At 33.1% G+C, this 72,089-nt stretch overlaps 5 protein-coding genes across 7 annotated transcripts; 4 read left to right on the forward strand and 1 right to left on the reverse strand.

Moving 5' to 3' along the window:
* The first annotated feature begins 3,003 nt into the window (after positions 1-3,003).
* Positions 3,004-13,321, forward strand: LOC132747407 (zinc finger protein 658-like). The gene is made up of 4 exons (XM_060736779.1): positions 3,004-3,038; positions 4,795-4,895; positions 5,631-5,787; positions 6,452-13,321. The coding sequence occupies exons 2-4, from the start codon at positions 4,815-4,817 to the stop codon at positions 7,642-7,644; spliced, it is 1,431 nt and encodes a 476-aa protein (XP_060592762.1). The 5' UTR covers positions 3,004-3,038; positions 4,795-4,814; the 3' UTR covers positions 7,645-13,321.
* Positions 13,322-14,790: 1,469 nt separating this feature from the next.
* On the forward strand, positions 14,791-28,077 carry LOC132747408 (solute carrier organic anion transporter family member 4A1-like). Of its 2 annotated transcripts, none has more exons than XM_060736780.1 (14): positions 14,791-14,955; positions 17,209-17,321; positions 18,034-18,188; positions 18,891-19,064; positions 19,497-19,718; positions 20,118-20,220; positions 21,538-21,659; positions 22,540-22,658; positions 23,074-23,212; positions 23,808-24,003; positions 24,318-24,465; positions 25,541-25,728; positions 26,050-26,114; positions 27,007-28,077. In XM_060736780.1, exons 1-14 carry the CDS (start codon positions 14,926-14,928, stop codon positions 27,294-27,296), a joined length of 2,064 nt encoding a protein of 687 aa, XP_060592763.1. In that variant the 5' UTR covers positions 14,791-14,925; the 3' UTR covers positions 27,297-28,077. The 2 variants fall into 2 exon arrangements, with proteins under 2 accessions (XP_060592763.1, XP_060592764.1); XM_060736781.1 differs by lacking the exon at positions 14,791-14,955 and adding an exon at positions 16,598-16,859.
* A 1,795-nt stretch (positions 28,078-29,872) lies between these two features.
* Positions 29,873-38,627, reverse strand: LOC132747410 (UNC5C-like protein). The gene is made up of 6 exons (XM_060736782.1): positions 38,413-38,627; positions 37,467-37,499; positions 36,107-37,198; positions 33,206-33,352; positions 32,081-32,245; positions 29,873-31,806 (listed from the first exon to the last, which is right to left on the reverse strand). Exons 2-6 carry the CDS (start codon positions 37,485-37,487, stop codon positions 31,483-31,485), a joined length of 1,749 nt encoding a protein of 582 aa, XP_060592765.1. The 5' UTR covers positions 37,488-37,499; positions 38,413-38,627; the 3' UTR covers positions 29,873-31,482.
* Positions 38,628-41,413: 2,786 nt separating this feature from the next.
* Positions 41,414-50,642, forward strand: LOC132747411 (neuroendocrine protein 7B2-like). 2 transcript variants are annotated; one of them, XM_060736783.1, is made up of 6 exons: positions 41,414-41,660; positions 44,772-45,032; positions 45,725-45,823; positions 46,216-46,439; positions 46,740-46,820; positions 49,524-50,642. In XM_060736783.1, the coding sequence occupies exons 1-6, from the start codon at positions 41,429-41,431 to the stop codon at positions 49,650-49,652; spliced, it is 1,026 nt and encodes a 341-aa protein (XP_060592766.1). In that variant the 5' UTR covers positions 41,414-41,428; the 3' UTR covers positions 49,653-50,642. The 2 variants fall into 2 exon arrangements, with proteins under 2 accessions (XP_060592766.1, XP_060592767.1); XM_060736784.1 differs by lacking the exon at positions 46,740-46,820.
* A 12,312-nt stretch (positions 50,643-62,954) lies between these two features.
* LOC132747397 (UNC5C-like protein) lies at positions 62,955-66,005 on the forward strand. The gene is made up of 3 exons (XM_060736768.1): positions 62,955-63,623; positions 64,041-64,211; positions 65,418-66,005. Exons 1-3 carry the CDS (start codon positions 62,976-62,978, stop codon positions 65,781-65,783), a joined length of 1,185 nt encoding a protein of 394 aa, XP_060592751.1. The 5' UTR covers positions 62,955-62,975; the 3' UTR covers positions 65,784-66,005.
* Positions 66,006-72,089: the final 6,084 nt, after the last annotated feature.

Raw genomic sequence — 72,089 nt, forward strand, 5'->3', positions numbered from 1 at the left:
ATTAGAAATATTTCTAAATATTTGTATTCTGTAAATATAATTAGAAAGTAGTTTTTACAAAATTTCAAACAAGTTCTATTATGAACTCAGTTGTATTTTTTACAATGGTTTGTACTTTAATTTATGTATGCTCATTGAAAAAGCCATGTTTATTATTTCGATAGATAAGTCGTACATATGCTTTAAACATAATAGTACAATTCTGCCCATCCGAAATGTCCAATATATGGTCCGAAATGTTCAAAAATCTGGTTCGAAATGTCCCTAAATATGGTCCGAAGTGTCCCAAAATCTGGTCCGAAATGTCCTATCGTCATTCCCCCTAACTTCGTGACTACCGGAAGTTCGTGACTTTTTTGTAAACGAATCCAGTGAAATCACGCGCGCACCTGCGAGATGTAAACAACTGTACGTAACTAGGTCATGTCGTCACAAATGTCATCGTGATATTTTATATGCCAAAATGCGCTTTAAACAGGTAAAAACCAACCTTTATACACATACCAGTAGTAAAAAATGTATTTTCTGTTATTCCCAAAAATGTCCTCTCTTAAAAAGTATTTTTTCCATGAAAAATAACATTTTAAGTTGTAAAAAGTTATCCGTCTGCTGTATTTACATTTAGATTTGACAGCCTCGTTTTGAAAAAATGTTTACTCTAAGGCTAACTAAAAAAATATTGATCAATTGTACCCCATGTCTCTTATCAACAAGCAGAAAAATTAAGTGTTTTTTCTTGTTGTTGTAGCAAAGCCTGTGCATTTGAAGGCCAAGTACAGATCATATTCACCCACAGCCTTGCAAAATGCATACAAGTCTGTTGTTTGAAAGTGGAACACCTGTTCTCAGGGCTAGTAAATTATTTGGTGTGCCTCAACAAACTTTAAGAGACAGAGTGTTAGGAAAGATAGACCCTGAATGTATCACTACTGGAAGAGAACCTGTTTTGAATATGTTTGAAGAGGCCAAAATTGTACAGCATATTAAAACTATGGCTAATTATGGTTATGGTTACACCATGCAAGAGTGTGTAGACATTGCAACTGAGTATGCAGTTAGTGTTTGGTAAAAGAACCAGAGACAATCCATTGACATTAAGGTGGATGGATGGATTTCGTAAACGTTGGCCGGAAGTGAAAGTTTCAAATCCCAGAAGTATTGAACATGTTAGAGCTAAAATGACAAGTGAAGCAACAGTCAATGCTTACTTCAGTAATTTACTTACTACTCTCACAAAGAATGATTTACTTGATAAACCACATAGAATATTTAATGTGGATGAGAAGGGAATTTCACTTAATCATATAAGCCCCTCACATTGTTTCATGTTTCTACTGGTCCACCTGCTGTGACTACTGGAAAAAGTAAAAACTATAACTATTTTAGGTTGTGGTAGTGCTGGTGGTATTGCTATTCCACCGTATTTTGTTTTTTCCGGGTAAGCGTATGCTCCCAGAGTTACTAGAAGGTTCTTCTCCAGGTGCAAGTGGGACAGTAAGTGATTCAGGTTGGTCTAACAGTGCAATATTTAGGACTTACCTTGAGGAGCATTTTTATTAAATACTTACCTGGTGGTACTGCAGAGCCTGTTTTACTTCTCCTTGATGGCCACAAGTCTCATGTCTCTGTAGACTTGGTAGAATGGGCTAAGAGTCAAAATATTTATAATATTTGTTCTTCCAGCCCACACCTCACATATCTTACAGCCCCTAGATGTAGCTGTTTTTGGTCCATTCCAGAAGATATATAACAATGAGTGTCATAAGTTCATGCGCATGAATTCTACCAATATCACAAGGTACAATGTCTGTCAACTGGCATGTAGGGCTTATACAAAAATCACTTTCCAGTGAAAATCTTCAGTCAGCTTTTCAAGAAGACTGGAATATGTCCATTTGACAAATTTGCTGTACCTCAGGAGAGTCTTGTTCCAGCAGTAGTATTTCAAGATATTGATATGGCTGAATGTACTGATACAGATAGTCAGGCTACTGTTGAAGGGGTATTGTAGTGGATAAGGATGCATCTGGGGATTTTTTATTGGAAAGGGAGATGACTTTGAGGAAGGTGAAGAGTGAGAAACCAAAGCAAAAGGTTAGGAATACCATAAGTAGAATTGTCTCAGGGAAGGATCTTAAATTTCAGCTCAGTCTGTTCTTGATTCTATGAAGCAACATGAAATAAATCAGAAAGGTCATAAAAAGTGTCAAAAAAAGGGTAGTAAATCATTCAAAATAAAAAAAGGATAATATGGATAAACCTCAGCCTGGCCCGTCCCATATCACAGTAAATGCTAGTCTATACTGTATTCTGACTCTGATACAGAAACAATTATTGACAGTGAAGTCGGAAGTCTGCTGTGTTTGTAATAAATTAGAGCCTGTTGACCTGGCTTAAAAGCAATCTGTAACATTTGTTCAGAGGGCACAGCGTGATGGTATAGATCGAAAACCATATCCCATGTAAGAGCCAGCTGGACTCATCTGGGATTCTGTACAGTACTGTACAGTACTAATAAAAAAGTGTTGATAAAACAGAAAAATTCTTCTGTCCTCACTGCTCTTCTTAGACACGAAGAGTAAATGACTGAAACACACAATAAAATAAATATAGTTAACAAAAGTTTTGACAGTTACTGTTATTTAGTTAAATTTATTAACTGTTGTAATTTTTTAACAAACTCACTGAAAACACTGAATTAGTGTACTGTCACCTATCAAGGGAGACTACTCTACATGTCACGAAGTTAGGGGGAAAATTTGAATTCAATATGGCGGATGATGACCTAGTTTAAAATGAAATTGAATATGTTTTGAAAAATGCTGCTTGTTAATAATTGGACTTAATGGAAGAAAATACATTATTTTAACAGGTTAGTGTACAAGTTTGATTATATATCTGTTATTTATTTATTTATTTATTTATCATTATGCGCTTATGGTCACGAACTTCCGGTGGGCTAGGATATTACTTAAAAATTACCCCCCTTGTTAACAAAGCTCTCTTTAAAGGAGGATATGTGAAAAGAGCGAATACGGGTAACCAAATTTAACTTCAATTCTTAAATTATCGTATATTTGGCTTTCTGAAAGCAGGTTACTGGTATACTGGTCGGGGACCATCAACCGGACACTTTTTGAACATTTTACCGCACATAATATTCATTATTTTTTAACCTAGAGACCAACAAATTTGACACATCTTCTCCTAACTAACAAACTAGTAGTTTGTTTATTTCTGATTGTATAGACACTTATATCCGAGGCTCGACAAGGAGGGTATCAAAATTACCTACTGGTCGGGGACCATCAACCGGACAACATTTTTCTGTACAGATTTCATAATCACTGATAATTTTTAACCTAGAGAGTAGAGACCAAAAAAATTGACAAGGTTCATCTAGGTTCTTCTCCTAACTAACAAACTTGTTTGTTTATTTCTGATTGTATTGACACTTATATCTGAGGCTCGACAAGAAGGGTATCAAAATTACCTCAATTGTCTACACTACAGTATACTGTGCTCCTCTTAGTTCACGGTACTTAACACTTTAAAACAGTAAAGAACACAAACAATAAACTTACACTACAAAAACTGTCATAAACTGTATCATTTAGTCATTTTTCTGCTATATGACACAAGGAAACAACAATATATTCAATCAAAATTAGTTTTAATTTGTCAGATGTAGACCGTGTGTTGGCCATTTTGAAAACAATATGTCATCATTTAACTCGCGGTAATGGTGTTTTATTTCAGTTTTTTCATGTTTCAGTTAAAATTTCTTTAAGTTATTTTGCATAATTTTAAATATTAAAAGTATCTTTACATTGTAACTCAAAATTTATTTTTTCAACAAACAAGAACATTTAGAAAATGATGATTGTTTCAGACGTATGCACAAATTTAATGGACTATTGTTGTTTTTTGCAGAAGTTTGTAAAATGTTGTTCAGTTTTACATAAAAATCTATAGATTTAAATTATTTTGCACAAAAACTTTGTTGTTAAGGTGTTTGAATAAAATATGTCAATTCTGACCAATTTTAACACTGGTAACATGAAAATATGCCATTACCGTGAGATAAGTGATGACGCGGAATTAGTGATGTTGAGTATACCATGTGTCCAGACATTTATGTACATGACGTGATTTAATTCAGATAAAAGCTTGGGTGTTTTGATTTTTATTTTTTAACATGATCAACAATATTTCAGCAACAAATGCTGAAGTTTTGGAAATTTTATTGTTTACTCTGCAAATGATTATAGCTGGTATATGAGGTCAGGCATTCTTTTCTTGACCCCCAAATTTCAACGTCAACATTCTTGAAAGAGCCATTAAAATATTACCATTTACGATGGTTGAAATAAATTTATTTATTTATTTTTAGAAGAAACATGCATTTATTTTTGATAAAAAAGTGACTGACAACCACTGAACAAAGAAAATACTAAATTAAAGATTTTCAGGGCAGTCCGGGTTTGGTTGTTGTCCGGTTTTGGTGGTCCCCAACCAGTAAATTGTCTACACTACAGTACCATGTGTCAGGACAGATATGTACATGACGTGATTTAATTCAGATAAATAGGCACAACTTCAAAACATATAAATCGATGTACTATGTTAACTGCCGTGTTGCATAGAAAACAACTGTCTCTCTGATTTGATGAAGTAACATAGATCTATGTCCTTTTGCCCCTACTGATAAAAGTACAGACAACACGGAAAAGGTTGGGAAGTTCTATTTCTATTTGTGTTATAATATTATTATATTTAAATCATATACTTCAGGTTTATTATAAAAGGTAATCATGAATGTAGAGGAACTCAAAGATTTGCCAGGATATAAAGCCATACTGAAGGCAGTCCTACAGCAACAGATTCAAGTGCTGGTAAATATAGGCTTAGTTAGACTTTAAAGGGACTCGACTGAGGTTTTTTTTGACATGATGGAACTGGAAATAATTTTTCGAGATATATGTTTCATTTTATGTATAGACTAATAACTTGTGTATATTGTCTCATTCTGTTTTTCCATTGTGAAAAATGACCCAAAAATTGAAAAGCGTTTCGATGCTGATCACTTAAATTGGGCTAAGAATAGCACAAAAATACAATTTCAGTTTACTTCTAATTTTATTTCTTAATACATGTATTTCTTTTACACATCTTTCTGGTTAAAGTGCCCAGCTGATCTATGTAAGAATCTCAAATTTTATTTTTTTATGGTTTTGTACCTCAGTGGAGTTCCTTTAACTTCGAGATGATGTTTTCTGTGAGATTTTTTTCACAAACTAAGATGATAAGATCTATGTTATTTTGTTTTTAATTTTATATATAGAGGCAACTGGTACTGTTTTTTTTAAATATGAAGAAATCCATGTACTAAAAGGCTGTTGGTTTCTATGCAGTAACTTATCATTGTTCAATGTTGCAACAACTCACTGTATTATCTGTATTTACATGTATACACAAGTTCAAGTTCAACCCTTTATCAGTTTTCTCTTAGTAAGAAACTATCTGTATTTCATTGAAAAAAAAATTGCGTAACATAGTATGATATAATGCAAGCTTTTGGTACCTTACTAATTTCTAATCTTTGCAAAAGTTATTATATTTAATTTCAGGTTGAGCAACTAAGTGAACAGACGGGTGAGGAGACAGTGGTGTTGTCTGCCAACATAACTGAAGGCACATTATCTCACCTTGGTTCAGAATATGGGAAAACTTTCTTGGAGAAAGAACAGTCTATCAAATCAAAGTTCCTGGGATTCTGCTTGAGAAGTATATAGTTTCTACTTCTTATTTTTGTTTCTATATAAAAAATATACTTGTTTTTTGTTATCTTTTTCTTTCTTTAAGGGGTTTGGAGGGGTTTACATGGTATAGAATCCTGATTTTCTAGAAAAACTTAACAAAAACTTGATTTACATGTATGTTTCAATAAAACAATTGTATGCTGTTAATTTTAACTTTGATTGGCCATTGATATAAATTTTTTGCAAGCATTAATTTTTTAGACCACAAAAACTATAACTAGCTTGCAATATTTCCTTAATCATGTATGACCAAACCTATTACAGTTTCAGTTTATCTTTGGTCTGAAATGTAAATAAAACTTTGTCTATAATGTATGTGAAACATGGATTATAAATTAATGTTTATAAAACATGATGGTATAATATAGTATGTATAAATTAATGAATTATCTTCTATAAATGTATTTGAAACATAGTCTATGATGTTTACGAAACATGGTCTATAATGTTAATCAAACATGGTTAACAATGTATATGAAACAGGATCTATGATACATGTACATGTATATACAGAACATGATCTATGTTGTATCTATGTGTTTGTATGAAACATGGCTTGTGACTTCATTTTTAAATACTTGTAGAAGTAAATTTGATTTCATACCATTACATATTTTATTAATCTTCAGAGAACATGACACCCACCAATGATGAAAACATTTTAAAGGAGGCTGTAGTTACTAAACAGAAGAGAAAGTTGAGTATTTCAAGTGACAGCAGCTGTAAAGGTTCTAAATCAAAATCAGCTAAACTATCACTTGAGGATCGAACATATAGTCCTGTAATGCAACAGCATGCTATAGGGATGTTCCCGGACCTTAGTCGTGCCACATCTGACTACCTGCACAAACTGAACGAAACTGTTGGTCAGGATGTTATGAGAAGTGATGCTTCAGACAATTTATTGCAAGAAAAAGATAGCAAAATAGGTCAGTTTGCATTAAATGACCATTCTTTGTCTGACCTTAATCCGTATAAAAATAACGTAAATTACGGTAAAAGTGGGACTGGTCTGGATATGTCTATTGTAAAGATGGAACCAAGTAATGATGGTATGTACTCTAATGACTCTACTTACTCTGAAAATGACAATGCACACAAGGTTACCTCTCATTTATCAGATTTTAACATTATTGATGCAAACAACAGGAACGCCAAACAATTAGAGTTGGACTGGAATCAAAGCTTTGCCAAAGGTTTCAATGAAAATGACAGCGCTTTTAATAATAGTCTTAGTTCTAGTAATGGAGAATTTTCCACCGGAGCTGGTCAGATGTTGGCACGTCCACATAGAACGTACAAATGTGATTTCTGCGACAAGTCATTCCGTGAAAAGACAAATTTGCGTGTCCATGTACGCACTCATACTGGAGAAAAACCTTTCAAGTGTTTTCTTTGTGGAAAAGAATTTGCGCATAGTTCAAACTTGAAACAGCACGAGAGGGGTGTCCATAAGTTACCTCCTACAGTACCTCAATATAAACAACAGTTTTACACAGGTTTAACAAAAATTCAGGAATTAAGCCAAAGTCAGTCAGAAGCCTCTTTCTTTGATAGTTATAATCAACCAATGTTTCCAGGCCCGCAAGGGATGGTTTCAGGTGAAAGGAACGGGACTGAAGGACATCTGGTAAAGGCTGACGTTAAGACTGAAAAAAATGTAGATGGTGAAAATTCAGGGCATCCTCAAGAAGGAGATGACATTCAAACAGAAAACACTCTGGAGGATGAAAATTCAAGCCAAAATATTCTGAATAATGAAACATGTGCAAGCTCGGATAATGTTGTCGGGGAATCTTCCGATGAAATTGATAGACTATAATAATATACAATAACAGCAAATAATTTCTAGGTTTTTGAAACAGTCTCTGAATATGCTTCATTTAATTAAATAACAGAAGTAAGTAAGAATGGTCAAGGAAAAGTACTTTTCGGAGTATTGTAACTGCATATTAAACAACATATAAAATTGTGCTCTTCAAGGGGACATTACCCTTATTGCAGTCAAACTTGATCTTAAGACCAGCATCAAGGAAGTATATATTAAAACATTCATCATGAAAGTGAAAACAACTGTTTAAGAGACCATATACATGTACTAATTTTTTTTAAATATTTCATTTCAAGAAAAAAAACATTAAATAAGCAATGGCAAATAAGCATGACGTATTGATTTAGAGATGTTTTAATATTTCTTCACATTTAAAAGATATTTGTATTTACCATTTGAATGGTTGATAGTAAAATCTGAATACTAGGTTTTTGCCAACCTTCGCAAGTAAACATTTTGCAGTGATGATTATAATAAGTTTATTTGTGTTCAAATTAGATTAAAGGGTATAATTCTATATCTTATAAAATATTTTAATACAATTTATCAACAGTAAAGCTAGCTTACGGGACGTCGGTGGTTCTACTCAGGTACCCGTTCGTGCCTGAAATAATGCACGGAAGGGCACCTGAGATCTTCCTCCACCAGTAAAGCTGGAACGTCGCGATATGACCTATACTGTGTCGATGTGACGTAAAACCCAAAACAAAACAAAAATCAACAGTAAAGTTATATTGCTTCCATTATTATATGGTTTATTCCTGAAAAAGTTGTAACATAGAATGTCTCTGATATTTAATGCACATGAATAATGTACGTAAACAGAATAAAATGTTCCAGGACAAAATATTATTTTGCTATTTTAAGTAGGGTTTTATCCGTTTATAATGATTTTGTGCATGCACCATTGGCTTTTAAGGCAATAAATTACCATATTTATTTCATACAAGCATTTTGGAAGCATACAGTTTTAAAATTCAAACAATAATTTTGCATCAGATATTATAGCTTTATACACTTTAAGATAAATCTTTTACAAGTCTGTTTATGTATAAATGTGCATGTTAAGAAGATTAAGATTGAGAATTAACTTATTAGCTACAAATTCACTTACTTGTAAATAAAACTGCATGTATAATTGAATAAAATTGATTTATTGATAAATGAAATTATTTTTGTTTGTTAGACATTTAAAGATATACTATAAGAAAATATTGATAATTGCTACACAGTCTATTTGTGAATATGAAAATAAGCATGTTTTGACTTCTTACAAAGTGCATTTTTGCATATGTCATGTTTAAAATTCTACACACTATAGGACTGTGGTCACAATATGAATATGTCAACAAAAAAAACTGGCAGTTTTTTTTAAAGACCAGCATTACTTAAGCTGTTAGATGGGAACCCAGCATCCTAGATATAGTTTACTCATTATTTTATTAAAATTAGACATATTCAGCAAGAATTTCATAGATTTCAATAAATTTCTACGATTAGAATATTTTACTTAAGAGCATAGTATATCTTTAATTGTGTTTATGTGTTCATTGATGCATGTGTGTATATAAACTATGTTTATTTATGATACCTCAAGACCTTATTTGATAACTGTTCACATAATCTTCATTTGTATATTTTTAAAATCAGCTTCAGTGGTAATTTGTCATAATGGTTAATTTTGTCTAATTAGGATTGAACTTTTCATGTAACATAATAATTATCAAATTAGTTTGTCTAGAGTTTCTGCATTTACCCAACACAGCTTTACATGTTTTTTTCTTGAATTGGATTTTATACTAGGTGCTTTTAATGATATACATATGAGCCGCGTCACGACAAAACCAACATATGTGTTCGGACCAGCATGGATCCAGACCAGCCTGCGTTGCAAACCCATTATGTCAGTTTTGTCATGGCGCGGCTCATATGTATTCACCATACCTAGGTACTTGAAATGATATATACACCATACTTGGATGCAGCTGCTTAAAGTGATGTGTAGAAACTCATGTGTCTGAAAATTAATGATTATGTGAAATTTCTTTCAAATATTTTTCTTTTGTGTTGCAACTTTTACAACTTATGTTAACTGTCAGTTGTACAGAAACAGCAAATGTTGCTAAAAGTCCAGCTGAAATACTTGCAAATTTGTAAGGCTACTTCCAGCCTAGAAGAATTATTTGAAGCCAAATTTTGTACCACTTAACTCAAATGATACTACTGTCTCGAGCTGTATGCTGGTTTTGACATTATATTAGATAGATTTCGAATCCTGACAGTCTCCAGTTTGGATTCTTTAATGAAAGGAAACAAGGAAATTTGATAGTTTTACTAAGGTCCTGGCTTGTGCCTGAAATAATGCACAAAGTTGCACCTTCATCCAACTCACCATATGACTTAAAAATATCAATGTTACTTAAAACACAACCCAAACAATATATTTTTAATAAGTATATTTTCTGTTAATATATTTTTTATATTTTTTTTTCTTAAATAGGTTTTAATGAAATTATTTAAAGGCCTGTTGCTATACATGTTAACCTTATAAATTTTTAATCCATTTTGAGATACATGTATATTTCTTATTAATAATCTATTCATTCTTAATTACATCAAGGTTCAGTGATAAGCTTTTGCAACAATTATAGAGCCAGGCCAGCCTGCATATCTGTAGTCTGACCAATTTTTAGATGCCAGTTTGAAAGAGCATATCTCCTACACACATGAAGGAATTTTAATGAAACTTCATAGAAATGTTCACCACTATGAGAAGCTGTGTCATCTGCATGAACCAGTTCTCTAGGTTAAAGGTTAATGTCACACTTAGAGTTCATTGAAAAATGCTTCTTGAGAGCCGAACTTCTACATTCATTGGGGGATTTTAATGTAACTTGGCACAAATGTTCACCATTGTAAGGCTTATTGCGCACATAATTCAGGTCTCTGCTACCAAAGTCAAGGTCACATAGATAGGTCAAAGTTTGTGTATGGGGACCATTTAGTCATCATTTTTTAATGGATTGTAACACAAATGATAACTATCATGACTACAAGTGTGACTCATGTAATTTAGGTTAATATTTGCAAGGTCAAGGTCACTAGCCATGATAAAATATCCAGATATTTTCCAGATATTGCTCAGCATATCTCCTATATGCATATCTATAATGCCCACATCTCTGCCAAAAGCTTTTGTGACAAGGTGTATTTTGCGATAATTTTGCCCCTGTTTTTATATTTAAATCCCTCATACTTTGAATGGACTGCTCCAAATTGAAAGCAGGGTAAATTCTGCAGGTTAATGGTTAAGTTATGAAATAATAAAGTCAGCAGTCCAAGATGAAATATAGTGACTACCTGTGCATGCACAATATCCGTCTGCTTTAATTCACCTATGCACAGCCTCTTAGCAAACTTGATAAAGTCCTCATACAATTTGTTTAATTGTCCAAACTTATTGTTAATTCTGAAAGTTTTTAGCTCACCTGTCACAAAGTGACAGGGTGAGCTTTTGTGATCGCTTTTCGTCCGGCGTCCGTCCGTAAACTTTTACTTTAAATGACATCTCCTCATAAACCACTAACCAAATTTCATCCAAACTTCACAGGAATATTTCTTTGGTGGTCACCTTTGAAAATTGTTCAAAGAATTTAATTCTATGCAGAACTCTGGTTGCCATGGCAACCAAAAGAAAAAACTTTAAATATCTTCTTCTAAAAAACCCAAAGAGCTAGAGCTTAGATATTTGGCATGAAACATCTTCTAGTGAGTGTCTACCAAGTTTGTTCAAATAAAAGCCCTGGGGTCAAAATTGGCCCCACCCCAGGGGGTCATTGATTTTCCCTATAGGCATATAGTAAAAACTTAAAAAATATTCTTTTAAAGAACCCAAAGAGCTAGAGCTAAGATATTTAGCATGAAACATCCTCTAAATGGTGTCTACCAAGTTTGTTCAAATAAAAGCCCTGGGGTCAAAATTGGTCCCGCCCCAGGGGGTCATTGATTTTCCCTATATGCATATAGTAAAAACTTAAAAAATCTTCTTTTAAAAAACCCAAAGAGCTAGAGCTAAGATATTTAGCATGAAACATCTTCTAGTGAGTGTCTACCAAGTTTGTTCAAATAAAAGCCCTGGGGTCAAAATTGGCCCCGTCCCAGGGGGTCATTGATTTTCCCTTTATGCATATAGTAAAAACTTAAAAAATATTCTTTTAAAGAACCCAAAGAGCTAGAGCTAAGGTATTTAGCATGAAACATGTTCTAATGGATGTCTACCAAGTTTGTTCAAATAAGAGCCCTGGGGTCAAAATTGGCCCGCCCCGGGGGTCATTGAATTTCCTTATATGTGTATAACAAAAACTTAAAAAATCTTCTTTGAAAAAAACCAAATAGCTAGAGTTTAGATACTAAGCATGAAACATCTTCTAGTGAGTGTCTACCAAGTTTGTTGTAATAAAAGCCCTGGGGTCAAAATTGGCCCCGCCCCGGGGATCATTCATTTTCCTTATATGTGTATATTAAAAACTTAAAAAAATCTTCTTTGAAAAAACTCAAATAGCTAGAGTTTAGATATTAAACACGAAGCATCTTCTAGTGAGTGTCTACAAAGTTTGTTCAAATAATAGCACTGGGGTCAAAATTGGCCCCGCCCCAGGGGACATTGATTTTTCTTATATGTGTATAGCAAAAACTTATAAAATCTTCTTTGAAAAAACCCGAATAGCTAGAGTTTAGATATTAAGCATGAAACATTTTCTAGTAATTGTCTACAAAGATTGTTCAAATAAAAGCCCTTGGGTCAAAACTGGCCCTGCCCCAGGTGTGTCATTGTTTTTAACTATATGTGTAAAGAAAAAACTTGACCAGCTGGACCTTAGATGTTTAGCATGAAACATCTTCTAATGGGTGTCTACCACGTTTGTTCAAATAAAAGCCCTGGGGTTTAAAATGGCCCCGCTCCGGGGGCCTATATACAGGTGAGCGACTTCAGGGCCATCATGGCCCTCTTGTTTGTATTTTTAATTTGAAATATTTTTATTAAAGCAAAATAAGACTTTTCCATCCATCCATGTTGTAGGTGTGGGGTAATAATATTAGAAATAGAACACATCTCTTCAAGTTGTCAACTGTCGTCTTGTTTTATTGCCACTGTCTTGTTTTATTATGTTCAATGAATGGTCTTAAATCAAAGTCATCAATATGTTAACTGTGTGTGGGCTTAATTCTTATGTAATTTTGTTGTGATTAATGCTTCCGAGGGATCACTTTGTTTCCAGATTTTAAAGGTCTGTCCCTAAAATGCTAGGAAGACATATGATATGTATACTTTAATTTTCTGTGTGTACAGTACACTGGTTATGATAAGTGTTGAAGATGGTTGACTTATCCACATACGTATGTCTCTAAATAACCAAAGATTTGACTCATTTTTGTAAAGCATGATGAAACCTTGATTTAAAAAACCCCCCAGATTTTTCATTTCCTTTTTTATATAAAATTGATTGTTTTAGTAATACATTCTACATGTATGTTTTATAAATATTTACTTTCTAGTCATTTACATGTACCATTCATTCATTTTATGTCCTATTTTTCTAATAAGGTACATATAACATGTATAATCAAAATGAAATGAAATTACAAATAAAATTTTCAAGGAGCAAAACTGTCGTTCTTGTTTGTTAAGTTTAATATTGTTAGCTCACCTTATCACAAAGTGTCTGATGGCTGCGTGTTTGTGGACCTTGTTGTCGGACATCCTTAATTGTTTTCAAATGACATCTCTGTATGTATAGAGCAATCTGTATAATATGAAAATTGCTTTCTGAAGCCCGCTGGTATATCTTGATCTAGAAACCTAAAATATAGTTTTGAATGCCAAGGATTGAGATACATGTATTTGTGTAGAATTGTCCAGTAGATATCTACATGTAGTTCCTTCTTATCATTATCCTCGGTAAAATTAGGCTCTTGGATAACTTTCACATAGGTTCGTAAATGGAAAGCTTTAAGAATAATCTTGTTAGAAACATTTAGGCCAAGTGATCCACTATCATATTTTTACAAAGTAAGACACGGGTTGTGAGCGTTCATTTGGCTTGCTTCAACCGATAAATTTTTCATATAGGCCTTTATAATTATATAGTAGTACTGATTGAAATTTAAAACGAATATGCACTTTTTCTGGATCCAGGATCCATTGGGTCAATGCCAACAACGATTAATATAAAACGAAAGTTTCCACTGTTCTTCATAAAGGCTTCTTCTGTTTGACCAACGTCATATATATTTGTCGAGGACGCTTGCGGAGATCTCAACATAGTTGTCGAAACGGCGGTGCGGTGTATGTCCTTCCGTCCGTATTAAGCTTGTCCGGGTCATAAGTTTGTAATTAGTAGGCATAATTTCAAATAACTTAGCACAATTGTTCCAAATAATGAGACGGTGTGTCGTGCGCAAGAACTATGTGGCTAGGTCAAGGTCATGCTTTAGAATTAAATGTTAAAAAAATGGTATCAAACAGCTTGTCCGCACCATAACTCTATCATTACCAGGTGGAATTTCAAATGAACTTGCATCATGAGACGGCATGTTCGCGCCCTAGGTCAAAGCTCAAGGTTACATGTGTGTATTAAGATATCACTTTGGTCAAGGCCAGGTCACAGCAAGAGGCTGAACGATTTCAAAAAAACGTTTTGTCAAAGAATTGTGATGGCTTTTTTCATGAATCAAAACTATCTGAAATTTTTTATCTTAGTATGACGTCTTATCTAACGTAGTAATCAACACATCTGTCCTTGACGTCAAAAAAATTATTGCATCAAAGCTTAAACCATCGTTGACTTAATTGCCTTTTTTGTGTAAAATGGAAATAGAATTACTATTTAACTTACTTTATAGTTGTCATTTGTGGTACAAGGGGATATCTGTTAATATGAGACGATATTTGTAGGAAAGAAGTGGCATTGCTGAAACCGTTAAATTATTTATATATGTATATGTATTGGTCTACCTTAAAACAATCTCAAACTAAACACATATAGGCCTGGATAAAGGGGTCATTTTTAAAGGTCAGTCCTCACATTGATAACAGAGATAAATGTTGTGGTCATCTAAGACGTTGGGAATTTTAACGAGTTATCTATGAACATTAATGATAATACGTTACTATATATAATATATAAGAAGAAATACACGTGTATGCAAGAATAGGACGATTGCAACATTGGAATTTGTCTGTCAATAAATACCAGTTTTGTTGAATGCATTATGGAAGGAAGTAAGGAAATGACAGAAAAGGTATGGGGTTAAGGTTAATCCGGATATATTTATAATTATAACTGACATATAGTATTTGTTTGTACATTACGTGTCTTATATATATGTACATGTAATATACCGTCACATAAACAGCCGAATTCTCAACATAACGTCATAGAAAACATCAAACGGGAAAAATTATCAATGTGAAACATTATTACACGGAGTATTGTTACATTTATATGAACTTCGAGTTTAACATTTTACAGTAAATTTACTATCTACAGTGATCTCGAGCATGTAACGGGGAAACGGTGGCCTAACTGGTTAAGGGGCCTACCTTCTCAATACCAGGAATGCTTGGTTGCAATCATATGGTCACACACACCAGTACTGATTAAGATTTGTTTTATCTGCATTATGACAAAAATTGACCGCGTGTAGATATGCAGAGTTAAAGGATAACCCTTATTGCTTTTCGCGAAGACTTTTAATTAGATTGTCTCCCGTGCACGTGAACATTTATTTAGAACGTGGGTCATACGTGTGCCGTATATACAATTTTCATAGAAATTGATGGATCATATTTAAATAGCATTATCTTTCTTTAAACATAATCACAAAAAGAAAATATAAAGAGTTAATTTTGTAAGGTACTAGTATATAATATGTGAACTATACGGACAGATGCTTTTATGCAAATCAAACCGATTGGAAGAAGTAGGCTATAGGCAAACCTCTGGTCAGAGGCCATTAAAAGTAGAAGTAATCTTTATTTTGCTGTTGCTGTATTTTTTTCTTATCCGCGAAAGGTTGTCAGAGAACAACTTAAAATTAAGAATGATCTTTTCTTGGCAGTGTTCTTTACCTCAGGTTTTTCTATGCATCTAATATGATCTCGATTTGAAGACAGGGGAGGCAACACCGAAAACATAAGGTTGGTTTGATTTGGGTTTATTGAGATCTATGTCTTATGTATACAGATAATTAAATCTGGGGTAAATGTCCTGGCGATACCCTTTGACATAGATATAGAAGTGCTATTTTAAATAAATTTTACTTTGCTCATGAAAACGTTGACACAAAGCGTTTTCTCATGTGATTATAGTGTTTGAAGATTATTTGGAGCGTCTTCTTTAAATTTTTAGCGGTTAAAACCAGCCTTTGTTAATATCTGAAAGCGTTATTGTATGCATAACTTAAACATTACGTATACTAGCTTCTTACCTAAAATGACAATCGTTTCACTTTTTTATATGCTCCGATTTGAAGTGTGGCTTGTTATAATTAATTGAATGATTTGCATCAAACAAAATATATATTATACTACATTGTGCATTGCTAATAGCAAAATAATCAATTATAATACACAATTACAATTGCTAAACATTTTCTGAAGTATTGCAATCAAAATAGGAACAAATACATATGTGTAACTTATTAAAGATGAAAATGGTATTCATTCTGGAAGTGAGCTGTTCATCATTATTAGATGTACATTGTGCGAAAAGCGTTGTCAAAGAGCATTCAACACCGACAGAGCATGACGTATTGTAGCGTCTGTTATACAATGGCTGACCAGACGACAGTTACGTCATAGTGTACATTACAATAGGTTATAGACCCTTTCTCTCAGCTGTCATTTCACATTGACCATTTGTATGTCAAATGTTCACCTGAACACCTTTAAACCACTTTCATATACATCTAAAATCAAACACGAGGTTTAATTATATGCAAATTATATTTATTTATGTGCTTTAAACATGAGGATGTTATTTACAGTGTAGAATTTAGATTATAATATATAAATATTTACATGTTGAGAAAAACTTGACCACCGTTATAAACACTCATTATTACAAGTTCTTGATTCAAGTCAAGTAACTCGGAGTTTACACGCAGAACAAAAAAGTAATCGATCGTCGTTCAGATATCCTGAAGTAAGTCAACTTTAACAAAATATATATAACATTTTATATGTTTTGCATCTGATAAAATAATGTTCTTAGATCGAACATCGATTACATACAAAATTTTGACTCCTAAATAGTAGACGTCGAACGTTATTTAGATCTACATCATGTACTGTAAACTTTGTTAACTTTAATTGTCTAAACGTAAAAAAACAACAGCACTAAAATATCTTACATTTATTGCTTGTAAGCACTCAGATTCATTTCATATTTATTTGAACATAGATTATATGTTAGTGATGACATTGATGATATGTAAATCGAACATTTATTGCATGTTAACATTAATTTACAGTGTAAGTTTTGTATGTTACAGGCACCATTTCTCGAGGGTTTTCCTGGTCCTGAAGTTAAGATGAAAGAAAAGGAACCAAATTTAGAGGAAAATGAAGCAGACGAGAAATATGGGTGTTTGACCTTCAAGCCGGGGTAAGTCGTGATAAATATGACGAGAAATATAAATTATTTGATCCCAATAAATCTAAAAAAAATTAACAACTATGTTGTATGGACATTGAAAGAACAAACTTATTTCAGCAGAAATAGTCGGACAAAAATTTTGCACATATTTCGTAAATGGCCGAAAACTGAAAAATAAATTAAGGAATTAATGAGGTGTACTTTAAATATAATTGTATAAATTGTAGCGAATTTGAACACAGACACTTTGCGTGTAGAGCTCCAAAGGCCTTAAAATTCAAATTAATTGTTTATTTGTCAATTATCTATCATTTTGTCGTATATAATTATAATAATTATTATTTAGACGTTGAAATATGATTTTTTTTTCAAATAAGCGGATATTAAGTTTTATTGATATATATGATAAGAGTATATAATAGGATTGACAAATATACAATTTATTTGGATTTTAGGGGCTTTAAACTCCACATCCCATGTGTGTGTGTGTGTGTGTGTGCGTGCGTGCGTGCGTGCGAACGTGTGTGTGTGTGTGTGTGTGTGTGTGTGTGTGTGTGTGTGTGTGAATTTGAAAAGACTTGCCACTTCTCTTTACTTATCTACAAGCTAATATAAACAGTTACTCTGCTTCGAAAATGTATAATGCCTAATTCTACGTATGCATGTATGAAAACTGTTTTTATTAAACTAGCATTTTGTTTTATTTTCTGATCTTTTTTAGCTGCCTTCAGCGCATGAACAACATCAGATGTCACGTGTTATGGCAATGTGTCTTCTGCTTCTTTGAAGGTTTTATTGTTAATGGTGTTATAAATGTGGTACTCGTTGCCCTCGAGAAACGTTACTCACTACCAAGCTCAAAATCAGGCCTTATAGGTTAGTGTCATTTTTTACAGAAAAATCAGGCCTTTTATGTTAGTTTCATTTTTACAGCAAAATCAGGCCTTACAAGTTAGTTTCATTTATACAGCAAAATCAGGCCTTATAAGTTAGTTTCATTTAAACTGCAAAATCAGGCCTTATAAGTTAGTTTCATTTAAACTGCAAAATCAGGCCTTATAAGTTAGTTTCATTTATACAGCAAAATCAGGCTTTATTTGTTAGTTTCATTTATACAGCAAAATCAGGCTTTATTTGTTAGTTTCATTTATACTGCAAAATCAGGCCTTATATGTTAGTTTCATTTCTACAGCAAAATCAGGGCTTATATGTTAGTTTCATTTATACAGCAAAATCAGGCCTTATAAGTTAGTTTCATTTATACAGCAAAATCAGGTTAGTTTCATTTATACAGCAAAATCAGGCCAGTCACATCATTCAGAACATAGAACATTAGAATATTTGACTAATTTTGATTATGCTGTGATTATAGCAAAAGCGGGTTTAAAAAATACAATATCTTTATAAGAACTTAGAAGGTTATATCAAGGATGTATAATTATTAAAAACATAAATTGTAATATTTTTTTGTTGAAATATTGTTGATCTCTGCTTAACATTAAAATTTTGTGAAAGTCTTAACAAAATGTTTTCCAATGTTGATTTGGTTAGTAGAACGTTTTTTTTTAAATATTCCAGCCAGCGCCAATGACTTTGGGTCAATTATATGCAGTGTTCTGGTCGGATATTTCGGGGAACAGCGGCACAAACCAAAACTCATGGGTACAGGGGTTCTCATAATGGCGGCCGGCTGTTTTGTTTTCTCTTTGCCACATTTGATAGGCGAAAATTATCGTTACACTTTGTCTGCAGGTAAATATGTTACACATAATAACTTACTGCTGCTTCATTCTTAAAATTTCATTTTAAGATTTTTATTAATCAAGAAGTACCATGAACTTACTTCACAAGAATTTGCTTAAATTTGAACGTGTTGGAAGCTATAAGCTTATCAAACCATTCCCAGAACCAACCAGTTCCGAGTTAAGTTTTTTTTGCTCATGGAAACAACGGCTTGCCTTTGACAGGGTTTGCACTCACGCGGTCAGCAATCATTAGATAACTAGTCTGACGCGTTGACCACTTGGCCATGCCGCCACAAATTGCACTTCTTGAGTGTAAAATACTAGTATTTGGATTGCAAGGACTACTGTATGTTATTTATAGATCTACTTCATAGCTGTATACTTAAGGAGTTTTTATTTAGTTATTTATTTCATGTACACATATTTCTGCTTCGAACAGGTGCAGACAATGTCACGCAAAACATGTGCGCTGTAAGTGGTAATGAAACAGGTAACTGCGGTAGCACGGAGTCGGATTACGTACCGGAAAGTTATACCGCGTCGTACGCTTTACTAATGCTTGGTAATGTTTTACTGGGTATAGGGGCGTCACCAATGTTCACTATTGGACTTTCATATATTGATGAAAACTGCAAGGCGAAACTTACAGCTTTCTATATCAGTAAGTTTATATACGAACTTCGTATGATAACAATTCCACAAAAAGAGAACATCCTCTTTAAAAAAACGACACGTTATAAATTATACACCGTATTGATATTTTTTCTCACTAAGTTAGAAAAGAATTTCAAATCTCATTATCTTTATTTCAAATCAGGTTATCTTTATACATATCGCTAAATGATTTGAAATTTTTGTATTGCTCAGTATAGAAAATGATTCAGGCTTTTCTTAATAATAAATTTTATAAATGCCAGGGATCGTCCAAAATCTAATTTTATTTATTTATCTTTTTTATTTTAAAATAAAAATGGTATACCGTTAAACTACATGTATATGCAAGCATTAAAATGAGTTATGGTTACTTTTTAAAAATTGTCTAAATATCTTTAATATTCAGGTTGGACATTTTGCGCTGCTGCAGTTGGAGTTGCTATTGGATATGTCGTTGGTGGTCAAACATTAAGCATTTTCGTTGATATTAATAACGTTGATCCTGCAAGGTAAATTGATTATACTTGATATATTGCACCTTGTATTTGTACCTTTATCTTGCCGGAACCGAAAGAGAAAAGAAACTACCACAAGTATAGAACAGAACAGAACTTTTATTTTCTAGACTTACAAATGAGTCGTGTCACGACAAAACTAACATAATGCGTTTGCGACCAGCATGGATCCAGACCAGCCTGCGCATCCGCGCAGTCTGATCAGGATCCATGGCATGCTGTTCGCTATCAGTTTGTCTACTTGTTATAGGGTTTGTAAGCGAACAGGATGGATCCTGATCAGACTGCGCGGATGCGCAGGCTGGTCTGGATCCATGCTGGTCGCAAACCCATTAAGTTGGTTTTGTCATGACGCGGCTCAAATGTACATTGTCTTGCTAACATGCAACGAATGCATATATAATCTCATTAATATATGTATGGTTAGTGTCTATAATGAAGATAAAGTGTACAATTAAAAGGCAAAAACTTCCTAAAAGGATAAACCACAATTGAGAGTTCAAAATTGAATTCCTGAGTTTCAAAGCTTCTTTGATATACCAATGTAACATCTATTAATACATTTCTATTACTTATATACAAAGTAACTCAATAATTTTAAACATAGATGGTCTGTTATAATACCAAATAAATATTACAGCACTGACAATATCTCTGTTCACAAGGAATGTTATTAGTGACATACCTTCCTGTTTGTATTGAGGGAGGATGAACAGATAATCTTAATCGGCAAAAATACATTCTAAATGTACGTGGTAAAATGTTAAGATAATATTTGAAACAAACACACGACTTAAACTGTTACATAAAACAAACAAAATAAACAGACAGGCCACACAAACACGAACATTCAGTAATAATAATTATTATTATTATTTTAATTACATAAAACAGAACTTCGAAATAGAATACTACGTATCGGAAGAATATATGAGTATCAGTATCTTTGGGTAGAAGTCCTCCACGCTTTCGGAAAAACATTACTATTTACCTTGAGACCCCAAGTTTTACAATATGAATATAAAAGACCTAAATTATTTTGAAGTTCTATTGGTGACTTGCCCAGAACAGGTCGGCTTTAAAAATTACGAGATTAGCAGCTCTTTTCTTATTAATATGTTAAAGAGATTTATATGTTAATGGTACATAATGTTAACATTCAAGAAAAAATAAGACTTGAGATTTGTTTTATTTCTGTATTAGATGAGAAATACCTTGTTGTGTATGTTTAATGAATTTATGATTCTAAACGTTATAGTAAGTATAGTCACCAGAATTGCAAACATCTAGAATTTCAATCTATTATTTCAGTGTTCCGTTGACCCCTGCAGATCCCCAGTGGGTCGGTGCATGGTGGATATCTCCTCTTATAGCTCTAATAGGCTTCTTTGTTGTAATCCTACCTCTATACGGATACCCACGAAGACTTCCGAGTAAGTTGTTAAAATTGTTTTAACTCGTTAAGCTACAATAAACCACGTGCACGTGGTCGTGAATTGTCAATAATGATACAAATATCGTTAAATATTCACATGTTTGATATTTAATATCCCTTAAATACCGTAAGCATTGGTAACTTATCATTTTAACGGTTACTAGTATTGTAAAATATAATTATTGTAACAAGAGAATGATATTATGGTAAACCGTACTTTAAAAAATTTTAAAAGATAAATAGTGACTGCATTAGGAAATACGAAATAAGGTCAAGTACTGTTTCGTTCAAATATCAATTAAAGCCATTCATTAATAACCAAGTTATGGCAAAATTTAGCAAAATTCAACAAATTGACTTTGCAGTTCAAGATTAAACTTGAGTTGCTCAACATGGCCATTTCATTTCTAAATCTTTGTTCAAGTATGAAACAAATCCGTCCATAAAAAATAATGCCAAATTTTGCAAAATTTAATGGTTTGATATTAAATGTGAAGGTCATTGAAATGTCAAGGTTAAACTCATTTTGACCTACACGAAAGTATTGTTTTAAGGATTTTTTATGTTTTAGTATGAATACAATTCGACCATTTATTAGTTATAACCAAATATAGTCAATTGCAGCAAAGTAAACAATAAGCGTTGAAAATCAAGGTTATTTATGGGTTGAGGTCAAATTCCTAATTGCGATAAATGCAAGTAGACAACTTACAATTATCCCTTTCAAGTTTCATTAAAGTTGGTTTAGCGGGTTTTAAGAGAAGAAGTGCAAACAGACGACGGTCAGACGGCAAAAACTGACGGACAGCCTCAAACTCGTATAAACAGGGGTATGATAAAAATTGGATAACTGCATTTACATTATGAAATAATTACAGGTTATAAAGAAGTACAGAAACAACGTGCCGTGGAAGCACATGCGGGTGGGGATGAAATCACGGCCCAGGCGAACTTTGGAAAGAGTTGGAGAGACTTTCCTAAATCTGTCTGGTTGCTTGTAAGAATTTACAATTTTACTTGTTGACACGAACAATACTTTAATTAAGCAAATTGACTTAATATGCAGCAAAGCTAGTTACATACGAAGCAAGGAAAAGAGAATCAGGTTCGTGTAGAATAGTCAACGAACTCTACCGTGGAAGATAATTGTTCTTTATATTTTTATTCACAACATCCTATCTTATATATATGCTTAGTTGTGTTACTTTTTAAACGAAAAGCTAATGTCTTAAAAGTGTACAATTATCTTAAAGTGTAAGAAACATAATATAAATCAAATTTGATTATTTCCCTTGTTCTTCCGTTTCTAAGGAAAACTCGTAATGTACAAAGGTCTATAAAATAAATTGTGATTTCCGTTTTTAAAAAATATTAGCCAATTTATTTTTACGAATAAAGTACATTTTATGCAGATTACAAATCCCACGTATGTTTTAATATGTTGCGGGGCAGCAGTCGAGGCGTTGATAATTGGTGGAATGGCAACATTTGGCGCCAAACTTATACAAGAAAAGTTTAATGTCGACATTACATGGGCAGGCACAGTTATGGGTTAGTTTTATAAGTTTTTAACTTACTGTAAAGAAGTAAATATATCGTTTATTTGTTTAACTGGCATAAAACAGACGGCAGCATAATTTAGATATAATTCTTATACCTGATTTTTTGGCAAGTCATAATGTAACCCAATGCTTAACTATGCTTGATAATATGAGACAATGAAATCAATTATATATCAAGTGCCCACCTATGTTGTTATTAACATGTTTTATCATATTAATTAACATATGGTGTCAAGAGAATGATTTTACTTGTTGTTGAAGGAAATCATAGAAATTCATCATACTTTGCGAAAAACTAGAATCTACTATGATGATCAAATTTATGACACGCATCTGCTTAACAAATAGACATCACATTACATTTCGTTCTCTAGCATCAATGCGTCTTTGTTGCTAAACTGCATATGGAGTAATGCACAAATGGAGTAATGCATATATGGAGTAATGCAAATATGGAGTAAATGCATATATGGAGTAATATATGGAGAAATGCTATTTATGAAGAAATGCATAATTATATGGAGTAAAGCACATATGGAATAATGCACATGTTTTAATTTCCAAGTTTGAATGTTCTATTGTAGGTATTATTACAATACCTGGATCCGGTGGTGGTATGTTACTTGGCGGGTATCTTGTGAAAAAGTTTAAGCTCAAATGTCGCGGCATCATCCGGGTGTGTGCTGGTTTTATGTTGGCAGCGTTCTGCTTTGGTCCATTCATGTTAGCACACTGTCCTAGTGACCCACTGGCTGGTCTGGACCACCCTTACACCGTAGAGTAGGTACTGGTATAAATAACATTTGTCAGGTACATTTTGTATTTATACAGATTGTTAGAATAACAACACTCGAATTGTACTGGCTGATAAATAATGTTGCAATGTTCATATTGCTACTATCATTTTGAATGATTTAAATCTGATTTTTTTATTATCTTTTGATAAAAGTAACATGAAGAAAGATTTTTTTCAGCGATTTTCATGGCGTCAGATTTGATGTTCGGCAACATCTGGCAACCTTCTGCTACTTCATTGCGGTTTAAAACTAAAATCTAGTTGTTATTGCGTTTAAATTGTGTATTTCTTAAAACAGGAAGTCAACTTCCGGACTGGTGTCAAGTTGCAATACAGACTGTGGCTGTACAACTGAAGGTTTCGAACCAGTCTGTGTCGAAGATATTGTCTACTTTTCTCCGTGTCATGCCGGATGTTTGTCGTCGGATACACAGAATGGTGTCAAAGTAAGAAATGTATAAATATACAATTTAAAACTGCTTGTATGAGTTTCAAGTACTTATGTATGAAGTGGGGCGTCCGTGGCCGAGTGGTTAAGGTTGTTGACTTCAAACCACTTGCCCCTCACCGCTGTGGGTTCAAATCCCGACAGGGACTTTGGATTCTTTCATGTGAGGAAGCTATCCAGCTAGCTTACGGAACGTCGGTGGTTCTACTCAGGTGCCCGTTCGTGCCTGAAATAATGCACGGAAGGGCACCTGAGGTCTTCCTCCACCAGTAAAGCTGGAACGTCGCGATATGACCTATACTGTGTCGATGTGACGTAAACCCCCCCCCCCCCCCCAAAAAAAAAAAAATGTATGAAGTCTTAATACCATTCATTTTGATAAACGTTTTATTATGTTTGAAAAGTTGTATATACACATTACCGTCACATACGAGCAATGTAGCCCGCAAATTCAACACTGGAGATGTGAAAAAATAACAACCTCCGTTTGGCATTTCCACTACTTCGTGGCAATAGTGTCTATGTAGTGTGTATTTTCATATTTCTTGTATTCATGTAATATGTATCATTATTAGAATAATTTATTGTTTTATTTGCTATTCACGTCCTCAACAAAATGTGAACAATCTCTGCTTCATGAGCTTTATGAACAGGCTTTCCAGTTATAAGGCTGATGGTAGTCTGGCGGGGGTTCTGTAACAATATCTTCCGTGTGCACCACCTACATTTCTTTAGAGATTTTACTCAAACTTTCATAGGATGGTATTTATAATGTACACTGGGTCTTATACCAGGAATTTAAGATCTGGTCATATTTGGGAGAATAATTGCACTTCAATTTATAACAGTTTATAAGTTGGAAGAAAAAACTTTGTTCTGAGTCAATTTCCTATCACGTCCTTCATGTGTGCTATATATAATAAATATCTTTAACGGTATTGTAATAAACGTTAGATGATCACATGAGGGCATATAATTCCCTATTATTTATTTGTATAATAAGTTTAATAACCTAAGGAAAACACAAAATTGCATGTTTAGAGTAACAGATATCTAACCACTTCCCGTTGCAGAGCTATTTTAACTGTTCGTGTGTGTATAGTGCTACAGCCAATATGACCAACGAGTACAGTGACCTAAGTATGATTCCAGGATTGTGCACTGGCAAGTGTGACTGGGTATGGGTTTTCTGTGTTCTATTCCTCGTCGTCATGATTCTAACTTTCGCCACGATGTCACCCGGGGTAACTGCTCTATTTAGGTATACATTTTTTCTTCTAATTCTTATATGTATAAAAAGGTTTAGGGAAATGATATATGTCTAAACGCAGCCGGTAAATGTAGTTTTGTTATATTTCCTTCGTAGATTTATTAGTATTTAAACTTTAATATTGTACAGAGCTAAGAATGGAGGATGAAACGACTTTAAATCACTTTAAAGTATAAAAGCAAAGCTAACATGTTGTTATTAGTTTTCTTGATCTTAAAAATCATTGATGTTTAATGAAGCAACCTGTATTTTATTTTGAAGATCAGAAGGTAGAGTGTACTGTCATTTTAAAACGTGATTTATTTGTTTCAGGTGTGTACCAGATAAGCAGCGATCTGTGGGTATTGGTGTTAATCTACTGTTTGTTAGGCTTGTAGGTATGTATATATATATGAGCCGCGTCACGACAAAACCAACATAATGGGTTTGCGACCAGCAAGGATCCAGACCAGCCTGCGCATCCGCGCAGTGTGATCAGGATCCATGCTGTTCGCTTACAGACCCTTAAACAAGTAGAGAAACTGATAGCGAACAGCATGGATCCTGATCAGACTGCGCGGATGAGCAGGCTGGTCTGGATCCATGCTGGCCGCAAACCCATTATGTTGGTTTTGTCGTGACGTGGCTCATATATACTTTAGTACTTACTGTTCGTGAGACTGGTTGCTGTATAATCAGATGTTATCAATTGTCCTTACGGCAAAATTTGTAGGTTCGATAATTTGAGGTACCATTGCGTCTAAGAAGCGGATCCATGACCGAGTGGTAACGCGATGATATAGTTATCAATGGATCGCAGGTTCAAACCCCACAAAACCACTAACAATATGAATGGTCTTCTGATGTGACTTACAAAAGGAAGACGCGTGTATCGGTGATCTTCACCGGACATGTCAAAGAACCAGGATAGTCTCTGGAATGGGACATCTGCAGATTCCGTGCACTTTTCCGAAAAATAAAAAAATAAAAATTCTTCAGGGTTTTTTTGTCACAAACGAAATACGATAGTTAATAAACCGAAAGAATATCATAACCTCAATTGAAATGAATACATACCCACCTCACTCAGCTCTAAAACATAATAAGGTAGAGTACTAGCTTATCTCTAAGAAAATTAGCAGCATTAAGGCGATACATTTCTAGTGACTTCTACACTAATGAACTATGTATCTTGTTACATGTATTACTTATTTATTTACGCATACATTCAACAGTAATATACCTCTCAAAAAACATACATCTTTAAGACTTTCAATTTAATTATTACAGGAACCACCCCGGGTCCAATATTGCTAGGAGCTATTATAGACAGCACGTGCACGATATGGCAGGACACGTGTGGAACACAAGGCTCGTGTTGGTTGTATGATAAAGGCACGATGGGAGTCCGAATAATGCTCTGGTTTATGATACTAAAGATGTGCGGATTTCTTCTGTTCGTGTTGGCCTCAGTTGTGTATAAACCACCAGCCGAGGAGAGTGTCGACCACACTGTGACAGTAGCTCATGTCAATATCTCAAACACAGCAAACGACAAGACAGAGTTTACAAGATTATAATAAAAACGTTGATAACTTCTATATTGGAGTTCACATTCAACTGTTGGAAGTTTTCATAGTGTTTGATAGTTTTTGTAGAAAATTGTCATAGACAACCTTACTTTATTAATACATTTTAACGACCTTATTGTAATATAGGCCATTCTTCGTGAACTACCATACTTGAGTGATATTCGTAACTACCTCATTTACAGACAATTCGTAACTACCTCATTTATTGACGATTCATAACTATCTCATTTGTTGGTGATTCGTAATTACCTTGTTTAGTGACTAGTCTTAACTACCTCTTTAATTATAAATCAAGTCAAAACTACCTCTTTATGTAACAAGTCTAAACTATCTCATTATGTTACAAGTATTAACTACTTCTTTATGTAACAAGTTTTATCTCATTATGTAACGAGTCCTAACTACTTCATTATGTCACAAGTCTTAACTGCCTCATTTTGTAACAAGTCTTAACTACCTCATTGTGTAACAAGTCTAAACTACCTCATTGTGTAACACGTCTTAACTACCTCATTATGTAACAAGTCTAAACTACCTCATAATGTGACAAGTCTAAACTATCTCATTATCTAACAGGTCTAAACTACCTCATTAAATGACAAGTATAAACTATCTCATTATGTAACAAGTCTAAACTACCTCATTAAATGACAAGTCTAAACTATCTCAATTTGTAACAAGTCTAAACTACCTCATAATGTGACAAGTCTAAACTATCTCATTATCTAACAGGTCTAAACTACCTCATTTTGTAACAAGTCTAAACTACCTCATTGTGTAACAAGTCTAAACCATGTCATTATGTAACACGTCTTAACTACCTCATAATGTAACAAGTCTAAACTATCTCATTACGTAACAAGTCTAAATTATCTCATTATGTAACAAGTTTAAACTACCGCATTATGTATCAAGTCTTAACTACCTTATAATGTAACAAGTCTTAACTATCTCATTATGTAACAAGTATAAACTACCTTTATATGTAACAAGTCTAAACTATCTTATAATTTATTAGGACGTAACTTCCTTATTATGTATCAAGTCATAACTACCTCAGTATGTAACAAGTCGTTACTACCTCATTGTGTATCAAGTCTTAACTATCTCATTACGTAACAAGCCTTAACTACCTCATTATGTTACAAGTCTAGACTACCTCAGTATGTCACAAGTCTTAACTATCTCATTATGTTACAAGTCTAGACTACCTCAGTATGTAACAAGTCTTAACTATCTCATTATGTTACAAGTCTAGACTACCTCAGTATGTAACAAGCCTTAACTACCTCATTATGTTACAAGTCTAGACTACCTCAGTATGTAACAAGTCTTAACTATCTCATTATGTTACAAGTCTAGACTACCTCAGTATGTCACAAGTCTTAACTATCTCATTATGTTACAAGTCTAGACTACCTCATTATGTAACAAGTCTTAACTATCTCATTATGTTACAAGTCTAGACTACCTCAGTATGTAACAAGCCTTAACTACCTCAGTATGTTACAAGTCTAGACTACCTCAGTATGTAACAAGTCTTAACTATCTCATTATGTTACAAGTCTAGACTACCTCAGTATGTAACAAGTCTTAACTATCTCATTATGTTACAAGTCTAGACTACCTCAGTATGTAACAAGCCTTAACTACCTCATTATGTTACAAGTCTAGACTACCTCAGTATTTAACAATTCTTAACTATCTCATTATGTTACAAGTCTTAACTATCTCATTATGTTACAAGTCTTAACTATCTCATTATGTTACAAGTCTTAACTATCTCATTATGTTACAAGTCTAGACTACCTCAGTATGTAACAAGTCTTAACTATCTCATTATGTAACAAGTCTACCTACTCTATTATGTGACAAGTTTTAACTACCTCACTTATTGACAAATTTTAACTACCTTATTTATTGCCAATTTTTTTAAATACTTTTTTATTGGGAATTCGTTATCTACCTTATTGTGCGACAGCTCTTAACTATCTTATTATTTTGACAATTCTAAACTATCGCATTTTTAATTTTTCGTGACATACGCATGCACGTATATAGTTTGTGCTTCATACAAGGAAAAAAAAGCTTGCTGATATGGAAACATTATCATTGCATCCAATATCAATTTGAACTTGAATGATCATTTATCAGGAAGTATTTCATTCAGATATTTGATAAATTAAAAAAAAAAAAAACAATAGAAAAAAAAAATATACGCACCATTGTGATCTTTAATCACGTAAATATCTTATGACGTAAATATCATATCATTGAATACCTGATCACGTGAATATCGTATCACGCAAATATCATATCACGTCAATATCTTACCAGTTCCCCAAAATACATAACAAAACACGAGTGGCTGATACATCATCAACATGGATTAGTTCTAATTCGTTGTTTGTAACATTTATATATGAGAACCATAATTTACAAAATTGCAATATTTTTGCTCAACGACGAACACATTAGCAACGCAAACGCGCAGAAGATATTAGAAAATCTGCATATCTTTTAAGATAATGAAATCAACGCATACACATTCAAGCCAAGCCAAGTCAATGTTTTTATTTTTTTATTTTCGATAAATCATAAAGGATAATAAACGTAATATATTGTTCTAATTAAAAACCGAAATTTCGTTTACTTGTATTTACCAGTATAACAAATAATCAGAATATAACCTAGCAATGTACATTTATACTGATTAATGATGTTTAAAACATTATTTAATATTAAAACATTTATACATCATAAAATGGTATTTAAAATAATAATAAAAATAAAGCAATTGTGTATAATTCGATTTTCAAATGGGGGTTTCAACTGTAATATGATTTAAAAGATATTTACTGTTTTATGTATGTTTTACTTATTAATACATATTAACTGAGGGTATTCATGAATGATTAAATGCAATTTGAATGCATGCATTAAAACGTGGTATAATCATATAACCGTGTCATGACAAAACCAACATAATGCGTTTGCGACCAGCATGGATCGAGACCAGCCTGCGCATCCGCGCAGTCTGATCAGGATCCATGCTGTTCGCTATCAGTTTCTCTACTTGTAATAGACTTGGTAAGCGAACAGCATGGATCCTGATCAGACTGCGCGGATGCGCAGGCTGGTCTGGATCCATGCTGGTCGCAAAGCCATTATGTTGGTTTTGTCGTGGCACGGCTCATATAAAGTTCTATCATTGAAATGAAATCCAAACAAGGAAGTATTTGCTGACATGTATAACAAATGTTTGAATAACAAAATGCATTTAATATACAAAATGTATATCAAATTTTCAATTCGATACGTACGTCTGTTTAAGTCACGTATTCCTTCCTATACAAATTATAAACATTACTGGTCGTGTCCGTTTATTATCGTTATTATTATTATTATTATTATTATTATAATTAGAAGCATATTATATTACAGTAGATAAGCTGATATACTTTATATAGTCGGTTCATAGACAAACAACGCAATAATTCTGGAATACAATATGGATCAAACAAGTGATATATTCTTCCTTATTAGTTTTTTTTTGTTTGTTTTGTTTTTCTTTGATCGGGTTTTACGTCTTATCAACACAGAATATGTCATATGGCGACTGTCTAGCTGGAGGTCGTCCTCAGATGCCTCTTTGTTCGTTATTTCAGGCACAAACGGGCGGTTAAGTAGAACCATCGACGTTCCGTAAGAATTCCAAGACACTTGCGCGGCTCCATCCCTTAGCGAAGAGAGGAAAATGGTTTGAAAATGGTTACTTTTCCGCGTCCTAATAATGTACAGGATCCACTGTGGATCATCAACGTTATATATCTGATGTTAATTAAAATATTAACATCGACTACTACCATAAACAAATGCATATTTTTTTAAAACTATAACAAAATGATTGTTGATCATTATATATAGTGCACATACCACAAAAAAAATGTATGGAAATTGATCACACGAAAGTAAGCTTCTAGTATTAAGTGACTATCCTACCATTTTTGCAGGATAAAGATCGTTCGATTTTATAGGTACACGGTTTGATTGCTAAACATAATTTTAGTAAAATTAACTTTAAATTGGTCTTCTAGCAATTTGATTAACCACGATTTGAATATCCACCCAAACAAATGACGGAAAGCCCGTGCACACCAAGATGCATCCATTGTTACGAGTCTGCACTATTACTTAAATGTGGCAACCGTTTCTTAATTTCCTCAGCAGCGTCTTCCCTATGTATATCTATCATTATCTGTTCTAACTCTTTAAATGTTTTTCCTTCTTCTAACCATTTATCTATAAGTATCCGTGTTGGACTCGACTGAGTTCCTAGCCAACGTATTCTGGCTAGGCTGCATTGCATTTTTTCTGCTAAGTTTCTGTAATCACCCGCGTCCGAACCAGCCTCGTTATGAGGGTCCAATAGAATTATAAGCTCGTTTATCAGCTCCTCGCGCGGATCCTCTTCTGGTGATGAAAGAGGCGAACTAAACTGGAATAAAAAATAGAAATGCGTTTTAAAAAAAGAAGAATTTTTTTGATAAGATGAATTCCAACAATACAGTTTTTCTCTGAATAAAAATGCATACTTCACTTCTTTTATTTTATAAACCTAGCCCTGAATGATATTTTTATATTCAGATGAAAATGAATGCAGTATCCTGTTAGAAAAACAAACCTTTTTTACCATTACATTATACATGTTTATTAATTAGAGTCTATTTAAAATATCTGTGAACAAATATAATTCACTGGATGATACATACCAATGACACTTGCTCGGCAATTTTTAGTTTAGCAGAGTTATTTTCATCATTGTTCTGGTATGCTTTAATTTCACAAACGATGTCAGTCATGGATGACCTGCTAGGTCTCATGATAAAAGTGCAATGAGGATGGAATGCGTGCCAGATCTGTTCAAAAGGTAACACCTGGAAAGTAAATAAACATACAGCAATGTACAAAAAAAACCCCAAAAACAACAGCAACATACAAACCTGTCCGGTTTCGGCTGACAAGGCATATATTAAAAAAAAACATCATTGGCCTGGCACTCTTGCATATGACCCTGTAGTCGGTATATTCCGTAAACGTGATAATTATACTTGTAAATCGGTATGAATGTAAATATCAATTTCGTTAAAATGGTGTTTGTTTAAAATCTTTCTTAGCGTAGTCTGTAAAGGAGCTTTACTTGAAGAATGTATACGTCATCTGGTAGGTTCGAATCCTTTTTCAGGGATTTCTTTTTTCTTTTGTATTCTAATTTTAGAATTGCCATTCTCTTTAAACTATTGCAAACCTTTTGTTGTATATGAGTGTGTATGTGCGTGCGTGATATCTGTGTAGTATTTTCAATTAATAACTACCTTTATATGTGCTAAAGGATATAGGACTGCATAATTACACAAAGAGAACCATTGAAAGATACTGTATTTAAATTAAAATATAAGTGTGTGTGTAGTAAAACGATTTCAAATTAATTCTTGCAAGCTGAGTTGAAAAAAAATCATACCATGGTGTTGGTAAGGAATCGAACCAGAGACATTCAGACCGGTAGTCCGACATCTATACCAATACACCACGCATCACTGACAAGTTAAGTTAGCAAATTTATCGATATATTCGATAGATACTGGTCAGTGTTTATTCAAATGACCAATACGGAAGTTAATGAAGTGCCAGGTCAATTTTGTTGGACAATACCAAGATCCACTTTTATATCAATACTCACAATGCACAGTACATTACAATGCGCTACACTACTGGTAGAGATCTATGCTGTTTTAAAAAATAAAGCACTGTGGAGGATGGACCAATATTTATCAAAATAAGCGAAAACATTGTCACTTGTAAATCCTTTACACTTCATAATATAGACTGTAATTTACCTCGGTCCTATCTCCATCGAGATTCCACCCGTCGGACAATTTGGCCATTTCGACCACAACGTCCTGTTCATTGTCTCGTATAATTAGATCGGTTGTATCGGAAATCCTGGAACGTCCGTCTGTTCTGTTGACAAAGTTCTCAACCTCCTAAATCAATGAAAAAGAATACGTTTTAGCCTGCTGAATAATAACCAAGTGATGTTTTGCCCAGCTTCAGGCCTGACTTTCACATAAACTGAACGGGTGCTTAGCTCGTAAATAGACTGCCCGGAGGAACATTCTGGCTAGACTATACACATATATACATATTTAAATAGCGCACAAAAATGATATAATTATTCCCGTAACCCTGCTGAACCTGTCTTGCTTTAGTCTACAGCAGTTCATCGTGAGTATTATTGAAGAAAGAAAGAATTAAAGAAAGAAAGTAAAAAGAAAGAAAGAAAGAAAGAGAAAGAAAGAAAGAAATAAAGAAAGACAGAAAGAAGGAAGGAAAGAAAGAAAAAAAGAAGAAAGAAACAAACAAACAAAGAAACAAACAAAGAAAGAAGACCAAGAAAAAAATACACGAGAAAATAAGTTAAGACCAGGAAGTGTGAATTTAATAATTTATACCTATCCCTTACCAAAACTTTATCTTATGTAAATAATTCAAATATTTATTACGTGCTAATATTGATCCAAATACATGTATCTATTACGAGCAGATCTATATTGATTCTAGCTTACTTAATACGTACAATGACTTTCTATCTCATGAAAATGTACGTATTTTATTTCACATCTTATAAAATATAACCACTGAACTTTCAGCGTTTGGACCACGTGATGTCCCATTAGAAATCATTATCGGACCCAATCTTATCAATTTAGCCTCGTTTCCATCTTAGATTACAAAACATCTCAACAATGTATAATAACCTCGCAACAAGGTTAGCTTTTAAAAAAGCTAGTAGCGGCTCGCTTCGTAATTTTTTTCCAAGGGTGCGTTTAAATGTAAAAATGACAATTCTGTTAGCTGAAGAGACTTCAGTGAACATAAAAATTAAAGTGACATAAAGTAATGGAATCAAGTTCTCTCAGTTTAACAAAGAGGAAAATGAGTATATATGAAGATGCATGTAAACAGATAAAATGAAGTCCCTATGTCTATGCACATTTACTGTATGGCCTGTTGACCTTGACCAAGTAAATGTTAGATAGGTAGAATTCATAAAGATGTCTCTTTATACGAAGTTAAGTTGTAATATGTTATTTAGTATTGGAATGAGTGACAGATACAAGTTCTAAAGTATACACAAGTTGTCAATCAATTCAGCCAGAAAAGCCGGGGTCCTATGAAAAATATAGGGATCCCGGGAATTGACCAGTTCAAGAATATAGTTTTCAGAAAAGCCGGGATCGTATTAAAATATAAAGAGATCCAAGGAATTGGCCAGTTCAAGAATATAGTTTTCAGAAAAGCTGGGATCGCATTAAAACATAAAGGGATCCCGGGATTTGACCAACTCAAGAATGTAGTCTTTGATTTTTCCAATAAATTAGGCAAATAATTAAAAGTATTGGGATTTCCGCATTTTAAGTTTGTTAATAAATAGCTCTAATTATATTTATATCCTAAGTTTAATTTATTTAACGTTCATTACATACAATAAAAAAATTAACGTTTAATGTCCTTTCATTACGACAATAATCAACACAAATATAGTTTATTAGTTTTTCCTCTATATCTTATACGATCCCGGATCCTGGCCAGTCCGGGCCTCCCGGACCCCGGTCAGTTAATATATACACTAAATACCGGAAAGGATAAAATGACCGGAAAAAGGGAAAAGAAAAAAATGCACAGAACCAGATTTACACTTATGTTAATTAACCAAACGAAAACTTACTACAGACGAACAGGTGAGATCGCTAAATCAAGTCAGTGTAAATATGAATTTTTGAAAAGAATTCATGAAAACAAACATTTTAATCATAATTACATCTTTGCGCAAAAAATAATAATTGCTGCTTTTTAAAAAATGGCGTGAAAAAGGTTTTTTGACGCTATGTAAGACTAAATTTGATTGGCTAAATAATTTTGGATCCTAGCCCTGATAGATAAATTTTGTAGAAAACTGGAAGCCAAGCTTCGATTAAATTTTTGGATGGATTCGGAGTTTTAGGTTGTTTTTTAGTAAAATCCTAACGTAATACCGGCTCGCCGTGGCGAGCTGGCATAAGCCATGTCAATCTTTTGATATGGTATTTTATCATTGGAAACATAACATAATGGTTGAAGTCCTTGGACAAGATGTAAAAAAATCACAGAGTAATAATTCTAAAATTTACAAGTAGACTTCTCAATGTATTAATATTAATTACAGCTTTGTAAGTCCGCATCTTTGCATTTTTTTCTTAATACCGGTATTGTCAAAACTTTCTCCTTAATGTTTGTATAGATCTACAGTCTATAAACATGTATCAATATTAGGTACAAAAATAATATCACTCCACGTGATTTTACTTTATCCCATGGCGTCATTTGTTTTCATGCAATAGATCTATAATTATCGTTAATTACGTGATGGGTTTAAGCTACAAACGTCATATAACGCCAACGTCAATGAGTGACGTCATTTTCAATATGGTGCGACATGTGGTAATTTTTATTAAGTTTCAATTACAGAATGTAATGATAAGAGTTTTACATATACGTTACCATTTCCAAAAATAATGATTAGCTCATCCCATGTTCGGTTACCATTACCTTGATATTATAAGTCTATATGACATGTAAACGGAAGACCTTTACTGTATACCTTGAACTTAATTTTAAGCATTTCCCTCCCATTGATAATCAAAAGTTATAAATAATTTTAGAAAAAGAGAAATAAAAAAAAAGAAAAGAAAACGTACCTCTAGTTCCTCCGCGTATTTATTCAGACAGTAGATTTTCGGTTTGAAGAAAGCTCCTCTCTGCAACTTCCCAGCAAATGCCACTATATGCACGAGTTTAGCAGCCATCTTGCCAGGTTTGGACTCTCCAATGCACGTGTAAAGTGTAAAATGATTCAGTTTTAAACTTATATGATGAGCATTCACGTCCCTTTCTTCATAATCTGCTAAAGTTATTGGTACCCAATCATTTGGTTGGTTTAATGAGCCTTCACGTTTCATGATTTTCGGAATCCAGTCTGACGTGACATTGATAGCTGCATGAGAAAATGTCAAGGTCACAGGAAGTCTAAATTTAAGACCGCTCGGTTGACATAATATTACTGGACTTAACAAGCTTTGTTTTCTCGACATGGTTGGCATTAACTTTTCGTCCCACAATACACCGACAGAAATGAACCTATCTTCTTCTAAAGCATCTGGTGGAATCACTAATGATACACCCGAAATGTTAATGGTCCCACCTTGAACACCAATTGTTTTATGAACAAATACACCTTTATTTTGACTGAATACGTCTTCAAAGTTTGTCGCAGCACCGTGAAACAGAATTGAGGTAGGTATACCTTCCCTCCAGTCTTCAGTAAGAACTTTGCTTACAGCAGATCGTGTATTTGTTTCTCTATCTACTATCTTTACACTTTCTATAGGAACGTCGTCATTTGTGTTTGTTTTGCTCTTGTAGTAATTCTGTGCAGTCATAAGAACCTGTCCTAAGGGAGGTGTACGGCCGTATATATTAGCCTCTTCCTTCTGAATCGCTATCGTCATCCTTGCTCGAACACCACTTCGATTTGATATCGCTGACGCCTGGCTCAAAGGACGTCGTCTTCCATCACCAATGTCAGGATTGACGTCATTAAGTTCGATAGCACTGTCCGTCAAACGTGTGTTGCCTGACGTTATATGTTCACGCCTTCCGTTTTCTATATCTTGTAGACGAGTGATGTCTTTTTCGTGCTGACGAAGTTTTCCCAATATCCAGAATATGATGATAGCACCCAAGATTGAAAAGGCAAGAAATAAGATTCCAAGAACAGCAAGTCCAACCACCTAAAATATAACATCAGGTATTTTATACCAGTTGTATTGTAAGACACGTGAACGAATGATAAAAACAGTCATAATTATGTTGACAACAACAATGTTAACAACCAGATCAATCTTAATTACAGAAAATTGCAATTCGTACACATTGCACGAAATTGATATAACATATACATGTATAGGAATGATAATAATATACAATTGGCTCAGAAGAGAATATTTTCACCAAACATGTAAAACTGAGGTAACTCGAAATGACATAATTCATACTCACCAATGATGTTTCACTCGCCATTCTTTGTGTTCACTGAAAAAAGGGTACAAAAATGAGCAAAATTATTGAGCAAGTATTGTAATGTATATGTCAACTTTTGCATATTGAAACATTTCATGATATCCCAAGCATTACGCAGTTGTTACGAAGTGAAATATCAACCCAGCACAAATTAAAAAAAATTGTCTTCTCTTTTGATTTTGCTTTCTTAACCTCATTGCGGTTAAGCAGAAAATAAATAGACGTGTCTCCCTTGAATAAATTTTTCATTTTGATAAAGAACTTGTAATATTTAACCTCAAAACAAATCCTTTCATGATGAAAACGTATCAAAAAATCGCCTGATTCTCGCCTGCGTCTTAGCAAACAAAGAATTCTAAAATAAGCAGAACATTTGCTGACGAATCTAAAACATATGTTTAAGAAATCACCGAGGCAGTAATAAAGAAATCATCTTGATGTAAAACTCTACATCTTGTGTACAAATCAACGACACCATGGTCGGGTCATCCTAACCGACCCTGACCGAGTCAATGCACTCGCGGCATTATGTTAGTAACTCGCCTACAAACAATATCTAAACCACTCACCTGTCTAGTTATAAACTAAATAAAGCATACTACAAAATATCTATGTTATCAAAATACAAATAAAGTTTTAACACAATATCTTTTGTTAACAGTTTTACATTGATCTGTAATATTACATGTCCCTTATATAAATAGCATATTAAATGCATAGTCATTTGAATACTACAAATAGTCAACTGTTAAACTAAGTTATTTTTATGCCAAGCTGAAAAAGGGTGCTTAAAACGACATATTTTTGTGCTGCTAGCAAAATAAAAAATGTTTTGTCACGATTTATTTAGAATGGCTTATGAAAAGTATATATGAGTAAGATATCTTACAAAAGTTAATAATATTAATTTGGAAAAAAAACTTACCTTATTTGTAGGTTTAAAACTCATTTAAACTTATTCCTCGACCTCTGTACAGTATACGTATGCCTTTACTAGCATTAAAATTACAACATAAAAGCCGTTTAATCAAAAATGAATTGACGACCCGATTTCGATACGGAACAATTCATGAATGTGTAATACCCTCATCTAAACTTCCTGGTTTAAAATCGTTTTTATTAAATAGGTATAGAAGTTTGATTTACGTATAACTGATACTTATCCAACCTTCTTCCTGAATGAATGCGTGGGATTTTGAAATATAGTTGATTTTAAACAAATCCCTTTTCAACGCTGTATTGCACTCGCACGTTAATTAATTCATGGTATTGCGTATTATATTTCTATATACGCCTTGTACCCTTTAAGGTAACAAGACGTAATACGTTAATGAATAATTGTTAGTCATGATACAAAAGTCAAATTTCTTTATAACAGGGAGTAAATCTATGAATGTCGAAATAATTTATAAATAAGAAAACTTACAATCACGTTATTTTCATATTTTAAACGAACCACGTCCCTTATCGACGTATGTTCGAATCCAACTAGAAGCTCGCCGAGCTCTTTGCCTGCTTATAATAATGCTTAAAAGCTAAAATACAGATTACAAGCCTTATCTATACGTTCAAGGTACAAATGGAAATTAAAATCTCAACTTTCTCAATAATGAAAAAAAACAACTAACGGCTATTTTCTTTTCCGAATCGAGCACTGTTTGTCTTGGAAATCATGCCGAAAATGACGTCCTGGTAACGTGGTTTTGCTACGCTGTTTAAGTTATGATAGTTTTACTCATTGTTCCCCATCTATATATTATAACCATTCTTCTGAAGTCTACTCAGAAATTTTTAGACGATGACTAAAGAAGTGTTTTAATGAACAGAACAGAAAAAACAGTTACACGATGAGATCCGCACGAGGTCTAAGAGACCCGACGTTCGCAGCTGGACGGCTTTTTCCTCCATAACTTTAGGTATTATCAGCAGATGTACCGGATACACCCCTACTAAACGGTGGCACTTTTACATTTTGGTGATCTGGATGAATGAGAGACTTCGACACTTCCATTGTAGAGCCATTGACCAAAACAGAACTGAAAAAAGGTAACCACAATATCAAAAGATATCCGTTTTAAAAGAATATGCTTGTTTGTTTTCTTGTTTGCTCTTTCTTTTCAAAAATCGAAGAATGCTATGCCACGTTGTATATTTTTTCATTATTTCGAATATAATTTCGGAAATACGAAATACACAAATATGACGCTGCTGGAGCTTTTATCAAATGTAAACCTGTTTGTTTTCTTTTACATGCAGACATATTTGTTTTTGTGATTTTTTTATTTTAATTTGAACCACTTTATCGAGTCTGGAACAAGATCATAACCACCCTTTTGGCTGAACTCACATAATAGTTCAAAAGATTTGGTTAAAAATAGAATACTTCCATTTATTAAAATGTGATTGAGCCATTGGCAAGGTAATGCCGATGGCGCCATAACCTTGTCTATGGCTAGATCAAATTTGAATAAATGTTAGTATTTTGTTTTTGACAAAGCTCTTTGATCTATTTTTTGTTGAACCAAAAGGGAGGTTGGAAATATGTTACATGCACGATTAAGTTAATAAACAATAACTTTGTGGAAGATGTGTCTTTCTTGTGAACGATAACACATAATTTGATATTTGGGATAGCCGACGGTCTGATTCCATGTTCATAGAACATATACATATACGCAACGGAAGTGCGTTGACTGGTGTGCTATTTTCAATTAAAAACACTAGTTCCCTATTCGATGAATAGAGACTATTGGCTAATACGGGTACCACAATTATTGACTATTTCGCCGTGGTACCCGCATCGACAATATGATTTAAATGGTGACTCGGGAGCCAGTTTTTTTTTAAATTGTAAACCAGTCAATGCACTTCCGTTGCGTTAAAACATGGCGGCTGCGAAACCTTGTAGTATTTTATATACAAACTTTAATATTTTTTAAAGAAATTTTAGAAGGTTGTTGAACCGAGTGCCTATGATTTATACCATATCACACGGCGTGTAATAAGGGACTACACAATCGTCAATTTTTTTAATTTTATCATCTTTCTACTAACCAAAGAGACAGAAACTTTGTTGTGTGTATGCGAGAAAAGCTAAAACATTTTATTGTAATATTTGTAGTTAAATACTTTACATTTCATATAAAATGGCAAAAGTTAGGTCATTAATTTGAAGGAACCATAAAGAATACACATAATATTGTTATATCTCCTCCCAATTAATGAGGAGGTGCCAGATGAGTGGCGTGCCTTAAAATGTGTCATTCAAGCGCATTTTATGAATGTTTATGAATATAACATCATTTCGGCGCATTTAAGAAAAGAATGAAACATGACATCATTTCGCCGTTGTTAGCTTCACTTACCCTGTAAAATTTGCAAATAGTTATCAATTCATTCGCTATTGTAATAAAATAGTTGACATTATTTATTTCATGAAAAATTAATTTATTGACGTAAACGATTTAAAATACGGTAGATTCTAGAATATGGTACCTAGAATATGCAAGGAAAAATATCTGATATGCATTTGCGATTCAGATCGTTACGGGCATTGTCCCTTGGGTACTCGCCCGTGGGCGGTAACTTGTCAATTATTTACATTAACATTAAATTGAAATTAAATTAACATCCTACATGCAGTGAAACAAGACTTCGGAAAAATGATAAGGTAGTGGTTGGACAACTCGGCTAAGAAATATAGCGGATAATAAGAATTTCAACCAAGTTTATTTAGAAATTGTAACAAACTCCAAGTGGAATGTAATTCAGATTTAAGTTCAACTAAATTATCCCAAGATCACTATTAAAGATTTACAAGTTACACACTAAATACAATATATACAAGTATAGCAAAAAAAATTTTCATTTCTAAGTGCTGTCTCTCTAAGTCAAAATGTAAATGCATGTTTAGTATCATAACTAATTTACGGAAATTCACAATGACAAACAAATCTGTTATCGTTACATTTATTGATTTTAGATGCAACAGTATCTGTCCCCCAAGTGCGCGCGCGTCATGGCGATGTTCAGGAGTGGAATCGATATCGGGTTTTACCATGGTGATTTTATCGCCTTTTCTGCCAGTGACGTACTCTGTCGCAGACATCTTGGATAAATTAGGAACTGGCAGGGAAATAAACAGACATCTCTTTCGCAAAGCAAAAAAAATTGGTAAGTCTTTTTTTTATTGAATTTAATATTAAAATGATAGTATGTATTAAGGTTACAGTCTTCGAAGACAGAAAAATCCGATATATTTTGTGCTATTAAATTCGTATTACTTTGAATAATAGAACTGAAGGAAGCAGGTGGAAATCAGCAGTATGGTCTCAAATAAACAGCTGAGTTTTGTTTGTTTTGTCAAAACTTATATCACACTGAACAATTTTAAGCATTCTTATGCACGTGAATAACGTGCAGTATATGAAAAGAAGAAAATGATATTCCACATATGCAAATTACTTTGACTATTAAGCATGGTAATTTTAGATTAATCTTACTTGAGCAAATATATACGTGGTAAAATGAATTTGTTTCATATTTATTACAAATTACATTAAATGTCGTTTATCATGGTGGTTTCGTTTAATACCATGTCCTAACCCCTTTTCTTTTACTGAAACTATAATGTTGTTAACATTAATTAATGCAAATGAAATGTTGTTGTTCTTGTACTGGAACTATGAATGAAAAATGTAAGGAACAACAACAAAACAATAACAACAGACTATAATTTAACAAGGTAAAAAAATGTATATTCATTTGTGTATTTCACTTTCCTTGACAGTGAACTTGACGTCGTGATTATATTTTCTTTGAGTTTATTAACACTAAAATATCACATAACTTTGTAGGAAGCAGCTTAACTTAAATTCAGTGTCGCATCATTATTAATTTTCTAAATTTCTCTTAATATTTATTATTTATCAGTCTAATATACAGGACTGAATAAACCGTTTAAAAGTAGTGGGTATGTGACTAGAATATGTAATATTAATATCTTAACACTTAAACATAGATGTAAATTAAATATTCACGCATTTATCTACCCGACTCAAGTGATACATTCAACATATTTATTGAAACTAGACTGTTTTTTTTTTTTCAAAATTTTTATTATCAAATTCGCTTCCTGTTTTATCACTTTATTAAAATCACATCCCTTTCCTGAAGATGAAAACAAAACACTCCGCCTGCCACCCTCACCCTGCGCCCCCATAAAACAACAACAACAACAACAACAACAAAACAACAACAACAACAACAACAGAAAAACACGAAAAAAAACTAACAGGAAAAAAGAAAAAGAACAAAAAAATACAACAATAAAATAAACCACCAACAAGCAAACAAAAACAAAAACAAGAACAAAAAGAAAAGACGACAGTATACAAAATAGGGATATACAATTTGTCATAATTTATACAACATAATCACATATGAGCCGCGTCTCGACAAAACCAACATAATGGGTTTGCGACCAGCATGGATCCATACCAGCCTGCGCATCCGCGCAGTCTGATCAGGATCCATGCTGTTCGCTTACAAACCCTATAATTACGGAATGCCGTTAGGGCCATCGCCTATGAATGTGTTGATCTAAAACGCGATAGTCGATAGTACGATGGTGAAAACGCGAAATCACGAAACTACGATGGTGAAAACGCGAAAGCACGATGATGAAAACGCGATAGTACGATGATGAAAACGCGACAGTACGATACTACGATGATGAAAACGCGATAAACTATCGTGTTTTCACCATCGTACTGTCGCGATTTCACCATCGTAGTTTCGTGATTTCGCGTTTTCACCATCGTACTATCGACTATCGCGTTTCAGATCAAACCATTCATACGCGATGGCCCAAACGGCATTCCGGAATGCCGTTAGGGCCATTGCCTATGAAAATGTTTATCTGAAACGCGAAAGTCGATAGTACGATGGTGAAAACACGAAATCACGAAACTACGATGGTGAAAACGCGATAGTACGATGATGAAAATGCGATAGTACGATGATGAAAACACGACAGTACGATGGTGAAAACGCGATAGTACGATGATGAAAGTACGATGATGAAAACGCGATAGTACGATGGTGAAAACGCGATGGTACGATGATGAAAACACGACAGTACGATGATGAAAACACGAAATCACGAAACTACGATGGTGAAAACGCGACAGTACGATGGTGAAAACACGATAGTTTATCGCGTTTTCATCATCGTAGTATCGTACTGTCGCGTTTTCATCATCGTACTTTCGCGTTTTCATCATCGTGCTTTCGCGTTTTCACCATCGTAGTTTCGTGATTTCGCGTTTTCACCATCGTACTATCGACTATCGCGTTTCAGATCAACACATTCATAGGCAATGGCCCTAACGGCATTCCGTATATAATAAGTAGAGAAACTGATAGCGAACAGTATGGATCCTGGTCAGACTGCGCGGATGCGCAGGCTAGTCTGGATCCATGCTGGTCGCAAACCCATTATGTTGGTTTTGTCGTGACGCGGCTCATATGTATATTTATTGTCTGACTTGCTTATACATATTAAATTCTTAACAGATTATTATAATAATGTATATTATACAGTAAAGATAGTTTTGCGATACAAATTAAGTCAGGTATAATAGCTTAATGATTTCAAATACATTCAGGGTCGCACGTGAACTTTATCAAAATCTTCAGTTTTGTCGATTTATTTTCTGTAAGGGTGGTGAAAGTTATTCTGTTATAACAAGATTATTTGATTGGCCACATCATATTTAAAAGGAATACTGGATAAAGTACACTTTATCCTGATTTTTCTTTAATCTTTAATACAAAGGAGGAATTAGAACACAGGATAAGATTATGCGTCTTTAAAAAATCTCATATAAAATCATCATGGAAAATCTTCTTACAAGGCCGCCATCGATTTTTTCTGTAATTCAGAAATTTGTCGCTTCTGTAAGAATCGATCACGCAATCTCAATGTTCACACTAAAAGTTTCCCCAACGTAGTCGTGATGCTTTTATGAAACAGAGAAGATAAACACCGCTCACTATTTACAAAATAGCGTGTTGTATTTCTCTTGCTCTGTTTAGATACCAGGGACCGGCCATATATTACACGTATTCCAAGATATTAATACAAGTACTTAAAACATATTTATAGGATGGTTATTGTCGAGATTATTCACCAAATTTTACAATTTACAAGGATTACTTGCAGGAGTGCTGCCACTATATTAACTAACTAAATATAAACTATTTTCACATCTTGAATTTCAGACATAATGAACAGTTTTCACGTCCTCGGATTCGCGACATTGATCTATGCAGTCCAAGCTTCTGGCTATGCAGATCTTCTTGCAGATCTATACATGTACAATCTAGACAACCCTTACAATGACAAAATGGCGACCGACTGGGATGTTGTATATCCGGACACTCTCTCTGACCCAAAGGAACCACGTGACTACGGAGAGACTGCGCTCAGAGATCAAGAATATATGAAACAGCTCCCAATTTCCGGTTATCAATTTATTTCAGGCAAGTTTATTGCACTTTCTATCGTCTTTTTGCGTTTAAACACTTACTTCCTAATTAATTGATCATGATCAGTCATATTTAAAAAGTAGGAAGTATTGAGCCCCTTTTGTTATTTTAGTCGGTAAATATAAATAAACTAGGTAAACAAACAACAGAATTAAATATGATAATTAATTTTTTATGTCCGTTTTTTAGGATATTATATAATGTAATATAACATTATAATTATTTGTATTAAAATTGATGCCGGTTTTCTTGTTTTGTTTATTTCTTTTTTCTTCACAATAATATTTAAAAAAATATGTTAGTCTGATACTGAACATAGAAAATAAAATGTTTTACCGCACATTGACTAACCTATCGCAAACACTGCCGTCCAATACTCATTCGCTCAGTGTTCCAGTGTCCATAGATTTATAATAAATCAGGTATCACGATGTTCCTAAATGTTCTTTGTGGATTACAAACCAACCAAGGAAACAAAACAAAATAACAAACAAACAAAAAATCATCAAAACGTCCATCCTTAAATTTTGACCGGAACCTGACCGCTTATTTAAATAGGCATGTACAAATAACAAATTTTGTTTACTTCCACACGGACTTATATAACTATTTTATATGTGCTGTTACATACACTTAGTTTTATTTATATTATCATTTATAAAATGTGTATATGTATGTTTCTACAGGCGGTACTGGAAGACAGGAAGATCCGTCTGAAGTGAAGACAGACAAAGTACTACCAGCGTATTGTACCCCTCCAAACCCCTGCCCATTTGGCTACACAGGTAACGTACAATGTACTCGTATTTGGGTCAAATGTGACTCAAGTTAGAGCTTCTGTCTGTTCGTTATAACGTGTAATTAAATGAAAGGAATAAATGACAACCGTAGAGCTTGGACTTCCAGTAGTTATAGCTCTTTGTCTTAATATTGTCCTATCTATAATTGCAAATATATGTAATATAGTACATTTTAAATATTGTAAAACCTTATAGTTTCATGAAACTTCAGGTCATCTTTGCTGTGGTAATAGGGGACTTTATAACTCGTGACAGCAAGACTTTAGTTAACATTTTATGCACCATATTCTATCAAGATATCTGAATACTACTGAAATAAACAGAGTTATAAAACTCTTTTGGAAAAAAATGCCAATATTCGAGAATCATTTTTGCAGGAGAAGATAACTGCGTAAAAGACTTTGAAAACACACCTGAAAAGAATCGCAAAATTCTTGAAGAACAAGACTGCCCTTGTGATGCTGAACACATGCTAAGCTGTCCACCTGGCAAGAAAACTATCGACCCGAAATCCGGATTTGTAAGTGACGGTTTGGGAACGGGAGATAACACCGATCTTGACGCTCTTGACTCGCTTGGATCAATGGAAAATATCGACCTGGTATGTTCAGTTCAGTTCAATTCATTTCAAACGCAGTTGGATTTTCTTTATCGTTTTTGCTTAGTAATGCTAATTAAAAACGAAAATATGTAATTTGATCGAACAGCAAAGCAAAAGGCTACTAAATGAAATTAATTGATTTCATATATATTTTATAAATATACTGTTGAAGTTGAAATTTTATTTTGTTTTAAACCGTCATCAAGTCGTAATTGAATGACCTTGAAATTCACAAATTCCATGCATTAAGCTTAAATTTACTCTTGACACTGACCTTTGACCTTGCTGTATATTTCACAGTCTGAAAACCCATACTTCAGTATGGACACAAAGCGACAAAAACTTGTTGCCAAGAAATCTCCCCATTTCATAAAGAAAAGGGTGAGTGTCTCATATTTGTGTGCACTGTTTATATTAATATTATTTTCACCTTTTTTCTGTTCATACAGCACGGAATATTATGATTATTGTATGCTTATGTGCCACCTATCTAGTTTTATTTTTTAGAATTAGTTAATTGCTTTGGTTAACTTTCATTGTTTTACTATAAATAAATTTGTAATTTGATACAATGTAATGGCAATGAACAGTTCTCTGTTTTATTAACATACGACTCTATGTTAATTAAATCGACAATGACAGTTTATCTTTCGACTTCACCGTGAGGCTGAATTATAGATTTGCGTCAATCTTAAAGGGACTCCACTGTTTTTATCACTTAAAGGGACTGGACATATTACTTTGAGACCCGTGTACAATTTCATGTAGGTCTCGACTATAAACTTCCTAAATGAGTATTTTTTGCACAAAATGACCAGAAAAGAATTGAAAAGGATTGGAACGCTTTTCACTCAAACCAGGCTAGAAATCTTTATTATCTGTAGCAAAATTTTCTCTTTTTTGTTGTTGTTATTTTTTTTATTTCAGTGAAGGTCATCATTTTCCTGTTTATTATTCTGATTAACAATTCAAATATATTTTGTCTTGCTATTAATGACGAATGTATCTCACTGTCACATGTTTTCATTTTTTTAATCTAAAATATTACTCTTTAGTTAGACTATAATACAAAGTTTCAGTATTTCATGATGATATAGGCTTTTTATACTTCTTTATTAATAGGAATGATTAATAGTAAATACGAAAAGAAGTATAAGAATAAGTTTTCCGTCTTTTTTCTCATTTCTGTAAAGAAGATTCTATTGTTATTGTTTGACGTGTGTCTTCTTTTCATTTGCCTCTTAGCGTTATCAATGTCACCTATGTATAGACGTGGTCACGTTACAGAATTCTTTATACTTGACGTAAATCCTGTACACAATGACTTTTTGTTTCATTTTGATCACACTTATTGTTAATAGGCAGTCATTGATTTGAAGGAAACGTTTAATTGGCATATATGAAGTTTTTCTTTTTCATGTTAAAAGTATAAAAAAATTTAATACTTTAGATAGATACAGTACGCAAGCGTAAAATTCCAATTTTACAAACTCCCTGATAATTCTTTTATACTATAACCATAAAAGTGTTTTAATAATTACTGAAAGGAAATTCATTCGACTGCTAATAGCAAAGCTTTGGAGAAAGTTTAGGAAACTAGATACTTTTCAAACAAACAGATATGCATACATGAACTCGCTTATTGACAACTGATCACAAAAAAGTTGAAACGAACAAACGCCAGAACTCTTATATTCTTTAACTGTTGAACATTTTTTGTGAATGTTGATTCGAAGTTTTGTGCATCTTTACGCATGTTATACCAATTAAGATTCAGCTGTAATATATTATCCTGATACTATATTTGAATATAGTTTTATCAAAAAAATAGTTATGTATGTAACTTTTTTTCAAAGAAGCCTTGACATTCTGGTCTTACATTCTCAAATTGTTACTAACTTAATAAAGGTAAAACCATTCAGTAGTTCCTTGGCTAAAACCACCACGAATAATTCTTTGGCTGGAACTCAGAAAAGTATCTTTGCTTAATCCCTAAGAAGAGCCTTGGCATAATTCTCGTAAAGGTCTTTGACTACATTCTCAAGTAATGCACATGCTACCCTAACGTAGTTCCTTGGGTAACACCTTATAAAATTCCATACCTTGGCTATAACCATTACTAGAACCTTGGTTAAACTCTCAAAGCAATACCACGATTAAAACATCAAGGTCTTCCTAGGCTTTACCCTTAAGTACGAGTATGTCCATGGTTGAATCCTCAAGGTGTGCCATGTCCACCCTGGCTTTACCCTATAGAAATTCCTTGGCCTAACCCTCGAGCAGTTCTTTTGCCATTACCAGTTCAATTGCTTTTAATTCAAGTGTCCCTTGCTTGTTGCTTCTTTTGTCTTTAGTTTCGTCTTTTAATCATATGTTTGTACATCTGTTTTATGGATTGATGTTGGCTTTCATTTATGTGTACATTTTCTGCATTAAATGGTTTTGAATGTAGTGTTCTATTCTAAGTTTTGTTCCTTAAGGACCTTTACAATTACGTCATTGTTTACATTTATGTTAAACTATTTGGTTAAAAGGAGATAAAAACTTATGTCATTTAATTAAATTCATAGAACGTGTATACATATTAAAACTTTTAAGTGATTTTCACAAATCAAATTAAATAGATAAGTTTTAATAACAAATGAATATAATTTGCAAGAACTTGTTTCGCAATCAAGCTAAATTAAATATGTTTAAACTAAAATATTCATAAAATTTTCTCTGCGGGCGCTATATATAGCTTTATAAACTACTAGTATATATTAAAAACAACATTTAATACTCATGAAATTTTGATATATTCCTCAACTTTCTATGATTTTAAAGTACAATGTAGAACAGAGCTGATTAATTATTCACTAAAAATGAACACCACCATATTTCCGTAATTTACATAGCTCTTTAATTCTTATGTAAGGTACGGAATGTTACGGAGTTTGACGAATTTACACGATCATTTAGTGACCATTAAATTTTAATAGGCCAAAAATATGTTTATGTTAATTCGTCAATAATGGCAATATTGATAAAAATTGGTTTTGCAGTTGTACAAATTAGTCAATATATTTGTTTCATTATTTTCAGGATAGCCCGGAACGCATTGGAGACATTTTCCCTTTCAATTTTGAGGAAACAATTGAAAATCCATATTTGTACGGACAGAAGAAAAGTGTTGCCGCCAAAAAGCAAGCTCCTGATCACATGATCAAATAAAACTCCTGTGAAAAAAGTGAATGTTTTGTTTCCGTATATTTTTGTGATAAATCTTATTTTTAGAAGTAGGGATACAATCAACTTTTTTTTGCTGATATAATGTTATAAAGTGTTTTAAGGTGCGTTGTTTTTTACTTGTTTCTGATTATTACATAGATTTTAAAAAATGTTACGGAGCTCTTACTATATCTTATTATGCATTTAATTTTCTGTCTGTTAAGAAAGGAGAAACAAATCAAGTGATGATTTCTTATATTTTTATGAGCATTTCCTTTGTTCATTCGATTGAGTGGGCTTGTATTCGTTTAACTTCTTACCTGTGCATTTTAGTTCCGATGATTTCAAGGATCAAATTATAATTTTGAGCACTGGACAGTATATAATATAGAGTTATTCAGTACAGTGCTGGTTTCAGAGGTTAAATAAATGTATGATTTTTCTAATTTTCCAAAAGAAGTCAAAATCGATATCTAAATTAAAAAAAATCATCCCAGTTAATAACACAATTAAAATGACAACAACTTATCTACAATCAATGATACAAGATTACTGAGTGACCAATATATCAGACTGAGAGATTTTTCCCATTAATAATTTTATTGATATTGGTCACCCTAATAAAAATTTAATACCCACCATTCAGTTTTGATAGTGTATTGACATTTACATTAAAATTTTAATGACACATGCTTTCTTCTGGATAGAGTAATAACATTTTTACTCGGTTGTAACTTTAAACGCTAATTTGAACTTATTTAACCCGACCATTTGCCGGGTATTTACTATGTTACAATGACATGTTTGCACTAATACCACGCGAATTGCGTCTTCAATTACCTCCCTTGCCAAGAAAAAAAACAACAACAAAAAACAACAACAACAACAAAAACAACAACAACATCTTCGTACTATTTTTTTTCCAGAATAAACGTAAGAAAACATTGTTTTCATACCATTTTCTGCAATAAAGAGCAAACAATCATACAGTCATTATCTTTTTAGATTTTTATTATTGGTTGTGTTATTAATGATGAAAATATATTTATGTGGTCTTGTTAAAACAAAAACAAAAATAAACTGAAAAAGAAAAAAAGAGTTGTTTCACTTGTCTTAAACCTTTGATTGATTATTGTTTTATTTTACACACAGTCGAACAATGCCTTTATTTCTTGGCAAATGGTTTTGTAGCCGATCAGTTCATTTCTTTTGTTTAATCAACTTTTTCACTATATACGGATCATATCATAAATGCTACCATGAATTCCTTCCTTTTATTGTTCTTTACCAAAAGAAATGATCAACAAGGGATTATGTGTGTGTTTTAATTTTTTCTCAGGTAAGATTAAAGGTGTTTTGAGTCACTGTTTGTGCATTTTGCCTCATCAGCATGCTAGGTGTTTGACACACCGGAACCAACAAGAATTTCCGAAAGAAAACTGTATCAAATAACATCATAAGGTATATTGCGTCAAACAAGTTTGAATTTGAACCAAAGTAAATTTGGAAAACTCACCATTTGATTTTAGTTTATAATTGCACAACCGGAAACCCACACATTATTTAATCGAAAGACATTTTGGTAACCCATATCAGGTTGGTCCACCGCCCCTCTTCCCCGTGAAATAAATCAATGAAGAATGGATATATACGACTCACATTTTTTAAATGAAAATAAGGGAAACTGTTTGCGCGAAAGTATTTTTTAAGTATATAATGTAGAGTGGTGGTCTAATACCCAGGGTTTCTGTCTCTCAGCCAAATGCACTAAATGAGCCGTGCCATGACAAAACCAACAAAATGGGTTTGCGATCAGCATGGATCCAGACCAGCCTGCGCATCCGCGCAGTCTGACAGGATCCATGCTGTCCGCTTACAAACCCTATTACAAGGAGAGAAACTGATTGCGAACAGCATGGATCCTGATCAGACTGCGCGGAGGCGCAGGCTGGTCTGGATCCATGCTGGTCTCAAACCCATTATGTTGGTTTTGACATGGCACGGCTCAAATAATGGATCAGAGTCCTCCCAGATCTCTTTGCTGATCCAGGAACAGGCTTTATATTGTTTAATATAATTTAACACCTTGAAAATATCTATCTTAAGTCAAGCCACTATACCATTTGTCATTCATGTAAATCGTTATCTCGCCTTGTAAAAACAATGATGTTTTACTTACATCCGGCAAGTTTTCTAGGTATTGTTTTTATATTAAATGAACCCAACAAACAACAATGTCACGCTACTTGAGGCGTACTCACGCGTTCAGTCATCTCGTGTATAACCGTCGAATTGAGAGTAAATGTACTTGTGAATACTGCTTACAATTTAAACATCTTATTTTACAAATTAAAGCATTCGTTTACATAATTATTTAAAAAAAGTTAATATTGCAAATTGTGGATATTTTTACGGCTTACTTTTTCTACTTGTCTTTATTCTTGTTAATCGGACTCTGGCGTCACGAAGAATGTTTAATTTTCTATTGTTCTGATATTTTACGATGGATACACTTTCATAACAACAATCCTTCAAGGTAAGATGTCATTCCGTAATTAATTTATCTTTACTTAAAGGGACTCCACTTAGGTTTTCTGGCATGACGGGAAACGAAATAATTTTTTGAGATTGTTGTTCCATTTAATGTAGGTCTAGAACAATTAATAATGTGCAGAATTACAGATCATTCGCTCTCTCCGTATTTTTCCAGAATCATTAATCTAAATGTGGAATTGACCGAAAATTAAAAAAAACGTTGCAACGCTTTTCTCACAAATCGGGCTAGAAATAGCACAAACTTACGACTTTCAACTTGTTTTTGAGTACATCTTATATTTCCTCATTATCTTTTGCACATCTTTCTGTTTAAAGTGTTCATGTCGATATTTGTAAGAAATTCTTTTATTTTTTACTTTAGACCTCGCTGAAGTTCCTTTAATATACATACTCGTGTCTATGTATTTATGTATACAATGTACGGTAATGATATGCATGTAAAATACTACTCCACATTTTAATGACTATTGTTAAAGGCGCAAATTTTCTTACGAAATCTCATAAAAATGCCCTTGTTAAAATTCATATCCGTTTGAAATGTACTTACTAGTGTTACTCAGTGACAGTTGATTTCGAAATTGTAATTCGTGGGCAGAGATTAAGAAGGGCTAGAGGAGGATGCGGGTGTTACGTAATTTCCCAATCCCTGTAATAAATTTAGATTCATTTAGAACAATAGTTAATCAATGAAAAGATATTCTATTAAAGTGAAAACTAGATCATTCTTTCTTTTCTTAATATGAGTGTGTGTTAAGGTTTGTTTACCCTCGCAACCGGAATAATTACTGTATGCTTTTATAACATGGATTTTTAACTTTTTTTGGTGTATTTTTGAGAAAGTTAAGGCCGTGGCAAGAACCTTGTGTTGTAGTATTATATTTGAGAAATTGTTTGACGTTTGCTCACACTTCATCAGATAATTAAATGTAACTCTTGAAACACAACATCTGAAAACAGAACAGGTAACCTTCTCTTCTAACTTAATTTTGAATTTTTGAAATTTTTACAAATTAGGCTTCTCAATTTTTAAAGTTTTTATTATTTTTGAATTTTGAAAAAAAAAGTTGCTTCTCACTGCCAAAACACAATACATTTTCAATGAATTATATGCCACTTTTTTTTGGAAGAACATACTGCTCATATATCTAAGTACGAAACACGAGGCTATCTGATTTGTTCGAGGCGACGTAACCCCGGAGTATAAATCTTCATAATGTACTTTCTCAATTGTATCATAGGCAAAAATGAAAAACACGTTCACTGTTGTCACAATATGAGCCCCAGGAAAAAGTAATCAATGCAATTATATTTCTGTCACTACCCCTTTTTCTGTCGTCACAATAAGTAAACCCCAGACGAAATGAGCCGTCAATGGGCATGCTGTGGAGTGCGGACAACCAATACGTGCCTTCTAGTTATAAACGCAGTATACGATTTAACTCTGACACATTTTCAATAGAAAGATCCCCTAACTATGATACAATTTCCCTATTGCATGCACAACCAAACACGTAATAACGATACTCTCAACTAGGTTAAAAGCATTGGGTAACAGACATAATTGTTACTGAGATTCTTTAATTTCCTACTTGGTTAGATATTGTAAAACAATATGTTTCACATTTTCTTTAAAACAAGGGTAATGTATAAGCTTAAACCTTTGTGATTTGCGTGTGAAAAAGACACGGTAATATATTATTTTTACGTTTGATATCTTCCGAAATTAAAAACATAGCAATCTTTTATGTGACAATTCACTTGTGTAATAAACAAAAAAATCATGCTCTTACATTGCGGTTACCATAAATATTACATGGTGGTCTGTACTTGTAAAGATAATTAAAGCGGCTTTTATATAACCATTGTAAATAAACAAGAATTACTGCACATTATTTTTCATAAACACGTCATGTATGTCAAATATCAGCAATTATAATACTGCACGTTTGTAACGTCATTTTTCATTGGATAATCGTGACGTTTATATAGTTTTATATTCACGGCTGCTATCGATTCACGAGGAAATCTTACTTTTTCCTCTAAAAATGATGCTTGCTGTATTATAAATCCGTTATAAAGATTGTTGACAGGTTATATGGCCGTATGCATATGTAAACGGCTGTTTGCAATATAACCATCGCCTAACGGCTCGGGTTATATTTACAAATAGCCGTTTATATAGGGCCATATAACCTTTCAACGATCTTTATTACTAATAATATACAGAGGAATCGAAACATCTTAAACGTTTGTTTCAGTTTTCCCCCATTTACATCCTTACACATGACGTTTCTAAAAACACTAAACACTATCCACTCCTCCTATGCATAAACGTCAAATTTTCAATGATAATTGTTTACTTATTGCTGTCTGCTTCCTCTCAAATGTGTTTCTGTCAGCTGTTCATCTGGAATTGAAGCTAATGTTCAAAGTGAAACAATTCTTTAAGACAACATGTATTTATCAACAAAGCGATTTTCTTCGTTCATTTAATAAATTGCTCATGTTATAAATTATACAAGCTTATTTATTTCAAAGGTTTTTGAAAGATTAAAATCTTAGCATATTTAAAATTATTTATATGACGAGTTCAGTAATTTCTCATTTATACAACCATAAATGTAAAGATATAAAATGTTACTTGTAAACTTTACTCATGAAAAATAAATTCTCCATTGCATGGTTAATAACGAATTTATTCAAGCGTTTGAAAAGTCTGTTCACGAGCTTTATGTTAAATAAATTTAAATGTAAAAAGTTTTTTTTCAAAGTTTTACGATTTATTTATTAATCAGTGGTATATCAATAGTTTGCGCTGAATTACATTATATTACATAATACATAAGATAGACAATATTGACATAATAAATGAGCTTGCAAATTGAGAAATAAACAACATTCCATGATAGTCTCAGGCTTTCAAATGTGAACTTTATGGTAGCTGTTGGTCTAAAAGACCATTATCTTCATGAAGTGACATTATTAGGGCTATGGAATATCCACGGACAGAAGGAATATATATTTTTCCTAGACAATAACCTAAACCTTCTTATATAAATCGTATTTGTATATTAGTTGCTAGTATTTAAAAAGTCTGGATTATCTCCTTCTTAATTGGACAGACTGTCAATAATGACGTGTTTAACGTAAATAATATTATTGTCTCTTGTGAAGTATTTGTTTTACACAACATATTCAAGAACATCGAGATTGTGCTGCCATTGAATACCTCCAAGTACAGTGTTTTCCTACAAGGTATTTTCGCATGTCGGTTTTATCAAAATATACATTGTATTTCAGTTAACAACTCTAGAGCATAGATAGAAAGAGCATCGGAACACCAGGCTATCTGATTTGTACGAGGGGCCGTAGCCCCGAGAATAAATCAGATTGCAGAGTGTTTAATGTTATTTCGGCAAAAATAAAAGCACGTTCCCCGTTGACACAATATGAAACCCCAGAAAAAAGGTAACCAATAAACGAGCATCTGAACGTGATATTTTTATCGCTATCCTACGGAAGCCCATTGAGGCCATTTTGAGTTAGAAGTTAGAACTTAGATGTTAGATCTTAGAACTTAGGTCTTAGCTCTTAGAACTTAGAGGTTCCGTAAAGGCGGGAAAACGCCATATTGACTGCAAGATAGACATGAAGATGTATGTGAGGTAAACTTGTAATTTTATTACTTTAATTTTTTTGTTTTTAAGAATAGCTATTACGTTAAAAGAGTAGGTGATTTTATATGTATAATTTAAAAAGCGTGGTAAAAACAACAAATTTCAAAAAGGAGGCAAAGGAGGCTTCTTAGCCCATTGTAGCTATTATACCCAAACATTGCAACAAAAAACACCTACGACGAGGGACACAAGCGTCAAAAACTGATATATATTGCCTGTCTTAGAGTATAATTCCCCACCTTTTGAACAGAATTTAAAATTTTGTAACTGTCAGTTTTGTTGGTTTCGTTATGTGTACAAAAATAATTTGATTATTTTTCCTATTGCAGAATCTTCTTTATTCCTTTCAGGACAACGAAAATGGTGTTTACATGGGCATGGATGTTTGGCATTGGCTGTTTTAACACCAGTATCTAGTGTTGTGATCATGGATTTAGCTGTCATTCTCAGGGGCACACTTAACAATTTTATAGAACTGATTACAAATTACTTATTCATAGTTTATTTTACAAGGCTAACAATCTTGTCCGACGCAAAACACGTACACCTATAAGGACGAAGTAAGGGACCCCATTATTGAAGGAATCCTGAGGAGTGTCAAGTGTTTAGGTTTCGATCGATGTTGCACAAATTAGAGCCTGACTACCAGTTGCAATGTCTATGGATTCTGTAATGAGGCTAATGCCACAAATCGATCCCGAAGGAACTAATGAACACAAAGCCACAAATCATCTCGGCGAAGATATGTGTCATCTCAATTGTTACGAAAAGTTAAAGCCATATGGATTCTGCATCCAGGGAGCGATCGACGGGTACAGTCGACCCATTTTATGTCTCGAAGTATCAAACAGTAACAAAACTTTTAGAAATAAGTATTTTGTTAACTCTGTATTTTTTATGTTTTATTTCATCTGAACCATGCTTACAAGAAAAACCATCGTACACTTAACAGCTTGGTTTGGAGTCTCTTCAATATAAGAGAAATTTGTTGGAACTAGATTTTATTTTACCTTAACTTTAGCATTTCTTGACATTTTGTCTCATGGTATCCCTGAGATCAAAGGAACATCTTTTTCCTATGAATAGTTGTTGTAGACCTACAGATATCATTGATCTTTACCATAAATATTATTGTAAAAGAGCTGAAGTATTAACTATTTCTTGAGTGTGCACGCACTGCACCGGTGTATGCCATTGACAAGTTCTTGTGATATTGTTGTTGGTGATAAGATTGTGGATATTCTTTTTTGTAATTAATGAGAAAAGTGTCTTGTATCCTGTTTTGCAGTTTACTGTAACTTGAATAAAGTTTAATGTTTGATAACGGAGTTATCTTTCCTTCTTTTAGCTCTTTCAAAACCGATTTTTTAAGTTCTAATAACTAAGTTCTAATGTATAAGTTCTAATAACTAAGTTTTAATCACTAAGTTCTAATCACTAAGTTATAATCACTAAGTTCTAATGTCTAAGTTCTAATGTCTAAGTTCTAATGTCTAAGTTCTAAGAACTAAGTTCTAATGCCTAAGTTCTAATATCTAAGTTCTAAGATATTTGGACCACGTTAAGGCCACTTTGGAGGTCCTTCACTGACACGGCCCTTTGTACTTTGATTTTGTCTGACCGCATTGTTATACCTGTTGGCCCGCACATTTAAACATACGTTGTAACAAGTGCAAGTGCAGATGAATCGCGTGACATCAGTTGATATGGTTCTTCTGATGCTGATGCTTATTTGATAAAAAGGCCGACACAAAGAAATCCACCCCGCCCCCACCCAAAAAAAAATAAAAAATAATAAAAAATAAAACAATCAATAAATGAACTGCATATTAAACAAAAATACTTTTGCAATCTGTAATTTGCCTTGTCCCTGAAATTTAAGGGAACATGCAACTATAGCCACAATAATGGCATGACGTTTTTTATAAAATCGCTATTAGTTCTTTCATAATCATTTGCACGCTTTACATCTAGTATTATAACTAGTTATGCAACAATTGCTTGATAAGCCATCATTCAGTACCTGCAATATGACGACCATATACTTTCTTTGTAATATTATATTGTGCCTATTCAGTAATGCGATTCCTTTGAATATAATGATGGCTCCAATTGTAGTCAAGACAGGTTCACTCCATCGATCATTTGTGCAGAACACCTTAGGAAAATTAATCATCAAATGGCATTTTTCAAATACTATATAATTAAGACAAATCCTTGTATTTTTAATATACTTATATATCATGGTAACCCCAATCAGTAATCAAACCGCTGATGAGTTCATCAAATATTAAAACAGAAGTGCACTTCGTTAAAAATTAAGGCAATGGTTAACATTAATTTAAGTGGTCATTGTGATCTTGACCTTGTAGAAATGGATACACGGAAGCATTGACCGCTGATGCAAAGTAATACATACTCTGTAATTTTAAATGTAGAATAAACACACAATTTGAATAGGACCATTTATTGAAGCTTTGACTTCACCCAGACGTTCCTCATTAACAGTTATCTTGAAACAGTTCAATAGGTTTTTTCAACAACATTCCTGTCATCATTTAGCACAAAGTATATTATTAGACACAACTGAAATCACATAAATCTGATGTTAAAAATTAAATATTTTTTTATCATTAACAATATAATCAATATAATAATCAAAAAATAAATATAATCTAAATTAATAATTATGAATGCCAACACGAAACCCAATTGCATGTTCATTGTAAGTCATTGTAAAAACGTTCCACAATCATCTGTAAAAATTCAAGGTACGTTTAATGGCTATCAAAAACTTTCCGTTATTCGGCGACAACACTAGAACAAGTTTCTCGGTTTTTAATGAGGCCCTTTAATAAAAAGTTTTGGCATATCTTTATGTCTTCTTGATCAACACGATGATCACAGTTATGCCCACCATAGATTCCAGGTACAAAATACATTATATCAGGTCTTCCGTAAAGTATTTCTATATTCTTTGGGATTTCGCTTGTCATGTAGAGTTCTGCTTGGATCAAGTCCATAATAAGACATTCCATATGTACACGATTTGTTATATCGAAACTTTGAAATCAATAAGATCCTTGAAAAATGATATCCGCCAGTGCAACCTTGTTTACGAAGTAATCCTTGCCAGGATTCTAAACGCTGATTTGCTACACTTTTTCCATGCATAAAACTGTTCAACCTTGCTACTCGTTATGTGCCGTTAAAGCTGGAATAAAGGTTGAAGCAATGTTAGCGTTGAATTTTCAATTCATATGCGTATTATGACGCTATCACTGTCGGCGAGTTGTCGCTGTTTGATCATATGATGGGTGGACTGTACAGATCGCTCCGAGGATGCACAATCAACATGGCTTTAACTTGTCGTAACAATTTACATGCCACACAAAGTTAATCAGTTCTAAGCCCCTTCTGAGAATGACAGCTAAATCTTTTATTACAAACACTTGTTACTGGTGTAAAAACAAACACCAAAGTTCAAACCTCCCACGCTAATTTAGAGTCCATTTTAATAATAGGAAAAGGATAAAGAAGATTCTGCAATAGAAAAAATAATCAAATTATTTTAATAAAACATAAGAAAATCAACATTTTTTAATTATTATAAAAACTGTTAGTTACACAATTTAAATACTTTTCAAATATGATAATTTGGGTAACAGGCAACAGATATATCTGTTTTAAAGCTTGTGTCCCTCATCGAAGATTTTTTTTGGTAGCCAGGTTCGGCTAAAAATAGCTAGAACTGGCTAAAATTGCTACTTTACGGAGTCAATTTGTCCCAGCCTTGGTTGAAGATAGCTTGGTCGACCTTTGTCTCTATTAAAATTGGTTGTTTTTAACAATGGTCCTTATATAAAAGATATAATCACCTAATCTTTAAAACGTTCTAGGCTATATCTCTGCAATTCTTTAAATAAAAAAATAGAAAAATAAAAAAATATCAAAAAAAAATTATCTCACATCTTCTAATCTATCTTGCAGTTAATATGGCGTTTTCCCGCCTATACGGAACATCTAAGTTCTAAGGGCTAAGACCTAAGGTTCTAAGATCTAACATCTAAGTTCTAACTTCTAACTCAAAACGGCCTCAATGGGCTTCCGTACTATCCCTTTCTCCGCCGTCAAAATTAGTAAACCCAAGACAAAACGAGCCAGTCAATAGGCCTACTCTGGAGTGCGGGTAACTTATAAATGCACTCCAGTTAACGAACGCACTGTGCATGTATATGTATTCGATTTATATCTAACACATTTTCAAAAGAAAGGTTGCCATTAATTTTACGTTATATCATAGTTTGAAGACCTTTCTTTTGAAATAAGTCAGAGTAATACATGCATAGTGCGTTAACTGGAATTCAGGATTTAGTTATCAGCACTGTTTATAGGGATTAAAAGTAGAGCATGCTCGACCTCGTTGATGGGCTCATTTTTTCTGGGGTTTACTTATTGAGACGACATGAAAAGGGATATTGAGACGACAGGGAACGTGTTTTTATTTTTGCCTATGTACGCCCCCCCCCCCCCCCCGGTACCAGATCGGAGTGGTTTCGGATGTTTTTTTGGTACGAAAATCTGCTTGTGGAGTCATAGTGTATTTATTTTAACAATACTTTTACATTTGGTTTCTATTGCTAATCATGTATGCAACTACAATAGTTAAGGTAAAGGGAAGTCAGACGTTGTTTAGGGGTTTGAGTTGTCATACAACAAATTTACAATTTATTATCTTGAAAATGCTTCCCTGGGATTGTTGTTTTATCAATTCCATTTGTAAATAAGAGTTAATAATGTCTATCAACGGAATAATTTTAATGGAACACGAAAAATTAGTTCACACCTTTATGTGTATTGATAACGTGATATGGTTTAAGGGCCAATGAAAACACATCAATATTATTTTACAATCAGGCAGAGAAAAAGTTTGCAAAGAGTAGATCGATAATCTTTATGTAGGAAACAAACGTTGAATTGCAAAGTATTTTTAATATCTTTTCGGCAGGATAACTGTCCGAGGAGGGCCAGGCATTTTCGTATCGTAAAATGGCTGTCATTTACAGTATCGTGTGACTATCCCAAGCACCACCGCGACTTAGCGCGGGAATTATAAATATAGCTAATCTCGGCGCGTCGCATAGGGTGGAAAATACATTTTTCATATTTATTTGTAATAAATACTTTTGGTTTTTTTTATCAATATATAACCAATAATGTGTTAATATGAATAAATAATCATATCTCTAATATGTGACTATGACTTAAAATGAAATTCTACCTTTAGTGTATTAAAAAGGTTTTTAATTTCCTGTTATTTTATTCTGTGATTATCCTTCAAAGCAGTCAATTGACCGTGAATTTTCTTTTTATATTTTGATTTCCTTGAAATCATTTTTCTCATCTGATAGCATGCAACTTTAATATGATGATACATTAATAACATTCCATGAAAATGTTTAAAGATATATAATATCTCATGGGGACATTTTTGTTTCATTTTACAATTACACCTTTAATGGCAGGGGCAAAACATAAACCTCTTCACAAAAAGGGGTTAGTATGCAAATCGTACCTAAAATTACATACCAAATGTATGTAATATTTTTCTTGTCTATTATTTATCTTAGGTAACTAATTAACAAAATTGATTCATTAGTATATTCTTTGCATCGGTTGATTTCTAAAAAAAGTACTAGTACACAATGACCGAACCTATACTTCATCTATACTTCAATCCGGTGATTATTTACACATGAAATTAGGACACTCTTGTACACATGTTATGTTTTAAGAGAAACTGAAGTAGATCAATAAAGGGGGTATATTAAATTTTAAAAAATTAAAACAAGGGTTCCGATTCATCCATAAACCCACGGTCCGTATCATTTTCCCTGAAATTTTCGGGGTTTTATAAATTACCCGTACCTTCCCAGTTCCTTTCGTTTTACTTTCTTTAATTTTAAATTTTAGTTGGGATAAAAAAGGCGGGCCATAAAATCGGGGTTTGTGTCAAAAATTACTAAAAAAAAGGTTTTTGAGTCTCGGGGATTTTTTTGGACGCATTTTTCTCGTTTTAAAACATAGATGCAATTTTAAAGTTATAATTTTTTTTAATAAACAAATTTTTTTTTAACATTTTCTTTCGCGAAAGGACTTTTTAAAACCATGAATAACATAAAAGCCCCTTGGGGAGCTGTTTTTTTTAAGATTAAATTTTTCTTTTTTTTTAAACATTTTTTAAAGTTTCGGGAGGCAAATAACTTATTGGTGGCTTTTTATACTTTTCCCAACTTTTTTTTTTTGAAGTTTTATTTTCGTTATTGATGAAATTATAAAGGGCATTGGGTTGGTTTCGGGCCGGGAATTTTTTTTTTATAATAATTTTTCAGGTTTTTAAAATGAGTAAATTGTCGTAATTTTTCATTTTTAAAGAAATAATGCAAAATCTTTAGGGTTTCTTACCAAAAACGGGGTTAAAAAATTTTAATTTTTTTCTTTTAAAAATAATTAAAAAAAACTTTTTTAAACAAAAATGCTATGCGTTTATTTAAAAATTTTTGATTTTTCACTTTTTTTGGGTGCAAAAAATTTTTAATTGTATCCTTATTTTCCCAAATTTTTAAGGGTTTTTGGTCTGGGCATTCTCGGAGTTTTATTTTGTTTCCCCATCATTTTAAATTTTGGCTTTTTCTGGGTAATTTGGGGAAATTTCGTCAGCATGAAAAACGATATTTTTCCGTCTACTTTTAATTTAAAATTTTTCCCAAAAAGAAAATCATAGGGGGGTTTTTTAAATATTTTTAAGATTACCCGATAAAAATATAAACTTAAACCACTCCCGGGTCTTATGGCAAAAGGGAAAAAAATAAGGGAAGGGAATAAATTAACGCAATGATTCTCTTTGGAAAGGCCTCGATAAAAATTTAAAAAAGGGAAAAAAGCAAATAAATTTTCGGTTGGGGCGGGAAATATTTGGACCAAAAATGATGGGTGCACCAAACCCCTATTTTTAAAGTGGCCAAAAAAAATTCTAGGGTTCCAGTCCCCCGGTTGGAAAATGTAAAAAATAGTTGATAAAGTGTCCAGTGGGATGCCTGAGGTCAGTAGGGTTCTAACTGAAGATTGGAAAGAAGGTGCACCGACATCATTACTTTTAGGCGGGAACACGCAACGATTTGATGACTTGATAGGTCAAAATAAAGGAGTTTTTGTACATAAGACGATTGGTCCAAAGGGTGGGAACTTGCAAGTTTCCGGTGTGTCATTAGTTATCCCACCAAATGCTTTAGAGGACGAAACGCTTATTTCTCTCGGGGAGGTTTGGGACAGTAGATTTATACCAAGGCTTTCAAAGAAACAAAGTTTGTTAAGTCCTGTCGTGTTATGTCAACCGAGCGGTCTCAAATTTAAGCTTCCGGTGACCTTGACATTTTCCCATGCGGCGGTCAATGTCGCGTCAGATTGGATGCCAAAACTTCTAAAACGTGAAGGAGATTTAAATGAGGAGAAAGATTGGGTACCGTTAACATTACCAGACTATGAAGCTATAGATATGAGCAATAGTAATGTAACAATAAAGTTACACCATTTCACATTATACACGTGCACAGGAGAATCAAGGCCTGGTAAACAAGCCGCTAAACTAGTTCACATTGTGGCATTTGCGGGAAAACTTCAAAAAGGTTCTTTCTACAAACCTAGACTTTATTGTATAAACAAGTACAATGACGAACTTGAGGTATGCTTATTGTATTTTGAAATCATATAACGTTACATTGCATTTGATAAAAAAAGATATTTTGCTTGAAGTTAGGTTTTCCTCGTGAATACTTTTAAACACTTATACCGTTAAACAAAGTTATTTTCGTTTTTCTTCTTAGTTGAATAATGATAAATTGCTGTCATATAGTAAAAAAAATACAAATGCAACATGGTATGTGAAGTCAGTTTTTGAGCACTATCTGTCTATAGGATTTGGGACCAATGACTTCGAGATAGAAGAGAACGAAACAGAGTCTATTATGAAATAATAGGTTTGGTTAACTATCCGGAACAATTACTTATATTTATTAAAACTACAGGTTGTTGTTTTATGGTAATATTTGATATCGATTTTGTCTATTTCCATAACCAATTTTAAGTTTATATCGCATAGGAAGTGGAAAAAATAGCTGCAAGAATCGATGCAAATTCGAAAATAATGGAAACAACAAATCTGATTATTCATGACAACGATCAAGATGTGATGGTGGAATTGGCTTTACTTACAGGCGAGTGGCGTCTTGCAGGGGCATCGACAGAGGTATTTACTGTACATTTGCAGCTTATCGAAAAATGAGCCGCGTCACGACAAAACCAACATAATGGGTTTGCGACCAGCATGGTTCCAGACCAGCCTGCCAAACCGCGCAGTCTTATCAGGATCCATGCTGTTCGCTTACAAACCCTATTACAAGTAGATAAACTGATAGTGAACAGCGCGGATCCTGATCAGACTGCGCGGATGCACAGGCTGGTCTGGAACCATGCTGGTCGCAAACCCATTATGTTGGTTTTGTCGTGACGCGGCTCAAATATACTTTATAAAAACGATATAATGAAGTGGATTGCGAATTTCCAAAAGTCAGTGATACTGGCAGTTACATCATAATAGAACAAATTAACTTGACAACTTTATTTGTATACATGCTTTACTACCTCTCTCTGATAAAGGTGCATGAAGTAATTAAAGAAAGAACTAATTAAAGAAAGAACAACACTTTACTTTTCTGTCAATAAATATCGTTTGTACATACACGGCAAGACTTTAGAGAGACGTTAACTATGCCGAAATAAAATTATTCTGTTAAAGAGCAAAATGCAGTACAGTAGATATATCATTAACTTTTAAGGCGGGGCTTGATAACATTAATCTTCAATTATGCCCCAATATACGTAATTACTCAATACAGTAATATCTTTTTGAAAAGTGATGTGTGGCAGCTGTAAAATATCGTACCATACTTCATCTTAAAGTTGTTATATTTTTTCTTTTATTGGGAATAAAAATTAACTTTTAAGGCGGGGCTTGATGCTTGTCAATTTTTATATATAAAATCTCTTCAGAATTTATTTAATTACGCTAAGTGATCATGATGATTGATAGGGGTATTAGAAAAATGTTACACATGTCACAAATGGTTTTAGTGAAATTGTGTTTGTGACTTTCATTTATAAATGAGCCGCGTCACGACAAAACCAACAAAATGGGTTTGCGACCAGCATGGATCCAGACCAGCCTGCGCATCCGCGCAGTCTGATCAGGATCCATGCTGTTCGCTTACAAACCCTATAACAAGTAGAGAAACTGATAGCGAACAGCATGGATCCTGATCAGACTGCGCGGATGCGCAGGCTGGTCTGGATCCATGCTGGTCGCAAACCCATTATGTGGTTTTGTCGTGACGCAGCTCAAATCTCTTGAGGAGTTTCCTCACACTGGATTCACGCAGGCAGTGGTATACTGTGAACCATATGAAATTTATTATGACAGCTAATAGAATTAGACAACTATTTTCATATAATTGAAAAATATCCTTTTTATCCACAGTCATGTCAAGGCGATGATCCAAGAGATGAATTGATAAACGAACTCGTTATTCTATTGGATCCTCAAAACGAGGCTAGTTTAAACGCGGGAGATTATAGGAATCTAGCCGAGAAAATGAAGTGTTGCCTGGCTAGAATACGGTGGCTGGGAATACAATCAAGTCCTACACGGATTCTGATTGAGAAATGGTTGGACGAAGGAAATACCTTTAATGATTTGGAACAAATAATGATGGACATAAACAGGGCAGATGCAGCTGAAGAAATTAGAAAAAGGATGCCATATCTGGAGCGATTTAACAATTTGTAAAATAAAATAATTTGACTAAGCAAGGCTTGGATGATCTTTGACACATACTTAACAGAGGCAAGAGTTTTTACAAAATAAAAATTCAAGAACATCTATTCTTGAACGAAATTATCTGTAACTTCCAAAATCCAAAAGGATTCCCTGTTATGTACTTTTATTTTGTTGAAATGAATATTTTCATTTCATAATGTTTATATATGCAATAAAATATTATAAAACTAAGCATTTAAGTATTAAATCCGAATTCTCTATGTTGCATCTTTTATAAAGGTATCTTAAGTCTGTTACCAATTTTGCTCTAATAATGTAGTCGGCTTTACTTGGTCGACCTAAAAAGGTTTGTTAGAGTTAAATTTTCTTAATAATGCATTTTTATATGAGTTTCTTTAGTCTGTTAAGTTGGCCTTAAAACGTCTATAATTGAATGATTGGCGTCCGCGCCGAAGCGCGGCGCCCCTTTATGGAACGAAATCAGATTTTGTGAAAGGGCGACAGCAACTTCTCGAGCCTTTAAGTCGGTCATGATAAAAGCCGATCATTCCGATCGGTATGAGGGTGCTTGATTATTAATTAAATGTCGCGATATGTTACAATGAATAGCGAACTGGAGGATTTCGCAATGCAAACATTTTCAAATGCAATAACCTTTTCATTTTCAAATGCAATAACCTTTTCCGTCTCTTCGGTTTTTTATTTATCATTTTGTAGTACAGTGGGTTATCATGGTATGTAAAATAGAATGATGAGTTGATGACCTAAATATTCCCGAAAATCTATTTATAGAGGGATGTACTCCTATCGGTAATTCCGGTCTCTCCCGGTCTATTTTGACCGTGATACTAGTGACCGGCGAAAAGTATCACACGTTTATTGTCCGATCTCTCCCGGTTTTGGAGTAGATGTTTGATATCGTTACAGAACAGATCGACAACATATTTTACAGATAAATAAGCTTTTTTTCCAAAATGAATGTTTGTCACTTAGTTTGGTTACAATAATTAATAAACATAGATCAACTCTCAAATATATTGATTATTATTATACATAAACATACAATTCGAAAAAAACAACAACAACAACAAAAGCATGTTTCATTTTATCTATACGAGATATAAACAATAAATATGTACAATAATTGTGAAAAAAGGTACATTTTTATGGTTTTAATATGACTCTATTAACTTTGAAACATTTTATTTTATTTGTTATTCGATCGTGTTTAGTAAAGATGCCGGTGAATTATTCAAAGTAACAAATTAGATTTTATTAATTATTTGATTTTGAATGATAATTTAAAAAATGATAAAAAAAAACAAATGTACATGTACATGGTTTAAGAATAAATAATATTATATATTGAAAGATTAACCATAATTTACTGACTTTTTCCAGTAAAGTTTTGACTTATAATCGTCGGTCAATATGACATTTGAATTCTTAAAATTTATTTTACAATTTTAATAAAAAAAAGAATAGTAAACGTAAAAAACTCAGTATTAAAATAGCACATAAAACACAAAAAGAGAGAGGAAAACAATATTCATAAAATCTGTATTATTTTTTTTGTTATTAAAATAGATATTACAATTATTGTATAATAAACAATAATGCTCAACATGACATGGTAATATAACCAGTGTCATAGTTTTACTAAGTGTGAACAGATACCTTAAGAGGGGGTCTTCGCTAATAGCGAATACATAATAAGGGACAATTCCACAAGTGTGGTGTTGATCATGCGTTACACATGGGTATGGATGATAAACGATTGTATACATGTATATCCGTTGCCAATCAAAGTTCATAATGAACAATGTCTTCCGTCCGTTCATTTTGGTAAAAACCAATTAACCATTGAAAAGTTTATAAGAATATCTTGACATCATATGTCTACTAGTTCATCTTCACTTTCTTATTTCTTGCTTGGACGCCCTTTGATGCTTTGCATCAATGCTTTTCTTGTTACTTCTTGTAATCCAATAGGTAAACCATGACCGACCTAGGTCAGTGACTCTGTGAGATCTATTCTCCTATATTCGTTCCAATGATTTTGCTCTACATTTAAAAGTCGCTATATCTCAAAATAAAGATATCTTTAAATAAATGATTTTCCTCATATGATTCAATGAATGAATCATTACCAAACTTTTTTTATTGAAAAGTCAATATGAAGTGTTTTAAATAAAAAGTGAGTCTCTATAACGTGTCGCTTGAGCTCAAAATGTAAAAATCTAAACTAAATTGGTCGATTTTCACCGATCATGTTCAAGTCTTTCAAAGGCCGCTAGAGCTGAAAAGAAATACTATAAATATCATTTCATCGTGAACTAATGGATGGACTATCACCAACTTGAAATAAAGCATTTATGATGGTCTTATATCAAGATTAAACCAATCTTCATTCCTCGAGTAAAGACAACGAAATGTCTTGGATTTTTTTATATTATTAACTACAAGATGAATCACACTTGACTTGGTCTGAAACATCAATGGATGGCCTTCTTTTTTGTGTACATTTATTTGATTTGCCCCTCCATAACTCTTTGTCAACTTGACTTTCGAAGATTTTTTCTACATTAACTGAAGTCTAAAAAGGGGAAATAACTACAGCGCACTACAATAAAAGTAAAGTAGCAGTTAGTGGAAATAACATAAAACCCGAGCTCATGCTTATACATGTAACATAAGGAAGTCTAAAATCCCATTATTTAAATGGCTCAAATAAACACGAAGAACTATTGATAAACGCAAAATGAGTTAATCAGGAAGATTTAAGATATTTTGGACAAAAAATTTCGACCTATTATAATACTAGTATATTGCATTCTTATTCTATTATTGTTTATTTTCATTTGTAAAATGGCGATCTTTGGAATACTATTTAATTGTACTGCATGCGTTAACTTCTTCACATAATAAAATGTATTATTACGATGTTTGAAAGTGTATTCAAAACTCTAAATCAATGTATCACAACATTATTATTGTTAATGAATATTTACTAGATGCAAGTAAAAATAAAATATTCTGTTCTATTCTGTTTCGTTCTAAATGATATAACTAATATAAAGAAAAGGTTGCCTTTTTCAATGCTTTAAGCTTGATATTGTCAAACAAATGAAATGAAAACCATAAAGAACGTACAACTTGGCAATTTTTCTTATAAATAACAATTTAATAATTTATTCTGACATACATTTAGTGAAATTTGATAACTTTCACATGCTTTATCAAATGTATTTATTTAGAAGGTTTTTACTCTTTTGAGTTAGAATATTCTTACGAGTAGTTTAAACGAGATTTTTTTTTTATGGGAAAAAGTAAAGAAAAATTTGCTCAATGGCACTGTATAGGATTATTAAGGGGGATAATATAGTTCGCAGACAGTGGTTATTTTGGTAAAGGTGTGAAGTGATTCTGAGATTTAACAGAATACTATGAACTAAGTTGCACTGTTTGAAGAAGACACAAGCTGACAGACATTTCGTGCCTATAAAATATCAATACCTTTTAAATATCATTGAAATTATGCTGCCAAAGTTCACGTCATTATCCAAAAATAGAAAAAAAAAATAGTGAATAAGTCTGCCTGACGACAATAATCTTGGTAAACCAAATTTGTCATTTGTTTTCAGAAAATAAGCTTAATATATGACAAAACATAGTTGGAACGTTATTTTTCTGTCTTATTAACTTAGTGTTTAACTACGCCTTTGTCCTCACAGGAGGGATAAATTCTTAAAATTCTCACAGTCTATTTATGTTCTGATTCAACATAGTACTGAGGCTCCACTTTTTTTTATCAAGATTTATACATATCAGATATTGAAAAATAATATAAAGATTTTATGTAATGCAATATCTTTGAGAAGCCTTCCTTAATTCAATACACAAAGGCTCTTTGTTTCAACTTATTTGATATATTTGTTATACAGTCTTTTTTAAACTTTATCAATCGTTTATGTATATTTATGTTTAATTGGATGTTAAAACTCATTTCCACTTCTTCTATACGTTATAATCATAAATCTTATGTCTCAACGGGCGCAACCTAAGGAAAGACGTTTATCAATGTCAAAGGGTGCTTCTCATTTTCTTTTTTTCAGTATACAAGGTTATGACTCAAATTCTCGTGTGGCCATAGAATTATTTTATTTGTAATTATTGTATGTAACGAGATACTGTAAATGTATAAGTCACCGAAATAAACTATAATCTCAAGGTGTCGGTGGCATTAGGCCAAAATCTCTTCCCTCTCGATATATCTCTTGATTATTGCCTTTATAAATTCAAATAAAAAACTAATTCAAGCTGCTGACAAGAAGACGAATGTTTATATAATATGATATAGGATATTATCGTTGGAATGTTTATGATCAGAAATGTTCCTATGCCAGGGAACAAAAATTTTAAAAGAAAACTGTCTTTACGTGTGATACTAATTGAATATTCTAAACCAATCTTCACACAATCTTACTAAAGTTCAGTTCTACTTATTTCTGTTATGTAAATCTTATACGACCATATATTATGTTTCGCCTTCTTTATAATTCGAATTTCCCGAGATAGCTACTTTTAGCCATGCAATCAAATCGGATTTTACCGGCATTAGAAGAAGTATCAAGTAAAAGGAAAGTGTTGATGTTTGAATGTTTGAAGTAATTTTTAACAAATTAACTTGAAATATTAGAGTCAATTTTTAATAGGCAATATTGTTTTGCCAGTTTACCTGTCGGCTATATGGACAACGCCATGTCTGGTCTCGAAATAGTGAAATTACCTACTCAGTATTGGTTTTCCAAAATTATGAAAGCTCGCCGAAAACTTGCTGTTTGACATGTCACCAAAATTACTTCGTATTTGGTCACGGTCAGATTCTAATAAAAGAGGAGCGTTATTTAGAGCTGATTTTAATCGAATTGATCGTCACAAAAATAGAAAACACAAATATCAATTACAGCCTATATATTTTACTATTCAAATAAATGAAGATCACACAAAGATATACACAAAAATAAGACACCTAACTAATTACAAACAGTTGACCGGGTGGTCAAGGTGAACCTACGAAAGTGCAAGCTCTTATTTCCAGTAGGGCCCTTACCCAAGCAGACTGTAGAGACAGCTATGAGATACAAGGGAATCCGGGAATCAGTCCCTAGCTCTTATGGTTCTTTTACATGTCCTGTGTATAGCACTGATACATGCGAGGATTTCCTGGGTTTCGTACCAGTTAACCTCTAGTAAGGTGGGAAACACTGAAAGTGTGTCTGAAAAATCCCAAGGATGTTACCTAGGATCGAACCCGGAACCTCAGGAGTGACTGTCAGTGGTCTTTCCAACTGAGCTATCGCGCCACATTCAACAAACCGTCTATGTAACTAAAACACGCATAATAATCTAATTATAATACCAATGCAATAGACATTATATTTAAAATAAGTTGAAATATTGTATAACAAATGTTTCCCAAACAATCTGGTTATACAACCTTCATCGTTACAATATCATTATCAAAAAAATTTGGCTATTGTATGACGATGACGGATCTTTAATAAAGAAAAAAATATTTGGTATACAATTAAAAACATTTTTAAAACTTTATTTTGCAGAGACGTTCAATGTTTTTCAATAAAAAAATTATCAATGGTCCGCTTAAGAACAAGTTTACAACATGAAACCTTATTACAAATCAGTCTAAGTATAAGAGATATGATTGTGTTAAATTTAAGGCGTTTGATCTACCATCCCCTTTATCAATGGGTTTACTTTATATTTTTTTCTAACTATAAATTAATAAAAGTTCAACAGTTTATTGAAAATGCAAGGCCTCTTAGTGACTGATCCTTAGAGGCATCAGTAACATATACAATTACATGTATAAACATAGAATGTGAAATATCATAAAAGAGTTCCACAAAATCTACAAGTGTACTAAATGGCATATATAAATAAAAACAAAAAAAGTTACATTATGAAAATAAGCATAGCTATCAGTCACTTAAATGCTTATACATTTCTTAACATAATACTGCAAGGTTTTAACAATATACTCCTTTCTGGGCTATTCATTAAATTAACATAGAAAACTTGATTTATCTGTCTCTCTGGTAATGTATTTTCTTCTATCGGTATCAATAAAAAAAGTATTGTTATTCATCTCCAAATGAGCAAGTATTTCATAAGTCACACACTCTTAATTCTCTTGGTAATCTTCAAAATCAATTAGACAGGCAATTTATGTTTCATACACCTAAAACGCAATAGTACTCTAGCCAAATGAGATGGAAAAATATCCAAAAGCTT

The sequence above is a fragment of the Ruditapes philippinarum genome, unplaced genomic scaffold (assembly GCF_026571515.1).
Source record: "Ruditapes philippinarum isolate M1 unplaced genomic scaffold, ASM2657151v2 ctg13_1_1_1_1, whole genome shotgun sequence".
NCBI lineage: Eukaryota > Metazoa > Mollusca > Bivalvia > Venerida > Veneridae > Ruditapes > Ruditapes philippinarum.

Bases quoted from the DNA above. Each gene is read 5' to 3' on its own strand.
- LOC132747407 (XM_060736779.1), top strand. From the start codon at position 4,815: ATGAATGTAGAGGAACTCAAAGATTTGCCAGGATATAAAGCCATACTG. The intron at 4,896-5,630 runs GTAAATATAGGC...ATTTAATTTCAG, and splicing joins AGCAACAGATTCAAGTGCTG to GTTGAGCAACTAAGTGAACA. The intron at 5,788-6,451 runs GTATATAGTTTC...ATTAATCTTCAG, and splicing joins CCTGGGATTCTGCTTGAGAA to AGAACATGACACCCACCAAT.
- LOC132747408 (XM_060736780.1), top strand. From the start codon at position 14,926: ATGGAAGGAAGTAAGGAAATGACAGAAAAG. The intron at 14,956-17,208 runs GTATGGGGTTAA...TGTATGTTACAG, and splicing joins GTAAGGAAATGACAGAAAAG to GCACCATTTCTCGAGGGTTT. The intron at 19,719-20,117 runs GTAAGTTTATAT...TTTAATATTCAG, and splicing joins ACTTACAGCTTTCTATATCA to GTTGGACATTTTGCGCTGCT.
- LOC132747411 (XM_060736783.1), top strand. From the start codon at position 41,429: ATGACAAACAAATCTGTTATCGTTACATTTATTGATTTTAGATGCAAC. The intron at 41,661-44,771 runs GTAAGTCTTTTT...CTTGAATTTCAG, and splicing joins TCGCAAAGCAAAAAAAATTG to ACATAATGAACAGTTTTCAC. The intron at 46,440-46,739 runs GTATGTTCAGTT...TATATTTCACAG, and splicing joins CAATGGAAAATATCGACCTG to TCTGAAAACCCATACTTCAG.
- LOC132747410 (XM_060736782.1), bottom strand. From the start codon at position 37,487: ATGGCGAGTGAAACATCATTG. The intron at 32,246-33,205 runs GTAAATTACAGT...TTTACTTTCCAG, and splicing joins TCGATGGAGATAGGACCGAG to GTGTTACCTTTTGAACAGAT. The intron at 31,807-32,080 runs GTATGTATCATC...TTTTTATTCCAG, and splicing joins TTGCCGAGCAAGTGTCATTG to TTTAGTTCGCCTCTTTCATC.
- LOC132747397 (XM_060736768.1), top strand. From the start codon at position 62,976: ATGCCTGAGGTCAGTAGGGTTCTAACTGAAGATTGGAAAGAAGGTGCA. The intron at 63,624-64,040 runs GTATGCTTATTG...TATATCGCATAG, and splicing joins AGTACAATGACGAACTTGAG to GAAGTGGAAAAAATAGCTGC. The intron at 64,212-65,417 runs ATCGAAAAATGA...TTATTATGACAG, and splicing joins TTACTGTACATTTGCAGCTT to CTAATAGAATTAGACAACTA.